Genomic DNA, 72089 nt, shown 5'->3' with positions numbered 1-72089 from the left:
CCCAGCTCTGATTCCCCGCCTCTGATTCCCGGCGTCTGATTCCCTGCCTCTGATTCCCCGCCCCTGATTCCCCATCTCTGATTCCCCGCCTCTGATTCCCCGTGTCTGATTCCCTGCCTCTGATTCCCCGCCTCTGATTCCCCGCCTCTGATTCCCTGCCACTGATTCCCTGCCCCTGATTCCCCACCTCTGATTCCCCATATCTGATTCCCCGCCTCTGTTTCCCCGCCTCTGATTCCCCGCCTCTGATTCCCTATATCTGATTCCCTGCCTCTGATTCCGCAACTCTGATTCCCCGCCTCTGATTCCCCAGCTCTGAATCCCCGTCTCTGATTCCCCGCGTCTGATTCCCTGCCTCTGATTCCCCGCCTTGATTCCCCATCTCTGATTCACAACCTCTGATTCCCCACCTCTGATTCCCCATATCTGATTCCCCGCCTCTGTTTCCCCGCCTCTGATTCCCCGCCTCTGATTCCCCATATCTGATTCCCCGTCTCTGATTGCCCACCTCTGATTCCCCGCCTCTGATTCGCCAGCTCTGATTCCCCGTCTCTGAATCCCCGCATCTGATTCCCTGCCTCTGATTCCCCGCCTCTGATTCCACATCTCTGATTCACCGCCTTTGATTCGCCACCTCTGATTCCCCATATCTGATTCCCCACCTCTGTTTCCCCGCCTCTGATTCCCCGCCTCTGATTCTCCATATCTCATTCCCCGCCTCTGAATCCCCATCTCTGATTCCCGGACTCTGATTCCCCACCTCTGATTCCCGGCATCTTATTCCAAGCATCTGATTCCCGGCCTCTGATTCCCGGCCTCTGATTCCCCGCTTCTGATTCTGATTCCCTGCCTCTGATTCCCCGCCCCTGATTCCCCATATCTGTTTCCCCGCCTCTATTTCCCCATATCTGCTTCGCCGCCTCTGATTCCCCAACTCTGATTCCCCGCCTCTGATTCCCCAGCTCTGATTTCCCGCCTCTGATTTCCGGCATCCGATTCCCTGCCTCTGATTCCCCGCCTCTGATTCCCCATCTCTGATTCCCCGCCTCTGATTCCCCGTGTCTGATTCCCTGCCTCTGATTCCCCGCCTCTGATTCCCCGCGTCTGATTCCCTGCCACTGATTCCCTGCCCCTGATTCCCCACCTCTGATTCCCCATATCTGATTCCCCGCCTCTGTTTCCCCAACTCTGATTCCCCTCCTCTAATTCGCCAGCTATGATTCCCCGCCTCTGATTCCCTGCCACTGATTCCCTGCCCCTGATTCCCCACCTCTGATTCCCCATTTTTGATTCCCCGCCTCTGATTCCCCAACTCTGATTCCCCTCCTCTAATTCGCCAGCTATGATTCCCCGCCTCTGATTCCCTGCGTCTGATTCCCTGCCTCTGATTCCCAGCCTCTGATTCCCCTTCTCAGATTCACCACCTCTGAATACCCACCTCTGATTCCCCATCTCTGATTCCGCACATCCGATTCCCTGCCTCTGATTCCCCGCCTCTGATTCCCCACCTCTGATTCCCCGCCTCTGATTCCCCGCGTCTGATTCCCTGCCACTGATTCCCTGCCCCTGATTCCCCACCTCTGATTCCCCATATCTGATTCCCCGCCTCTGTTTCCCCACCTCTGATTCCCCGCCTCTGTTTCCCCATATCTGATTCCCCGCCTCTGATTCCCCAACTCTGATTCCCCTCCTCTAATTCGCCAGCTATGATTCCCCGCCTCTGATTCCCTGCATCTGATTCCCTGCCTCTGATTCCCAGCCTCTGATTCCCCTTCTCTGATTCACCACCTCTGAATCCCCACCTCTGATTCCCCATCTCTGATTCCGCACATCCGATTCCCTGCCTCTGATTCCCCGCCTCTGATTCCCCGCCTCTGATTCGCAACCTCTAATTCCCCACCTCTGATTCCCCATATCTGATTCCCCGCCTCTGTTTCCCTGCCTCTGATTCCCGGTCTCTGTTTCCCCATATCTGATTCCCCTCCTCTGATTCCCCAACTCTGATTCCCCGCCTCTGATTCCCCAGCTCTGATTCCCCGCCTTTTATTTCCGGCCTCTGATTCCCTGCCACTGATTCCCCGCCCCTGATTCCCCACCTCTGATTCCCCATATCTGATTCCCCGCCTCTGTTTCCCCAGCTCTGATTCCCCACCTCTGATTCCCCAGCTCTGATTCCCTGCCACTGATTCCCCGCCCCTGATTCCCCACCTCTGATTCCCCATATCTGATTACCCGCCTCTGTTCCCCAGCTGTGATTCCCTGCTTCTGATTCCCTGCCCTGATTCCCCATCTCTGTTTCACCGCCTTTGATTCGCCACATCTGATTCCCCATATCTGATTCCCCGCCTCTGTTTCCCCGCCTCTGATTCCCTGCCTCTGATTCCCAACCTCTGATTCCACACCTCTGTTACCCCATATCTGATTCCCCGCCTCTATTACCCCATATCTGATTCCCCGCCTCTGATTCCCCAACTCTGATTCCCCGCCTCTGATTCCCCAGCTCTGATTCCCCGCCTCTGATTCCCGGCGTCTGATTCCCTGCCTCTGATTCCCCACCCCTGATTCCCCATCTCTGATTCCCCGCCTCTGATTCCCCGTGTCTGATTCCCTGCCTCTGATTCCCCGCCTCTGATTCCCCGCCTCTGATTCCCTGCCACTGATTCCCTGCCCCTGATTCCCCACCTCTGATTCCCCATATCTGATTCCCCGCCTCTGTTTCCCCGCCTCTGATTCCCCGCCTCTGATTCCCCATATCTGATTCCCTGCCTCTGATTCCGCAACTCTGATTCCCCGCCTCTGATTCCCCAGCTCTGAATCCCCGTCTCTGATTCCCCGCGTCTGATTCCCTGCCTCTGATTCCCCGCCTTGTTTCCCCATCTCTGATTCACAACCTCTGATTCCCCACCTCTGATTCCCCATATCTGATTCCCCGCCTCTGTTTCCCCGCCTCTGATTCCCCGCCTCTGATTCCCCATATCTGATTCCCCGTCTCTGATTGCCCACCTCTGATTCGCCGCCTCTGATTCGCCAGCTTTGATTCCCCGTCTCTGAATCCCCGCATCTGATACCCTGCCTCTGATTCCCCGCCTCTGATTCCACATCTCTGATTCACCGCCTTTGATTCGCCACCTCTGATTCCCCATATCTGATTCCCCACCTCTGTTTCCCCGCCTCTGATTCCCCGCCTCTGATTCTCCATATCTCATTCCCCGCCTCTGAATCCCCATCTCTGATTCCCGGACTCTGATTCCCCACCTCTGATTTCCGGCCTCTTATTCCAAGCATCTGATTCCCGGCCTCTGATTCCCGGCCTCTGATTCCCCGCTTCTGATTCTGATTCCCTGCCTCTGATTCCCCATCTCTGATTCCCCATATCTGATTCCCCGCCTCTGTTTCCCCATATCTAATTCCCCACCTCTGATGCCCCAACTCTGATTCCCCGCCTCTGATTCCCCATGTCTGATTACCCGCCTCTGTTTCACCGCCTCTGATTCCCCGCCTCTGTTTCCCCATATCTTATTCCCCGCCTCTGATTCCCCAGCTCTGATTCCCTGCCTCTGATTCCCCGCGTTCTATTCCCTGCCTCTGATTCCCCGCCAGTGATTCCCCATCTCTGATTCACCACCTCTGATTCCCCACCTCTGATTCCCCATATCTAATTCCCCGCCTCTGTTTGCCCGCCTCTGATTCCCCGCCTCTGTTTCCCCACCTCTGATTCCCCAGCTCTGATACCCCGCCTCTGATTCCTCGCGTCTGATTCCCTGCCTGTGATTCCCCGCCTCTGATTCCCCATCTCTGGTTCCCTACCTCTGATTCCCCGTGTCTAATTCCCTGCCTCTGATTCCCCGCATCTGATTCCCCGCCTCTGATTCCCCGCATCCGATTCACAATGTCTGATTACCCGCCTCTGTTTCACCGCCTCTGATTCCCCGCCTCTGATTCCCCAGCTCTGATTCCCTGCCTCTGATTCCCCGCGTTCTATTCCCTGCCTCTGATTCCCCGCCAGTGATTCCCCATCTCTGATTCACCACCTCTGATTCCCCACCTCTGATTCCCCATATCTAATTCCCCACCTCTGTTTGCCCGCCTCTGATTCCCCGCCTCTGTTTCCCCACCTCTGATTCCCCAGCTCTGATACCCCGCCTCTGATTCCTCGCGTCTGATTCCCTGCCTGTGATTCCCCGCCTCTGATTCCCCATCTCTGATTCCCTACCTCTGATTCCCCGTGTCTAATTCCCTGCCTCTGATTCCCCGCATCTGATTCCCCGCCTCTGATTCCCCGCCTCTGTTTCCCCATATCTAATTCCCCACCTCTGATGCCCCAACACTTATTCCCCGACTCTGATTCCCCACCTCTGATTCCCCGCCTCTGATTCCCCGCATCCGATTCCCCATGTCTGATTACCCGCCTCTGTTTCCCCGCCTCTGATTCCCCGCCTCTGTTTCCCCATATCTGATTCCCCGCCTCTGATTCCCCAGCTCTGATTCCCTGCCTCTGATTCCCCGCGTTCTATTCCCTGCCTCTGATTCCCCGCCTCTGATTCCCCATCTCTGATTCACTGCCTCTGATTCCCCACCTCTGATTCCCATCTCTGATTCCGCACATCCGATTCCCTGCCTCTGATTCCCCGACTCTGATTCCCCACCTCTGATTCCCCAGCTCTGATACCCCGCCTCTGATTCCCCGCGTCTGATTCCCTGCCTGTGATTCCCCGCCTCTGATTCACCATCTCTGATTCCCCACCTCTGATTCCCCGTGTCTAATTCCCTGCCTCTGAATCCCCGCATCTGATTCCCCGCCTCTGATTCCCTGCCACTGATTCCCCGCCCCTGATTCCCCACCTCTGATTCCCCATATCTTATTCCGCACATCCGATTCCCTGCCTCTGATTCCCCGTATCTGTTTCCCCCCCTCTGATTCCCAGCCTCTGATTCCCCATATCTGATTCCACGCCTCTGATTCCCCATATCTGATTACCCGCCTCTATTTCCCCATATCTGCTTCGCCGCCTCTGATTCCCCAACTCTGATTCCCCGCCTCTGATTCCCCAGCTCTGATTTCCCGCCTCTGATTCCCGGCATCCGATTCCCTGCCTCTGATTCCCCGCCTCTGATTCCCCATCTCTGATTCCCCGCCTCTGATTCCCCGTGTCTGATTCCCTGCCTCTGATTCCCCGCCTCTGATTCCCCATATCTGATTCCCCGCCTCTGTTTTCCCGCCTCTGATTCCCTGCCTCTGATTCCCCATATCTGATTCCCCGCCTCCGATTCCCCAACTCTGATTCCCCACCTCTGATTCCCCAGCTCTGAATCCCCGCCTCTGATTCCCCGCGTCTGATTCCCTGCCTCTCATTCCCCGCCTCTGATTCCCCATCTGTGATTCACAACCTCTGATGCCCCACCTCTGATTCCCCATATCTGATTCCCGGCCTCTGTTTCCCCGCCTCTGATTCCCCGCCTCTGATTCCCCATGTCTGATTCCCCGCCTCTGATTGCCCACCTCTGATTCCCCACGTCTGATTCCCTGCCTCTGATTCCCCGCCTCTGATTCCCCATCTCTGATTCACCACCTCTGATTCCCGGCCTCTGATTCCCCATCTCTGATTCCGCACATCCGATTCCCTGCCTATGATTCCCCACCTCTGATTCCCCACCTCTGTTTCCCCATATCTGATTCCCCGCCTCTGATTCCCCAACTCTAATACCCCGCCTCTGATTCCCCAGCTCTGATTCCCCGCCTCTGATTCCCCGCATCTGATTCCCTGCCTCTGATTCCCCGCCTCTGATTCCAGGCCTCTGATTCCCAGCATCTGATTCCGGCCTCTGATTCCCGGCCTATGATTCCCTGCTTCTGATTCTGATTCCCTGCCTCTGATTCCCCATCTCTGATTCCGCACATCTGATTCCCTGCCTCTGATTCCCCACCTCTGATTCCCCATATCTGATTCCCCGCCTCTGTTTCCCCGCCTCTGATTCCCCGCCTCTGTTTCCCAATATCTAAGTCCCCGCCTCTGATTCCCCAAATCTGATTCCCCACCTCTGATTCCCCAGCTCTGATTCCCCGCCTCTGATTCCCCGCATCTGATTCCCTGCATCTGATTCCAAGCCTCTGATTCCCTGCCTCTGATTCCCAACCTCTGAATCCCCACCTCTGATTCCCCATATCTGATTCCCCGCCTCTGTTTCCCCGCCTCGGATTCCCCGCCTCTGTTTCCCCATATCTGATTCCCGGCCTCTGATTCCCCGCCTCTGATTCCCCGCCTCTGATTCCCTGCCTCTGATTCCCCATCTCCGATTCAGCAATCTGATTCCCTTCCTCTGATTCTCCGCCTCTGATTCCCCGCCTCTGATTCCCTGCCTCTGATTCCCAACCTCTGATTCCACACCTCTGTTTCCCCGCCTCTGATTCCCCGCCTCTGATTCCCCATATCTGATTCCCTGCCTCTGATTCCGCAACTCTGATTCCCCGCCTCTGATTCCCCAGCTCTGAATCCCCGTCTCTGATTCCCCGCGTCTGATTCCCTGCCTCTGATTCCCCGCCTTGATTCCCCATCTCTGATTCACAACCTCTGATTCCCCACCTCTGATTCCCCATATCTGATTCCCCGCCTCTGTTTCCCCGCCTCTGATTCCCCGCCTCTGATTCCCCATATCTGATTCCCCGTCTCTGATTGCCCACCTCTGATTCCCCGCCTCTGATTCGCCAGCTCTGATTCCCCGTCTCTGAATCCCCGCATCTGATACCCTGCCTCTGATTCCCCGCCTCTGATTCCACATCTCTGATTCACCGCCTTTGATTCGCCACCTCTGATTCCCCATATCTGATTCCCCACCTCTGTTTCCCCGCCTCTGATTCCCCGCCTCTGATTCTCCATATCTCATTCCCCGCCTCTGAATCCCCATCTCTGATTCCCGGACTCTGATTCCCCACCTCTGATTTCCGGCCTCTTATTCCAAGCATCTGATTCCCGGCCTCTGATTCCCGGCCTCTGATTCCCCGCTTCTGATTCTGATTCCCTGCCTCTGATGCCCCATCTCTGATTCCCCATATCTGATTCCCCGCCTCTGTTTCCCCATATCTAATTCCCCACCTCTGATGCCCCAACTCTGATTCCCCGCCTCTGATTCCCCATGTCTGATTACCCGCCTCTGTTTCACCGCCTCTGATTCCCCGCCTCTGTTTCCCCATATCTTATTCCCCGCCTCTGATTCCCCAGCTCTGATTCCCTGCCTCTGATTCCCCGCGTTCTATTCCCTGCCTCTGATTCCCCGCCAGTGATTCCCCATCTCTGATTCACCACCTCTGATTCCCCACCACTGATTCCCCATATCTAATTCCCCGCCTCTGTTTGCCCGCCTCTGATTCCCCGCCTCTGTTTCCCCACCTCTGATTCCCCAGCTCTGATACCCCGCCTCTGATTCCTCGCGTCTGATTCCCTGCCTGTGATTCCCCGCCTCTGATTCCCCATCTCTGGTTCCCTACCTCTGATTCCCCGTGTCTAATTCCCTGCCTCTGATTCCCCGCATCTGATTCCCCGCCTCTGATTCCCCGCATCCGATTCACAATGTCTGATTACCCGCCTCTGTTTCACCGCCTCTGATTCCCCGCCTCTGTTTCCCCATATCTTATTCCCCGCCTCTGATTCCCCAGCTCTGATTCCCTGCCTCTGATTCCCCGCGTTCTATTCCCTGCCTCTGATTCCCCGCCAGTGATTCCCCATCTCTGATTCACCACCTCTGATTCCCCACCTCTGATTCCCCATATCTAATTCCCCGCCTCTGTTTGCCCGCCTCTGATTCCCCGCCTCTGTTTCCCCACCTCTGATTCCCCAGCTCTGATACCCCGCCTCTGATTCCTCGCGTCTGATTCCCTGCCTGTGATTCCCCGCCTCTGATTCCCAATCTCTGATTCCCTACCTCTGATTCCCCGTGTCTAATTCCCTGCCTCTGATTCCCCGCATCTGATTCCCCGCCTCTGATTCCCCGCCTCTGTTTCCCCATATCTAATTCCCCACCTCTGATGCCCCAACTCTTATTCCCCGACTCTGATTCCCCACCTCTGATTCCCCGCCTCTGATTCCCCGCATCCGATTCCCCATGTCTGATTACCCGCCTCTGTTTCCCCGCCTCTGATTCCCCGCCTCTGTTTCCCCATATCTGATTCCCCGCCTCTGATTCCCCAGCTCTGATTCCCTGCCTCTGATTCCCCGCGTTCTATTCCCTGCCTCTGATTCCCCGCCTCTGATTCCCCATCTCTGATTCACTGCCTCTGATTCCCCACCTCTGATTCCCATCTCTGATTCCGCACATCCGATTCCCTGCCTCTGATTCCCCGACTCTGATTCCCCACCTCTGATTCCCCAGCTCTGATACCCCGCCTCTGATTCCCCGCGTCTGATTCCCTGCCTGTGATTCCCCGCCTCTGATTCACCATCTCTGATTCCCCACCTCTGATTCCCCGTGTCTAATTCCCTGCCTCTGAATCCCCGCATCTGATTCCCCGCCTCTGATTCCCTGCCACTGATTCCCCGCCCCTGATTCCCCACCTCTGATTCCCCATATCTTATTCCGCACATCCGATTCCCTGCCTCTGATTCCCCGCATCTGTTTCCCCCCCTCTGATTCCCAGCCTCTGATTCCCCATATCTGATTCCACGCCTCTGATTCCCCATATCTGATTACCCGCCTCTATTTCCCCATATCTGCTTCGCCGCCTCTGATTCCCCAACTCTGATTCCCCGCCTCTGATTCCCCAGCTCTGATTTCCCGCCTCTGATTCCCGGCATCCGATTCCCTGCCTCTGATTCCCCGCGTCTGATTCCCCATCTCTGATTCCCCGCCTCTGATTCCCCGTGTCTGATTCCCTGCCTCTGATTCCCCGCCTCTGATTCCCCATATCTGATTCCCCGCCTCTGTTTTCCCGCCTCTGATTCCCTGCCTCTGATTCCCCATATCTGATTCCCCGCCTCCGATTCCCCAACTCTGATTCCCCACCTCTGATTCCCCAGCTCTGAATCCCCGCCTCTGATTCCCCGCGTCTGATTCCCTGCCTCTCATTCCCCGCCTCTGATTCCCCATCTGTGATTCACAACCTCTGATGCCCCACCTCTGATTCCCCATATCTGATTCCCGGCCTCTGTTTCCCCGCCTCTGATTCCCCGCCTCTGATTCCCCATGTCTGATTCCCCGCCTCTGATTGCCCACCTCTGATTCCCCACGTCTGATTCCCTGCCTCTGATTCCCCGCCTCTGATTCCCCATCTCTGATTCACCACCTCTGATTCCCAGCCTCTGATTCCCCATCTCTGATTCCGCACATCCGATTCCCTGCCTATGATTCCCCACCTCTGATTCCCCACCTCTGTTTCCCCATATCTGATTCCCCGCCTCTGATTCCCCAACTCTAATACCCCGCCTCTGATTCCCCAGCTCTGATTCCCCGCCTCTGATTCCCCGCATCTGATTCCCTGCCTCTGATTCCCCGCCTCTGATTCCAGGCCTCTGATTCCCAGCATCTGATTCCGGCCTCTGATTCCCGGCCTATGATTCCCTGCTTCTGATTCTGATTCCCTACCTCTGATTCCCCATCTCTGATTCCGCACATCTGATTCCCTGCCTCTGATTCCCCACCTCTGATTCCCCATATCTGATTCCCCGCCTCTGTTTCCCCGCCTCTGATTCCCCGCCTCTGTTTCCCAATATCTAAGTCCCCGCCTCTGATTCCCCAAATCTGATTCCCCACCTATGATTCCCCAGCTCTGATTCCCCGCCTCTGATTCCCCGCATCTGATTCCCTGCATCTGATTCCAAGCCTCTGATTCCCTGCCTCTGATTCCCAACCTCTGAATCCCCACCTCTGATTCCCCATATCTGATTCCCCGCCTCTGTTTCCCCGCCTCGGATTCCCCGCCTCTGTTTCCCCATATCTGATTCCCGGCCTCTGATTCCCCGCCTCTGATTCCCCGCCTCTGATTCCCTGCCTCTGATTCCCCATCTCCGATTCAGCAATCTGATTCCCTTCCTCTGATTCTCCGCCTCTGATTCCCCGCCTCTGATTCCCTGCCTCTGATTCCCAACCTCTGATTCCACACCTCTGATTCCCCATATCCGATTCCCCGCCTCTATTTCCCCATATCTGATTCCCCGCCTCTGATTCCCCAACTCTGATTCCCCGCCTCTGATTCCCCAGCTCTGATTCCCCGACTCTGATTCCCGGCATCCGATTCCCTGCCTCTGATTCCCCGCCTCTGATTCCCCATCTCTGATTCCCCGCCTCTGATTCCCCGTGTCTGATTCCCTGCTTCTGATTCCCCGCCTCTGATTCCCCGCCTCTGATTCCCTGCCACTGATTCCCTGCCCCTGATTCCCCACCTCTGATTCCCCATATCTGATTCCCTGCCTCTGATTCCCCAACTCTGATTCCCCGCCTCTGATTCCCCAGCTCTGAATCCCCGCCTCTGATTCCCCGCGTCTGATTCCCTGCCTCTGATTCCCCACCTTGATTCCCCATCTCTGATTCACAACCTCTGATTCCCCACCTCTGATTCCCTATATTTGATTCCCCGCCTCTCTTTCCCCGCCTCTGATCCCCCGCCTCTGATTCCCCATATCTGATTCCCCGCCTCTGATTGCCCACCTCTGATTCCCCGCCTCTGATTCGCCAGCTCCGATTCCCCGCCTCTGATTCCCCGCATCTGATTCCCTGCCTCTGATTCCCCGCCTCTGATTCCCCATCTCTGATTCACCGCCTTTGATTCGCCACCTCTGATTCCCCATATCTGATTCCCCACCTCTGTTTCCCCGCCTCTGATTCCCCACCTCTGATTCTCCATATCTCATTCCCCGCCTCTGAATCCCCATCTCTGATTCCCGGACTCTGATTCCCCACCTCTGATTCCCGGCCTCTTATTCCCAGCATTTGATTCCCGGCCTCTGATTCCCGGCCTCTGATTCCCCGCTTCTGATTCTGATTCCCTGCCTCTGATTCCCCATCTCTGATTCCGCACATCAGAATCCCTGCCTCTGATTCCCCACCTCTGATTCCCCATATCTGATTCCCCGCCTCTGTTTCCCCGCCTCTGATTCCCCGCCTCTGTTTCCCTATATCTAATTCCCCACCTCTGATGCCCCAACTCTGATTCCCCGCCTCTGATCCCCAGCTCTGATTCCCCGCCTCTGATTCCCTGCATCCGATTCCCCATATCTGATTCCCCGCCTCTGTTTCCCCGCCTCTGATTCCCCGCCTCTGTTTCCCCATATCTGATTCCCCGCCTCTGATTCCCAACTATGATTCCCCGCCTCTGATTCCCCAGCTCTGATTCCCTGCCTCTGATTCCCCGCGTTCTATTCCCTGCCTCTGATTCCCCTCCTGTGATTCCCCATCACTGATTCACCACCTCTGATTCCCCACCTCTGATTCCCCATATCTAATTCCCCGCCTCTGTTTTCCCGCCTCTGATTCCCCGCCTCCTTTTCCCCATATCTGATTCCCCGCCTCTGAATCCCCAACTCTGATTCCCTGCCTCAGATTCCCCAGCTCTGATTCCCCGCCTTTGATTCCCACCGTCTGATTCCCAGCCTCTGAATCCCCGTGTCTGATTTCCTGCCTCTGATTCCCCGCCTCTGATTCCCCATTTCTGATTCACCGCCTCTGATTCCCCACCTCTGATTCCCCATCTCTGATTCCGCACATCCAATTCCCTGCCTCTGATTCCCCAACTCTGATTCCCCACCTCTGATTCCCCAGCTCTGATTCCCCGCCTCAGATACCCCGCGTCTGATTCCCTGCCTCTGATTCCCCGCCTCTGATTCCCTGCCTCTGATTCCCCATATCTGATTCCCCGCCTCTGATTCCCCAACTCTGATTCCCCGCTTCTGATTCCCCAGCTCAGAATCCCCATATCTTATTCCCCGCCTCTGTTTCCCCCCCTCTGATTCCCAGCCTCTGATTCCCCATATCTGATTCCACGCCTCTGATTCCCCATATCTGATTCCCCGCCTCTATTTCCCCATATCTGCTTCGCCGCCTCTGATTCCCCAATGCTGATTCCCCGCCTCTGATTACCCAGCTCTGATTTCCCGCCTCTGATTCCCGGCATCCGATTCCCTGCCTCTGATTCCCCGCCTCTGATTCCCCATCTCTGATTTCCTGCCTCTGATTCCCCGTGTCTGATTCCCTGCCTCTGATTCCCCGCCTCTGATTCCCCATATCTGATTCCCCGCCTCTGTTTTCCCGCCTCTGATTCCCTGCCTCTGATTCCCCATATCTGATTCCCCGCCTCTGATTCCCCAACTCTGATTCCCCACCTCTGATTCCCCAGCTCTGAATCCCCGCCTCTGATTCCCCGTGTCTGATTCCCTGCCTCTCATTCCCCGCCTCAGATTCCCCATCTGTGATTCACAACCTCTGATGCCCCACCTCTGATTCCCCATATCTGATTCCCGGCCTCTGTTTCCCCGCCTCTGATTCCCCGCCTCTGATTCCCCATATCTGATTACCCGCCTCTGATTGCCCACCTCTGATTCCCCACGTCTGATTCCCTGCCTCTGATTCCCCGCCTCTGATTCCCCATCTCTGATTCCCTGCCTCTGATTCCCCGCGTTCTATTCCCTGCCTCTGATTCCCCTCCTGTGATTCCCCATCACTGATTCACCACCTCTGATTCCCCACCTCTGATTCCCCATATCTAATTCCCCGCCTCTGTTTTCCCGCCTCTGATTCCCCGCCTCCTTTTCCCCATATCTGATTCCCCGCCTCTGAATCCCCAACTCTGATTCCCTGCCTCAGATTCCCCAGCTCTGATTCCCCGCCTTTGATTCCCACCGTCTGATTCCCAGCCTCTGAATCCCCGTGTCTGATTTCCTGCCTCTGATTCCCCGCCTCTGATTCCCCATTTCTGATTCACCGCCTCTAATTCCCCACCTCTGATTCCCCATCTCTGATTCCGCACATCCAATTCCCTGCCTCTGATTCCCCAACTCTGATTCCCCACCTCTGATTCCCCAGCTCTGATTCCCCGCCTCAGATACCCCGCGTCTGATTCCCTGCCTCTGATTCCCCGCCTCTGATTCCCTGCCTCTGATTCCCCAGCTCAGAATCCCCATATCTTATTCCCCGCCTCTGTTTCCCCCCCTCTGATTCCCAGCCTCTGATTCCCCAACTCTGATTCCCCGCTTCTGATTCCCCAGCTCAGAATCCCCATATCTTATTCCCCGCCTCTGTTTCCCCCCCTCTGATTCCCAGCCTCTGATTCCCCATATCTGATTCCACGCCTCTGATTCCCCATATCTGATTCCCCGCCTCTATTTCCCCATATCTGCTTCGCCGCCTCTGATTCCCCAATGCTGATTCCCCGCCTCTGATTACCCAGCTCTGATTTCCCGCCTCTGATTCCCGGCATCCGATTCCCTGCCTCTGATTCCCCGCCTCTGATTCCCCATCTCTGATTTCCTGCCTCTGATTCCCCGTGTCTGATTCCCTGCCTCTGATTCCCCGCCTCTGATTCCCCATATCTGATTCCCCGCCTCTGTTTTCCCGCCTCTGATTCCCTGCCTCTGATTCCCCATATCTGATTCCCCGCCTCTGATTCCCCAACTCTGATTCCCCACCTCTGATTCCCCAGCTCTGAATCCCCGCCTCTGATTCCCCGTGTCTGATTCCCTGCCTCTCATTCCCCGCCTCAGATTCCCCATCTGTGATTCACAACCTCTGATGCCCCACCTCTGATTCCCCATATCTGATTCCCGGCCTCTGTTTCCCCGCCTCTGATTCCCCGCCTCTGATTCCCCATATCTGATTCCCCGCCTCTGATTGCCCACCTCTGATTCCCCACGTCTGATTCCCTGCCTCTGATTCCCCGCCTCTGATTCCCCATCTCTGATTCACCACCTCTGATTCCCGGCCTCTGATTCCCCATCTCTGATTCCGCACATCCGATTCCCTGCCTATGATTCCCCACCTCTGAATCCCCGCCTCTGATTCCCCATATCTGATTCCCTGCCTCTGTTTCCCCGCCTCTGATTCCCCACCTCTGTTTCCCCATATCTGATTCCCCGCCTCTAATTCCCCAACTCTAATACCCCGCCTCTGATTCCCCAGCTCTGATTCCCCGCCTCTGATTCCCCGCATCTGATTCCCTGCCTCTGATTCCCCGCCTCTGATTCCAGGCCTCTGATTCCCAGCATCTGATTCCGGCCTCTGATTCCCGGCCTCTGATTCCCTGCTTCTGATTCTGATTTCCTGCCTCTGATTCCCCATCTCTGATTCCGCACATCTTATTCCCTGCCTCTGATTCCCCACCTCTGATTCCCCATATCTGATTCCCCGCCTCTGTTTCCCCGCCTCTGATTCCCCGCCTCTCTTTCCCAATATCTAAGTCCCCGCCTCTGATTCCCCAAATCTGATTCCCCACCTCTGATTCCCCAGCTCTGATTCCCCGCCTCTGATTCCCCGCATCTGATTCCCTGCATCTGATTCCAAGCCTCTGATTCCCTGCCTCTGATTCCCAACCTCTGATTCCCCACCTCTGATTCCCCATATCTGATTCCCCGCCTCTGTTTCCCCGCCTCTGATTCCCCGCCTCTGTTTCCCCATATCTGATTCCCGGCCTCTGATTCCCCGCCTCTGATTCCCCGCCTCTGATTCCCTGCCTCTGATTCCCCGCCTCTGATTCCCCGCCTCTGATTCCCTGCCTCCGATTCCCCATCTCCGATTCAGCAATCTGATTCCCTTCCTCTGATTCTCCGCCTCTGATTCCCCGCCTCTGATTCCCTGCCTCTGATTCCCAACCTCTGATTCCACACCTCTGATTCCCGATATCCGATTCCCCGCCTCTATTTCCCCATATCTGATTCCCCGCCTCTGATTCCCCAACTCTGATTCCCCGCCTCTGATTCCCCAGCTCTGATTCCCCGACTCTGATTCCCGGCATCCGATTCCCTGCCTCTGATTCCCCGCCTCTGATTCCCCATCTCTGATTCCCCGCCTCTGATTCCCCGTGTCTGATTCCCTGCCTCTGATTCCCCGACTCTGATTCCCCGCCTCTGATTCCCTGCCACTGATTCCCTGCCCCTGCTTCCCCACCTCTGATTCCCCATATCTGATTCCCCGCCTCTGTTTCCCCGCCTCTGATTCCCCGCCTCTGATTCCCCATATCTGATTCCCTGCCTCTGATTCCCCAACTCTGATTCCCCGCCTCTGATTCCCCAGCTCTGAATCCCCGCCTCTGATTCCCCGCGTCTGATTCCCTGCCTCTGATTCCCCGCCTTGATTCCCCATCTCTGATTCACAACCTCTGATTCCCCACCTCCGATTCCCTATATTTGATTCCCCGCCTCTGTTTCCCCGCCTCTGATTCCCCGCCTCTGATTCCCCATATCTGATTCCCCGCCTCTGATTGCCCACCTCTGATTCCCCGCCTCTGATTCGCCAGCTCCGATTCCCCGCCTCTGATTCCCCGCATCTGATTCCCTGCCTCTGATTCCCCGCCTCTGATTCCCCATCTCTGATTCACCGCCTTTGATTCGCCACCTCTGATTCCCCATATCTGATTCCCCACCTCTGTTTCCCCGCCTCTGATTCCCCGCCTCTGATTCTCCATATCTCATTCCCCGCCTCTGAATCCCCATCTCTGATTCCCGGACTCTGATTCCCCACCTCTGATTCCCGGCCTCTTATTCACAGCATCTGATTCCCGGCCTCTGATTCCCGGCCTCTGATTCCCCGCTTCTGATTCTGATGCCCTGCCTCTGATTCCCCATCTCTGATTCCGCACATCTGATTCCCTGCCTCTGATTCCCCACCTCTGATTCCCCATATCTGATTCCCCGCCTCTGTTTCCCCGCCTCTGATTCTCCGCCTCTGTTTCCCTATATCTAATTCCCCACCTCTGATGCCCCAACTCTGATTCCCCGCATCTGATTCCCCAGCTCTGATTCCCCGCCTCTGATTCCCTGCATCCGATTCCCCATATCTGATTCCCCGCCTCTGTTTCCCCGCCTCTGATTCCGCGCCTCTGTTTCCCCATATCTGATTCCCCGCCTCTGATTCCCAACTATGATTCCCCGCCTCTGATTCCCCAGCTCTGATTCCCTGCCTCTGATTCCCCGCGTTCTATTCCCTGCCTCTGATTCCCCGCCTGTGATTCCCCATCACTGATTCACCACCTCTGATTCCCCACCTCTGATTCCCCATATCTAATTCCCCGCCTCTGTTTTCCCGCCTCTGATTCCCCGCCTCTGTTTCCCCATATCTGATTCCCCGCCTCTGAATCCCCAACTCTGATTCCCTGCCTCAGATTCCCCAGCTCTGATTCCCCGCCTTTGATTCCCACCGTCTGATTCCCAGCCTCTGAATCCCCGTGTCTGATTTCCTGCCTCTGATTCCCCGCCTCTGATTCCCCATTTCTGATTCACCGCCTCTGATTCCCCACCTCTGATTCCCCATCTCTGATTCCGCACATCCAATTCCCCGCCTCTGATTCCCCGCCTCTGTTTCCCCATATCTGATTCCCGGCCTCTGATTCCCCGCCTCTGATTCCCCGCCTCTGATTCCCTGCCTCTGATTCCCCGCCTCTGATTCCCCGCCTCTGATTCCCTGCCTCTGATTCCCCATCTCCGATTCAGCAATCTGATTCCCTTCCTCTGATTCCCCGCGTCTGATTCCCTGCCTGTGATTCCCCGCCTCTGATTCACCATCTCTGATTCCCCACCTCTGATTCCCCGTGTCTAATTCCCTGCCTCTGATTCCCCGCATCCTATTCCCCGCCTCTGATTCCCTGCCACTGATTCCCCGCCCCTGATTCCCCACCTCTGATTCCCCATATCTTATTCCGCACATCCGATTCCCTGCCTCTGATTCCCCGCATCTGTTTCCCCCCCTCTGATTCCCAGCCTCTGATTCCCCATATCTGATTCCACGCCTCTGATTCCCCATATCTGATTACCCGCCTCTATTTCCCCATATCTGCTTCGCCGCCTCTGATTCCCCAACTCTGATTCCCCGCCTCTGATTCCCCAGCTCTGATTTCCCGCCTCTGATTCCCGGCATCCGATTCCCTGCCTCTGATTCCCCGCCTCTGATTCCCCATCTCTGATTCCCCGCCTCTGATTCCCCGTGTCTGATTCCCTGCCTCTGATTCCCCGCCTCTGATTCCCCATATCTGATTCCCCGCCTCTGTTTTCCCGCCTCTGATTCCCTGCCTCTGATTCCCCATATCTGATTCCCCGCCTCTGATTCCCCAACTCTGATTCCCCACCTCTGATTCCCCAGCTCTGAATCCCCGCCTCTGATTCCCCGCGTCTGATTCCCTGCCTCTCATTCCCCGCCTCTGATTCCCCATCTGTGATTCACAACCTCTGATGCCCCACCTCTGATTCCCCATATCTGATTCCCGGCCTCTGTTTCCCCGCCTCTGATTCCCCGCCTCTGATTCCCCATGTCTGATTCCTCGCCTCTGATTGCCCACCTCTGATTCCCCACGTCTGATTCCCTGCCTCTGATTCCCCGCCTCTGATTCCCCATCTCTGATTCACCACCTCTGATTCCCGGCCTCTGATTCCCCATCTCTGATTCCGCACATCCGATTCCCTGCCTATGATTCCCCACCTCTGAATCCCCGCCTCTGATTCCCAATATCTGATTCCCTGCCTCTGTTTCCCCGCCTCTGATTCCCCACCTCTGTTTCCCCATATCTGATTCCCCGCCTCTGATTCCCCAACTCTAATACCCCGCCTCTGATTCCCCAGCTCTGATTCCCCGCCTCTGATTCCCCGCATCTGATTCCCTGCCTCTGATTCCCCGCCTCTGATTCCAGGCCTCTGATTCCCAGCATCTGATTCCGGCCTCTGATTCCCGGCCTCTGATTCCCTGCTTCTGATTCTGATTCCCTGCCTCTGATTCCCCATCTCTGATTCCGCACATCTGATTCCCTGCCTCTGATTCCCCACCTCTGATTCCCCATATCTGATTCCCCGCCTCTGTTTCCCCGCCTCTGATTCCCCGCCTCTGTTTCCCAATATCTAAGTCCCCGCCTCTGATTCCCCAAATCTGATTCCCCACCTCTGATTCCCCAGCTCTGATTCCCCGCCTCTGATTCCCCGCATCTGATTCCCTGCATCTGATTCCAAGCCTCTGATTCCCTGCCTCTGATTCCCAACCTCTGAATCCCCACCTCTGATTCCCCATATCTGATTCCCCGCCTCTGTTTCCCCGCCTCGGATTCCCCGCCTCTGTTTCCCCATATCTGATTCCCGGCCTCTGATTCCCCGCCTCTGATTCCCCGCCTCTGATTCCCTGCCTCTGATTCCCCATCTCCGATTCAGCAATCTGATTCCCTTCCTCTGATTCTCCGCCTCTGATTCCCCGCCTCTGATTCCCTGCCTCTGATTCCCAACCTCTGATTCCACACCTCTGATTCCCCATATCCGATTCCCCGCATCTATTTCCCCATATCTGATTCCCCGCCTCTGATTCCCCAACTCTGATTCCCCGCCTCTGATTCCCCAGCTCTGATTCCCCGACTCTGATTCCCGGCATCCGATTCCCTGCCTCTGATTCCCCGCCTCTGATTCCCCATCTCTGATTCCCCGCCTCTGATTCCCCGTGTCTGATTCCCTGCTTCTGATTCCCCGCCTCTGATTCCCCGCCTCTGATTCCCTGCCACTGATTCCCTGCCCCTGATTCCCCACCTCTGATTCCCCATATCTGATTCCCTGCCTCTGATTCCCCAACTCTGATTCCCCGCCTCTGATTCCCCAGCTCTGAATCCCCGCCTCTGATTCCCCGCGTCTGATTCCCTGCCTCTGATTCCCCACCTTGATTCCCCATCTCTGATTCACAACCTCTGATTCCCCACCTCTGATTCCCTATATTTGATTCCCCGCCTCTCTTTCCCCGCCTCTGATCCCCCGCCTCTGATTCCCCATATCTGATTCCCCGCCTCTGATTGCCCACCTCTGATTCCCCGCCTCTGATTCGCCAGCTCCGATTCCCCGCCTCTGATTCCCCGCATCTGATTCCCTGCCTCTGATTCCCCGCCTCTGATTCCCCATCTCTGATTCACCGCCTTTGATTCGCCACCTCTGATTCCCCATATCTGATTCCCCACCTCTGTTTCCCCGCCTCTGATTCCCCACCTCTGATTCTCCATATCTCATTCCCCGCCTCTGAATCCCCATCTCTGATTCCCGGACTCTGATTCCCCACCTCTGATTCCCGGCCTCTTATTCCCAGCATTTGATTCCCGGCCTCTGATTCCCGGCCTCTGATTCCCCGCTTCTGATTCTGATTCCCTGCCTCTGATTCCCCATCTCTGATTCCGCACATCTGAATCCCTGCCTCTGATTCCCCACCTCTGATTCCCAATATCTGATTCCCCGCCTCTGTTTCCCCGCCTCTGATTCCCCGCCTCTGTTTCCCTATATCTAATTCCCCACCTCTGATGCCCCAACTCTGATTCCCCGCCTCTGATCCCCAGCTCTGATTCCCCGCCTCTGATTCCCTGCATCCGATTCCCCATATCTGATTCCCCGCCTCTGTTTCCCCGCCTCTGATTCCCCGCCTCTGTTTCCCCATATCTGATTCCCCGCCTCTGATTCCCAACTATGATTCCCCGCCTCTGATTCCCCAGCTCTGATTCCCTGCCTCTGATTCCCCGCGTTCTATTCCCTGCCTCTGATTCCCCTCCTGTGATTCCCCATCACTGATTCACCACCTCTGATTCCCCACCTCTGATTCCCCATATCTAATTCCCCGCCTCTGTTTTCCCGCCTCTGATTCCCCGCCTCCTTTTCCCCATATCTGATTCCCCGCCTCTGAATCCCCAACTCTGATTCCCTGCCTCAGATTCCCCAGCTCTGATTCCCCGCCTTTGATTCCCACCGTCTGATTCCCAGCCTCTGAATCCCCGTGTCTGATTTCCTGCCTCTGATTCCCCGCCTCTGATTCCCCATTTCTGATTCACCGCCTCTGATTCCCCACCTCTGATTCCCCATCTCTGATTCCGCACATCCAATTCCCTGCCTCTGATTCCCCAACTCTGATTCCCCACCTCTGATTCCCCAGCTCTGATTCCCCGCCTCAGATTCCCCGCGTCTGATTCCCTGCCTCTGATTCCCCGCCTCTGATTCCCTGCCTCTGATTCCCCATATCTGATTCCCCGCCTCTGATTCCCCAACTCTGATTCCCCGCTTCTGATTCCCCAGCTCAGAATCCACATATCTTATTCCCCGCCTCTGTTTCCCCCCCTCTGATTCCCAGCCTCTGATTCCCCATATCTGATTCCACGCCTCTGATTCCCCATATCTGATTCCCCACCTCTATTTCCCCATATCTGCTTCGCCGCCTCTGATTCCCCAATGCTGATTCCCCGCCTCTGATTCCCCAGCTCTGATTTCCCGCCTCTGATTCCCGGCATCCGATTCCCTGCCTCTGATTCCCCGCCTCTGATTCCCCATCTCTGATTCCCTGCCTCTGATTCCCCGTGTCTGATTCCCTGCCTCTGATTCCCCGCCTCTGATTCCCCATATCTGATTCCCCGCCTCTGTTTTCCCGCCTCTGATTCCCTGCCTCTGATTCCCCATATCTGATTCCCCGCCTCTGATTCCCCAACTCTGATTCCCCACCTCTGATTCCCCAGCTCTGAATCCCCGCCTCTGATTCCCCGTGTCTGATTCCCTGCCTCTCATTCCCCGCCTCAGATTCCCCATCTGTGATTCACAACCTCTGATGCCCCACCTCTGATTCCCCATATCTGATTCCCGGCCTCTGTTTCCCCGCCTCTGATTCCCCGCCTCTGATTCCCCATATCTGATTCCCCGCCTCTGATTGCCCACCTCTGATTCCCCACGTCTGATTCCCTGCCTCTGATTCCCCGCCTCTGATTCCCCATCTCTGATTCACCACCTCTGATTCCCGGCCTCTGATTCCCCATCTCTGATTCCGCACATCCGATTCCCTGCCTATGATTCCCCACCTCTGAATCCCCGCCTCTGATTCCCCATATCTGATTCCCTGCCTCTGTTTCCCCGCCTCTGATTCCCCACCTCTGTTTCCCCATATCTGATTCCCCGCCTCTAATTCCCCAACTCTAATACCCCGCCTCTGATTCCCCAGCTCTGATTCCCCGCCTCTGATACCCCGCATCTGATTCCCTGCCTCTGATTCCCCGCCTCTGATTCCAGGCCTCTGATTCCCAGCATCTGATTCCGGCCTCTGATTCCCGGCCTCTGATTCCCTGCTTCTGATTCTGATTTCCTGCCTCTGATTCCCCATCTCTGATTCCGCACATCTTATTCCCTGCCTCTGATTCCCCGCCTCTGATTCCCCAGCTCTGAATCCCCGCCTCTGTTTCCCCGCCTCTGATTCCCCGCCTCTCTTTCCCAATATCTAAGTCCCCGCCTCTGATTCCCCAAATCTGATTCCCCACCTCTGATTCCCCAGCTCTGATTCCCCGCCTCTGATTCCCCGCATCTGATTCCCTGCATCTTATTCCAAGCCTCTGATTCCCTGCCTCTGATTCCCAACCTCTGATTCCCCACCTCTGATTCCCCATATCTGATTCCCTGCCTCTGTTTCCCCGCCTCTGATTCCCCGCCTCTGTTTCCCCATATCTGATTCCCGGCCTCTGATTCCCCGCCTCTGATTCCCCGCCTCTGATTCCCTGCCTCTGATTCCCCGCCTCTGATTCCCCGCCTCTGATTCCCTGCCTCTGATTCCCCATCTCCGATTCAGCAATCTGATTCCCTTCCTCTGATTCTCCGCCTCTGATTCCCCGCCTCTGATTCCCTGCCTCTGATTCCCAACCTCTGATTCCACACCTCTGATTCCCGATATCCGATTCCCCGCCTCTATTTCCCCATATCTGATTCCCCGCCTCTGATTCCCCAACTCTGATTCCCCGCCTCTGATTCCCCAGCTCTGATTCCCCGCCTCTGATACCCCGCATCTGATTCCCTGCCTCTGATTCCCCGCCTCTGATTCCAGGCCTCTGATTCCCAGCATCTGATTCCGGCCTCTGATTCCCGGCCTCTGATTCCCTGCTTCTGATTCTGATTTCCTGCCTCTGATTCCCCATCTCTGATTCCGCACATCTTATTCCCTGCCTCTGATTCCCCGCCTCTGATTCCCCAGCTCTGAATCCCCGCCTCTGTTTCCCGCCTCTGATTCCCCGCCTCTCTTTCCCAATATCTAAGTCCCCGCCTCTGATTCCCCAAATCTGATTCCCCACCTCTGATTCCCCAGCTCTGATTCCCCGCCTCTGATTCCCCGCATCTGATTCCCTGCATCTTATTCCAAGCCTCTGATTCCCTGCCTCTGATTCCCAACCTCTGATTCCCCACCTCTGATTCCCCATATCTGATTCCCTGCCTCTGTTTCCCCGCCTCTGATTCCCCGCCTCTGTTTCCCCATATCTGATTCCCGGCCTCTGATTCCCCGCCTCTGATTCCCCGCCTCTGATTCCCTGCCTCTGATTCCCCGCCTCTGATTCCCCGCCTCTGATTCCCTGCCTCTGATTCCCCATCTCCGATTCAGCAATCTGATTCCCTTCCTCTGATTCTCCGCCTCTGATTCCCCGCCTCTGATTCCCTGCCTCTGATTCCCAACCTCTGATTCCACACCTCTGATTCCCGATATCCGATTCCCCGCCTCTATTTCCCCATATCTGATTCCCCGCCTCTGATTCCCCAACTCTGATTCCCCGCCTCTGATTCCCCAGCTCTGATTCCCCGACTCTGATTCCCGGCATCCGATTCCCTGCCTCTGATTCCCCGCCTCTGATTCCCCATCTCTGATTCCCCGCCTCTGATTCCCCGTGTCTGATTCCCTGCCTCTGATTCCCCGCCTCTGATTCCCCGCCTCTGATTCCCTGCCACTGATTCCCTGCCCCTGCTTCCCCACCTCTGATTCCCCATATCTGATTCCCCGCCTCTGTTTCCCCGCCTCTGATTCCCCGCCTCTGATTCCCCATATCTGATTCCCTGCCTCTGATTCCCCAACTCTGATTCCCCGCCTCTGATTCCCCAGCTCTGAATCCCCGCCTCTGATTCCCCGCGTCTGATTCCCTGCCTCTGATTCCCCGCCTTGATTCCCCATCTCTGATTCACAACCTCTGATTCCCCACCTCTGATTCCCTATATTTGATTCCCCGCCTCTGTTTCCCCGCCTCTGATTCCCCGCCTCTGATTCCCCATATCTGATTCCCCGCCTCTGATTGCCCACCTCTGATTCCCCGCCTCTGATTCGCCAGCTCCGATTCCCCGCCTCTGATTCCCCGCATCTGATTCCCTGCCTCTGATTCCCCGCCTCTGATTCCCCATCTCTGATTCACCGCCTTTGATTCGCCACCTCTGATTCCCCATATCTGATTCCCCACCTCTGTTTCCCCGCCTCTGATTCCCCGCCTCTGATTCTCCATATCTCATTCCCCGCCTCTGAATCCCCATCTCTGATTCCCGGACTCTGATTCCCCACCTCTGATTCCCGGCCTCTTATTCACAGCATCTGATTCCCGGCCTCTGATTCCCGGCCTCTGATTCCCCGCTTCTGATTCTGATTCCCTGCCTCTGATTCCCCATCTCTGATTCCGCACATCTGATTCCCTGCCTCTGATTCCCCACCTCTGATTCCCCATATCTGATTCCCCGCCTCTGTTTCCCCGCCTCTGATTCTCCGCCTCTGTTTCCCTATATCTAATTCCCCACCTCTGATGCCCCAACTCTGATTCCCCGCATCTGATTCCCCAGCTCTGATTCCCCGCCTCTGATTCCCTGCATCCGATTCCCCATATCTGATTCCCCGCCTCTGTTTCCCCACCTCTGATTCCGCGCCTCTGTTTCCCCATATCTGATTCCCCGCCTCTGATTCCCAACTATGATTCCCCGCCTCTGATTCCCCAGCTCTGATTCCCTGCCTCTGATTCCCCGCGTTCTATTCACTGCCTCTGATTCCCCGCCTGTGATTCCCCATCACTGATTCACCACCTCTGATTCCCCACCTCTGATTCCCCATATCTAATTCCCCGCCTCTGTTTTCCCGCCTCTGATTCCCCGCCTCTGTTTCCCCATATCTGATTCCCCGCCTCTGAATCCCCAACTCTGATTCCCTGCCTCAGATTCCCCAGCTCTGATTCCCTGCCTTTGATTCCCACCGTCTGATTCCCAGCCTCTGAATCCCCGTGTCTGATTTCCTGCCTCTGATTCCCCGCCTCTGATTCCCCATTTCTGATTCACCGCCTCTGATTCCCCACCTCTGATTCCCCATCTCTGATTCCGCACATCCAATTCCCCGCCTCTGATTCCCCGCCTCTGTTTCCCCATATCTGATTCCCGGCCTCTGATTCCCCGCCTCTGATTCCCCGCCTCTGATTCACCACCTCTGAATCCCCACCTCTGATTCCCCATCTCTGATTCCGCACATCCGATTCCCTGCCTCTGATTCCCCGCCTCTGATTCCCCGCCTCTGATTCGCAACCTCTAATTCCCCACCTCTGATTCCCCATATCTGATTCCCCGCCTCTGTTTCCCTGCCTCTGATTCCCGGCCTCTGTTTCCCCATATCTGATTCCCCTCCTCTGATTCCCCAACTCTGATTCCCCGCCTCTGATTCCCAATCTCTGATTCTCCGCCTTTTATTCCCGGCCTCTGATTCCCTGCCACTGATTCCCCGCCCCTGATTCCCCACCTCTGATTCCCCATATCTGATTCCCCGCCTCTGTTTCCCCACCTCTGATTCCCGGCCTCTTATTCCCAGCATCTGATTCCCGGCCTCTGATTCCCTGCCTCTGATTCCCCGACTCTGATTCCCCGCCTCTGACGCCCCAGCACTGAATCCCCGACTCTGATTCCCGGCATCCGATTCCCTGCCTCTGATTCCCCGCCTCTGATTCCCCATATCTGATTCCCCGCCTCTGTTTCCCCGCCTCTGATTCCTCGCCTCTGATTCCCCATATCTGATTCCCTGCCTCTGATTCCCCAACTCTGATTCCCCGCCTCTGATTCCCCAGCTCTGAATCCCCGCCTCTGATTCCCCGCGTCTGATTCCCTGCCTCTGATTCCCCGCCTTGATTCCCCATCTCTGATTCACAACCTCTGATTCCCCACCTCTGATTCCCTATATTTGATTCCCCGCCTCTGTTTCCCCACCTCTGATTCCCCGCCTCTGATTCCCCATATCTGATTCCCCGCCTCTGATTGCCCACCTCTGATTCCCCGCCTCTGATTCGCCAGCTCCGATTCCCCGCCTCTGATTCCCCGCATCTGATTCCCTGCCTCTGATTCCCCGCCTCTGATTCCCCATCTCTAATTCACCGCCTATGATTCGCCACCTCTGATTCCCCATATCTGATTCCCCACCTCTGTTACCCCGCCTCTGATTCCCCGCCTCTGATTCTCCATATCTCATTCCCCGCCTCTGAATCCCCATCTCTGATTCCCGGACTCTGATTCCCCACCTCTGATTCCCGGCCTCTTATTCCCAGCATCTGATTCCCGGCCTCTGATTCCCGGCCTCTGATTCCCCGCTTCTGATTCTGATTCCCTGCCTCTGATTCCCCATCTCTGATTCCGCACATCTGAATCCCTGCCTCTGATTCCCCACCTCTGATTCCCCATATCTGATTCCCCGCCTCTGTTTCCCCGCCTCTGATTCCCCGCCTCTGTTTCCCTATATCTAATTCCCCACCTCTGATGCCCCAACTCTGATTCCCCGCCTCTGATCCCCAGCTCTGATTCCCCGCCTCTGATTCCCTGCATCCGATTCCCCATATCTGATTCCCTGCCTCTGTTTCCCCAACTCTGATTCCCCGCTTCTGATTCCCCAGCTCAGAATCCCCATATCTTATTCCCCGCCTCTGTTTCCCCCCCTCTGATTCCCAGCCTCTGATTCCCCATATCTGATTCCACGCCTCTGATTCCCCATATCTGAATCCCCGCCTCTATTTCCCCATATCTGCTTCGCCGCCTCTGATTTCCCAACGCTGATTCCCTGCCTCTGATTCCCCAGCTCTGATTTCCCGCCTCTGATTCCCGGCATCCAATTCCCTGCCTCTGATTCCCCGCCTCTGATTCCCCATCTCTGATTCCCCGCCTCTGATTCCCCGTGTCTGATTCCCTGCCTCTGATTCCCCGCCTCTGATTCCCCATATCTGATTCCCCGCCTCTGTTTTCCCACCTCTGATTCCCTGCTTCTGATTCCCCATATCTGATTCCCCGCCTCTGATTCCCCAACTCTGATTCCCCACCTCTGATTCCCCAGCTCTGAATCCCCGCCTCTGATTCCCCGCGTCTGATTCCCTGCCTCTCATTCCCCGCCTCTGATTCCCCATCTGTGATTCACAACCTCTGATGCCCCACCTCTGAATCGCCATATCTGATTCCCGGCCTCTGTTTCCCCGCCTCTGATTCCCCGCCTCTGATTCCCCATATCTGATTCCCCGCCTCTGATTGCCCACCTCTGATTCCCTATATTTGATTCCCCGCCTCTGTTTCCCCGCCTCTGATTCCCCGCCTCTGATTCCCCATATCTGAATCCCCGCCTCTGATTGCCCACCTCTGATTCCCCGCCTCTGATTCGCCAGCTCCGATTCCCCGCCTCTGATTCCCCGCATCTGATTCCCTGCCTCTGATTCCCCGCCTCTGATTCCCCATCTCTGATTCACCGCCTTTGATTCGCCACCTCTGATTCCCCATATCTGATTCCCCACCTCTGTTTCCCCGCCTCTGATTCCCTGCCTCTGATTCCCCGCCTCTGATTCCCCAGCTCTGATTCCCTGCCTCTGATTCCCCGCGTTCTATTCCCTGCCTCTGATTCCCCGCCTGTGATTCCCCATCACTGATTCACCACCTCTGATTCCCCACCTCTGATTCCCCATATCTAATTCCCAGCCTCTGTTTTCCCGCCTCTGATTCCCCGCCTCTGTTTCCCCATATCTGATTCCCCGCCTCTGAATCCCCAACTCTGATTCCCTGCCTCAGATTCCCCAGCTCTGATTCCCCGCCTTTGATTCCCACCGTCTGATTCCCAGCCTCTGAATCCCCGTGTCTGATTTCCTGCCTCTGATTCCCCGCCTCTGATTCCCCATTTCTGATTCACCGCCTCTGATTCCCCACCTCTGATTCCCCATCTCTGATTCCGCACATCCAATTCCCCGCCTCTGATTCCCCGCCTCTGTTTCCCCATATCTGATTCCCGGCCTCTGATTCCCCGCCTCTGATTCCCCGCCTCTGATTCCCTGCCTCTGATTCCCCGCCTCTGATTCCCCGCCTCTGATTCCCTGCCTCTGATTCCCCATCTCCGATTCAGCAATCTGATTCCCTTCCTCTGATTCTCCGCCTCTGATTCCCCGCCTCTGATTCCCTGCCTCTGATTCCCAACCTCTGATTCCACACCTCTGATTCCCGATATCCGATTCCCTGCCTCTATTTCCCCATATCTGATTCCCCGCCTTTGATTCCCCAACTCTGATTCCCCGCCTCTGATTCCCCAGCTCTGATTCCCCGACTCTGATTCCCGGCATCCGATTCCCTGCCTCTGATTCCCCGCCTCTGATTCCCCATCTCTGATTCCCCGCCTCTGATTCCCCGTGTCTGATTCCCTGCCTCTGATTCCCCGCCTCTGATTCCCCACCTCTGATTCCCTGCCACTGATTCCCTGCCCCTGATTCCCCACCTCTGATTCCCCATATCTGATTCCCCGCCTCTGTTTCCCCGCCTCTGATTCCCCGCCTCTGATTCCCCATATCTGATTCCCTGCCTCTGATTCCCCAACTCTGATTCCCCGCCTCTGATTCCCCAGCTCTGAATCCCCGCCTCTGATTCCCCGCGTCTGATTCCCTGCCTCTGATTCCCCGCCTTGATTCCCCATCTCTGATTCACAACCTCTGATTCCCCACCTCTGATTCCCTATATTTGATTCCCCGCCTCTGTTTCCCCGCCTCTGATTCCCCGCCTCTGATTCCCCATATCTGATTCCCCGCCTCTGATTGCCCACCTCTGATTCCCCGCCTCTGATTCGCCAGCTCCGATTCCCCGCCTCTGATTCCCCGCATCTGATTCCCTGCCTCTGATTCCCCGCCTCTGATTCCCCATCTCTGATTCACCGCCTTTGATTCGCCACCTCTGATTCCCCATATCTGATTCCCCACCTCTGTTTCCCCGCCTCTGATTCCCCGCCTCTGATTCTCCATATCTCATTCCCCGCCTCTGAATCCCCATCTCTGATTCCCGGACTCTGATTCCCCACCTCTGATTCCCGGCCTCTTATTCACAGCATCTGATTCCCGGCCTCTGATTCCCGGCCTCTGATTCCCCGCTTCTGATTCTGATTCCCTGCCTCTGATTCCCCATCTCTGATTCCCCAGCTCTGATTCCCCGCCTCTGATTCCCTGCATCCGATTCCCCATATCTGATTCCCCGCCTCTGTTTCCCCGCCTCTGATTCCGCGCCTCTGTTTCCCCATATCTGATTCCCCGCCTCTGATTCCCAACTATGATTCCCCGCCTCTGATTCCCCAGCTCTGATTCCCTGCCTCTGATTCCCCGCGTTCTATTCCCTGCCTCTGATTCCCCGCCTGTGATTCCCCATCACTGATTCACCACCTCTGATTCCCCACCTCTGATTCCCCATATCTAATTCCCCGCCTCTGTTTTCCCGCCTCTGATTCCCCGCCTCTGTTTCCCCATATCTGATTCCCCGCCTCTGAATCCCCAACTCTGATTCCCTGCCTCAGATTCCCCAGCTCTGATTCCCCGCCTTTGATTCCCACCGTCTGATTCCCAGCCTCTGAATCCCCGTGTCTGATTTCCTGCCTCTGATTCCCCGCCTCTGATTCCCCATTTCTGATTCACCGCCTCTGATTCCCCACCTCTGATTCCCCATCTCTGATTCCGCACATCCAATTCCCTGCCTCTGATTCCCCAACTCTGATTCCCCACCTCTGTTTCCCCAGCTCTGATTCCCCGCCTCAGATTCCCCGCGTCTGATTCCCTGCATCTGATTCCCCGCCTCTGATTCCCTGCCTTTGATTCCCCATATCTGATTCCCCGCCTCTGATTCCCCAACTCTGATTCCCCGCTTCTGATTACCCAGCCCAGAATCCCCGCCTCTGATTCCCCGCGTCTGATTCCCTGCCTCTGATTCCCCGCCTCTAATTCCCCATCTGTGATTCACAACCTCTGATGCCCCACCTCTGATTCCCCATATCTGATTCCCCGCCTCTGTTTCCCCGCCTCTGATTCCCCGCCTCTGATTCCCCATATCTGATTCCCCGCCTCTGATTGCCCACCTCTGATTCCCCGCGTCTGATTCCCTGCCTCTGATTCCCCGCCTCTGATTCCCCATATCTGATTCACCACCTCTGATTCCCGGCCTCTGATTCCCCATCTCTGATTCCGCACATCCGATTCCCTGCCTATGATTCCCCACCTCTGATTCCCCGCCTCTGATTCCCCATATCTGATTCCCTGCCTCTGTTTCCCCGCCTCTGATTCCCCACCTCTGTTTCCCCATATCTGATTCCCCGCCTCTGATTCCCCAACTCTAATACCCTGCCTCTGATTCCCCAGCTCTGATTCCCCGCCTCTGATTCCCCGCATCTGATTCCCTGCCTCCGATTCCCCGCCTCTGATTCCAGGCCTCTGATTCCCAGCATCTGATTCCGGCCTCTGATTCCCGGCCTCTGATTCCCTGCTTCTGATTCTGATTCCCTGCCTCTGATTCCCCAACTCTGATTCCCCACCTCTGATTCCCCAGCTCTGATTCCCCGCGTCAGATTCCCCGCGTCTGATTCCCTGCATCTGATTCCACGCCTCTGATTCCCTGCCTTTGATTCCCCATATCTGATTCCCCGCCTCTGATTCCCCAACTCCGATTCCCCGCTTCTGATTCCCCAGCCCAGAATCCCCGCCTCTGATTCCCCGCATCTGATTCCCTGCCTCTGATTCCCCGCCTCTAATTCCCCATCTGTGATTCACAACCTCTGATGCCCCACCTCTGATTCCCCATATCTGATTCCCCGCCTCTGTTTCCCCGCCTCTGATTCCCCGCCTCTGATTCCCCATATCTGATTCCCCGCCTCTGATTGCCCACCTCTGATTCCCCGCGTCTGATTCCCTGCCTCTGATTCCCCGCCTCTGATTTCCCATATCTGATTCACCACCTCTGATTCCCGGCCTCTGATTCCCCATCTCTGATTCCGCACATCCGATTCCCTGCCTATGATTCCCCACCTCTGTTTCCCCGCCTCTGATTCCCCATATCTGATTCCCTGCCTCTGTTTCCCCGCCTCTGATTCCCCACCTCTGTTTCCCCATATCTGATTCCCCGCCTCTGATTCCCCAGCTCTAATACCCTGCCACTGATTCCCCAGCTCTGATTCCCCGCCTCTGATTCCCCGCATCTGTTTCCCTGCCTCTGATTCCCCGCCTCTGATTCCAGGCCTCTGATTCCCAGCATCTGATTCCGGCCTCTGATTCCCGGCCTCTGATTCCCTGCTTCTGATTCTGATTCCCTGCCTCTGATTCCCCATCTCTGATTCCGCACATCTGATTCCCTGCCTCTGATTCCCCACCTCTGATTCCCCATATCTGATTCCCCGCCTCTGTTTCCCCGCCTCTGATTCCCCGCCTCTGTTTCCCCATATCTGATTCCCCGCCTCTGATTCCCCAACTCTGATTCCCCTCCTCTAATTCGCCAGCTATGATTCCCCGCCTCTGATTCCCTGCCTCTGATTCCCAGCCTCTGATTCCCCTTCTCTGATTCACCACCTCTGAATCCCCACCTCTGATTCCCCATCTCTGATTCCGCACATCCGATTCCCTGCCTCTGATTCCCCGCCTCTGATTCCCCGCCTCTGATTCGAAACCTCTAATTCCCCACCTCTGATTCCCCATATCTGATTCCCCGCCTCTGTTTCCCTGCCTCTGATTCCCGGCCTCTGTTTCCCCATATCTGATTCCCCTCCTCTGATTCCCCAACTCTGATTCCCCGCCTCTGATTCCCAATCTCTGATTCTCCGCCTTTTATTCCCGGCCTCTGATTCCCTGCCACTGATTCCCCGCCCCTGATTCCCCACCTCTGATTCCCCATATCTGATTCCCCGCCTCTGTTTCCCCACCTCTGATTCCCGGCCTCTTATTCCCAGCATCTGATTCCCGGCCTCTGATTCCCTGCCTCTGATTCCCCGACTCTGATTCCCCGCCTCTGACTCCCCAGCACTGAATCCCCGACTCTGATTCCCGGCATCCGATTCCCTGCCTCTGATTCCCCGCCTCTGATTCCCCATATCTGATTCCCCGCCTCTGTTTCCCCGCCTCTGATTCCCCGCCTCTGATTCCCCATATCTGATTCCCTGCCTCTGATTCCCCAACTCTGATTCCCCGCCTCTGATTCCCCAGCTCTGAATCCCCGCCTCTGATTCCCCGCGTCTGATTCCCTGCCTCTGATTCCCCGCCTTGATTCCCCATCTCTGATTCACAACCTCTGATTCCCCACCTCTGATTCCCTATATTTGATTCCCCGCCTCTGTTTCCCCGCCTCTGATTCCCCGCCTCTGATTCCCCATATCTGATTCCCCGCCTCTGATTGCCCACCTCTGATTCCCCGCCTCTGATTCGCCAGCTCCGATTCCCCGCCTCTGATTCCCCGCATCTGATTCCCTGCCTCTGATTCCCCGCCTCTGATTCCCCATCTCTAATTCACCGCCTTTGATTCGCCACCTCTGATTCCCCATATCTGATTCCCCACCTCTGTTACCCCGCCTCTGATTCCCCGCCTCTGATTCTCCATATCTCATTCCCCGCCTCTGAATCCCCATCTCTGATTCCCGGACTCTGATTCCCCACCTCTGATTCCCGGCCTCTTATTCCCAGCATCTGATTCCCGGCCACTGATTCCCGGCCTCTGATTCCCCGCTTCTGATTCTGATTCCCTGCCTCTGATTCCCCATCTCTGATTCCGCACATCTGAATCCCTGCCTCTGATTCCCCACCTCTCATTCCCCATATCTGATTCCCCGCCTCTGTTTCCCCGCCTCTGATTCCCCGCCTCTGTTTCCCTATATCTAATTCCCCACCTCTGATGCCCCAACTCTGATTCCCCGCCTCTGATCCCCAGCTCTGATTCCCCGCCTCTGATTCCCTGCATCCGATTCCCCATATCTGATTCCCTGCCTCTGTTTCCCCGCCTCTGATTCCCCGCCTCTGTTTCCCCATATCTGATTCCCCGCCTCTGATTCCCAACTATGATTCCCCGCCTCTGATTCCCCAGCTCTGATTCCCTGCCTCTGATTCCCCGCATTCTATTCCCTGCCTCTGATTCCCCGCCTGTGATTCCCCATCACTGATTCACCACCTCTGATTCCCCACCTCTGATTCCCCATATCTAATTCCCCGCCTCTGTTTTCCCGCCTCTAATTCCCCGCCTCTGTTTCCCCATATCTGATTCCATGCCTCTGAATCCCCAACTCTGATTCCCTGCCTCAGATTCCCCAGCTCTGATTCCCCGCCTTTGATTCCCACCGTCTGATTCCCAGCCTCTGAATCCCCGTGTCTGATTTCCTGCCTCTGATTCCCCGCCTCTGATTCCCCATTTCTGATTCACCGCCTCTGATTCCCCACCTCTGATTCCCCATCTCTGATTCCGCACATCCAATTCCCTGCCTCTGATTCCCCAACTCTGATTCCCCACCTCTGATTCCCCAGCTCTGATTCCCCGCCTCAGATTCCCCGCGTCTGATTCCCTGCCTCTGATTCCCCGCCTCTGATTCCCTGCCTCTGATTCCCCATATCTGATTCCCCGCCTCTGATTCCCCAACTCTGATTCCCCGCTTCTGATTCCCCAGCTCAGAATCCCCATATCTTATTCCCCGCCTCTGTTTCCCCCCCTCTGATTCCCAGCCTCTGATTCCCCATATCTGATTCCACGCCTCTGATTCCCCATATCTGAATCCCCGCCTCTATTTCCCCATATCTGCTTCGCCGCCTCTGATTTCCCAACGCTGATTCCCTGCCTCTGATTCCCCAGCTCTGATTTCCCGCCTCTGATTCCCGGCATCCAATTCCCTGCCTCTGATTCCCCGCCTCTGATTCCCCATCTCTGATTCCCCGCCTCTGATTCCCCGTGTCTGATTCCCTGCCTCTGATTCCCCGCCTCTGATTCCCCATATCTGATTCCCCGCCTCTGTTTTCCCACCTCTGATTCCCTGCCTCTGATTCCCCATATCTGATTCCCCGCCTCTGATTCCCCAACTCTGATTCCCCACCTCTGATTCCCCAGCTCTGAATCCCCGCCTCTGATTCCCCGCGTCTGATTCCCTGCCTCTCATTCCCCGCCTCTGATTCCCCATCTGTGATTCACAACCTCTGATGCCCCACCTCTGAATCGCCATATCTGATTCCCGGCCTCTGTTTCCCCGCCTCTGATTCCCCGCCTCTGATTCCCCATATCTGATTCCCCGCCTCTGATTGCCCACCTCTGATTCCCTATATTTGATTCCCCGCCTCTGTTTCCCCGCCTCTGATTCCCCGCCTCTGATTCCCCATATCTGAATCCCCGCCTCTGATTGCACACCTCTGATTCCCCGCCTCTGATTCGCCAGCTCCGATTCCCCGCCTCTGATTCCCCGCATCTGATTCCCTGCCTCTGATTCCCCGCCTCTGATTCCCCATCTCTGATTCACCGCCTTTGATTCGCCACCTCTGATTCCCCATATCTGATTCCCCACCTCTGTTTCCCCGCCTCTGATTCCCCGCCTCTGATTCTCCATATCTCATTCCCCGCCTCTGAATCCCCATCTCTGATTCCCGGACTCTGATTCCCCACCTCTGATTCCCGGCCTCTTATTCCCAGCATCTGATTCCCGGCCTCTGATTCCCGGCCTCTGATTCCCCGCTTCTGATTCTGATTCCCTGCCTCTGATTCCCCATCTCTGATTCCGCACATCCGATTCCCTGCCTATGATTCCCCGCCTCTGATTCCCTGCCACTGATTCCCTGCCCCTGATACCCCACCTCTGATTCCCCATATATCATTCCCCGCCTCTGATTCCCCAACTCTGATTCCCCTCCTCTAATTCGCCAGCTATGATTCCCCGCCTCTAATTCCCTGCGTCTGATTCCCTGCCACTGATTCCCCGCCCCTGATTCCCCACTTCTGATTCCCCATATCTGATTCCCCGCCTCTGTTTCCCCAGCTCTGATTCCCCACCTCTGATTCCCCAGCTCTGATTCCCTGCCACTGATTCCCCGCCCCTGATTCCCCACCTCTGATTCCCCATATCTGATTACCCGCCTCTGTTTCCCCAGCTGTGATTCCCTGCCTCTGATTCCCTGCCCTGATTCCCCATCTCTGTTTCACCGCCTTTGATTCGCCACCTCTGATTCCCCATATCTGATTCCCCGCCTCTGTTTCCCCGCCTCTGATTCCCTGCCTCTGATTCCCAACCTCTGATTCCACACCTCTGATTCCCCATATCTGATTCCCCGCCTCTATTACCCCATATCTGATTCCCCGCCTCTGATTCCCCAACTCTGATTCCCCGCCTCTGATTCCCCAGCTCTGATTCCCCGCCTCTGATTCCCGGCGTCTGATTCCCTGCCTCTGATTCCCTGCCCCTGATTCCCCATCTCTGATTCCCCGCCTCTGATTCCCCGTGTCTGATTCCCTGCCTCTGATTCCCCGCCTCTGATTCCCCGCCTCTGATTCCCTGCCACTGATTCCCTGCCCCTGATTCCCCACCTCTGATTCCCCATATATGATTCCCCGCCTCTGTTTCGCCGCCTCTGATTCCCCGCCTCTGATTCCCCATATCTGATTCCCTGCCTCTGATTCCGCAACTCTGATTCCCCGCCTCTGATTCCCCAGCTCTGAATCCCCACCTCTGATTCCCCGTGTCTGATTCCCTGCCTCTGATTCCCCGCCTTGATTCCCCATCTCTGATTCACAACCTCTGATTCCCCACCTCTGATTCCCCATATCTGATTCCCCGCCTCTGTTTCCCCGCCTCTGATTCCCCGCCTCTGATTCCCCATATCTGATTCCCCGGCTCTGATTGCCCACCTCTGATTCCCCGCCTCTGATTCGCCAGCTCTGATTCCCCGTCTCTGAATCCCCGCATCTGATTCCCTGCCTCTGATTCCCCGCCTCTGATTCCACATCTCTGATTCACCGCCTTTGATTCGCCACCTCTGATTCCCCATATCTGATTCCCCACCTCTGTTTCCCCGCCTCTGATTCCCCACCTCTGATTCTCCATATCTCATTCCCCGCCTCTGAATCCCCATCTCTGATTCCCGGACTCTGATTCCCCACCTCTGATTCCCGGCCTCTTATTCCAAGCATCTGATTCCCGGCCTCTGATTCCCGGCCTCTGATTCCCCACTTCTGATTCTGATTCCCTGCCTCTGATTCCCCATCTCTGATTCCCCATATCTGATTCCCCGCCTCTGTTTCCCCACATCTAATTCCCCACCTCTGATGCCCCAACTCTGATTCCCCGCCTCTGATTCCCCAGCTCTGATTCCCCGCCTCTGATTCCCCATATCTGATTCCCCGCCTCTGTTTCCCCACCTCTGATTCCCCGCCTTTGTTTCCCCATATCTGATTCCCCGCCTCTGATTCCCCAACTCTGATTCCCCTCCTCTAATTCGCCAGCTATGATTCCCCGCCTCTGATTCCCTGCATCTGATTCCCTGCCTCTGATTCCGAGCCTCTGATTCCCCTTCTCTGATTCACCACCTCTGAATCCCCACCTCTGATTCCCCATCTCTGATTCCGCACATCCGATTCCCTGCCTCTGATTCCCCGCCTCTGATTCCCCGCCTCTGATTCGCAACCTCTAATTCCCCACCTCTGATTCCCCATATCTGATTCCCCGCCTCTGTTTCCCTGCCTCTGATTCCCGGTCTCTGTTTCCCCATATATGATTCCCCTCCTCTGATTCCCCAACTCTGATTCCCCGCCTCTGATTCCCCAGCTCTGATTCCCCGCCTTTTATTCCCGGCCTCTGATTCCCTGCCACTGATTCCCCGCCCCTGATTCCCCACTTCTGATTCCCCATATCTGATTCCCCGCCTCTGTTTCCCCAGCTCTGATTCCCCACCTCTGATTCCCCAGCTCTGATTCCCTGCCACTGATTCCCCGCCCCTGATTCCCCACCTCTGATTCCCCATATCTGATTACCCGCCTCTGTTTCCCCAGCTGTGATTCCCTGCCTCTGATTCCCTGCCCTGATTCCCCATCTCTGTTTCACCGCCTTTGATTCGCCACCTCTGATTCCCCATATCTGATTCCCCGCCTCTGTTTCCCCGCCTCTGATTCCCTGCCTCTGATTCCCAACCTCTGATTCCACACCTCTGATTCCCCATATCTGATTCCCCGCCTCTATTACCCCATATCTGATTCCCCGCCTCTGATTCCCCAACTCTGATTCCCCGCCTCTGATTCCCCAGCTCTGATTCCCCGCCTCTGATTCCCGGCGTCTGATTCCCTGCCTCTGATTCCCTGCCCCTGATTCCCCATCTCTGATTCCCCGCCTCTGATTCCCCGTGTCTGATTCCCTGCCTCTGATTCCCCGCCTCTGATTCCCCGCCTCTGATTCCCTGCCACTGATTCCCTGCCCCTGATTCCCCACCTCTGATTCCCCATATATGATTCCCCGCCTCTGTTTCGCCGCCTCTGATTCCCCGCCTCTGATTCCCCATATCTGATTCCCTGCCTCTGATTCCGCAACTCTGATTCCCCGCCTCTGATTCCCCAGCTCTGAATCCCCGCCTCTGATTCCCCGCGTCTGATTCCCTGCCTCTGATTCCCCGCCTTGATTCCCCATCTCTGATTCACAACCTCTGATTCCCCACCTCTGATTCCCCATATCTGATTCCCCGCCTCTGTTTCCCCGCCTCTGATTCCCCGCCTCTGATTCCCCATATCTGATTCCCCGGCTCTGATTGCCCACCTCTGATTCCCCGCCTCTGATTCGCCAGCTCTGATTCCCCGTCTCTGAATCCCCGCATCTGATTCCCTGCCTCTGATTCCCCGCCTCTGATTCCACATCTCTGATTCACCGCCTTTGATTCGCCACCTCTGATTCCCCATATCTGATTCCCCACCTCTGTTTCCCCGCCTCTGATTCCCCGCCTCTGATTCTCCATATCTCATTCCCCGCCTCTGAATCCCCATCTCTGATTACCGGACTCTGATTCCCCACCTCTGATTCCCGGCCTCTTATTCCAAGCATCTGATTCCCGGCCTCTGATTCCCGGCCTCTGATTCCCCACTTCTGATTCTGATTCCCTGCCTCTGATTCCCCATCTCTGATTCCCCATATCTGATTCCCCGCCTCTGTTTCCCCATATCTAATTCCCCACCTCTGATGCCCCAACTCTGATTCCCCGCCTCTGATTCCCCAGCTCTGATTCCCCGCCTCTGATTCCCCGCATCCGATTCCCCATGTCTGATTACCCGCCTCTGTTTCACCGCCTCTGATTCCCCGCCTCTGTTTCCCCATATCTTATTCCCCGCCTCTGATTCCCCAGCTCTGATTCCCTGCCTCTGATTCCCCGCGTTCTATTCCCTGCCTCTGATTCCCCGCCAGTGATTCCCCATCTCTGATTCACCACCTCTGATTCCCCACCTCTGATTCCCCATATCTAATTCCCCGCCTCTGTTTGCCCGCCTCTGATTCCCCGCCTCTGTTTTCCCACCTCTGATTCCCCAGCTCTGATACCCCGCCTCTGATTCCCCGCGTCTGATTCCCTGCCTGTGATTCCCCGCCTCTGATTCCCCATCTCTGATTCCCTACCTCTGATTCCCCGTGTCTAATTCCCTGCCTCTGATTCCCCGCATCTGATTCCTCGCCTCTGATTCCCCGCCTCTGTTTCCCCATATCTAATTCCCCACCTCTGATGCCCCAACTCTGATTCCCCGACTCTGATTCCCCAGCTCTGATTCCCCGCCTCTGATTCCCTGCATCCGATTCCCCATATCTGATTCCCCGCCTCTGTTTCCCCGCCTATGATTCCGCGCCTCTGTTTCCCCATATCTGATTCCCCGCCTCTGATTCCCAACTATGATTCCCCGCCTCTGATTCCCCAGCTCTGATTCCCTGCCTCTGATTCCCCGCGTTCTATTCCCTGCCTCTGATTCCCCGCCTGTGATTCCCCATCACTGATTCACCACCTCTGATTCCCCACCTCTGATTCCCCATATCTAATTCCCCGCCTCTGTTTTCCCGCCTCTGATTCCCCGCCTCTGTTTCCCCATATCTGATTCCCCGCCTCTGAATCCCCAACTCTGATTCCCTGCCTCAGATTCCCCAGCTCAGATTCCCCGCCTTTGATTCCCACCGTCTGATTCCCAGCCTCTGAATCCCCGTGTCTGATTTCCTGCCTCTGATTCCCCGCCTCTGATTCCCGATTTCTGATTCACCGCCTCTGATTCCCCACCTCTGATTCCCCATCTCTGATTCCGCACATCCAATTCCCTGCCTCTGATTCCCCAACTCTGATTCCCCACCTCTGATTCCCCAGCTCTGATTCCCCGCCTCAGATTCCCCGCGTCTGATTCCCTGCATCTGATTCCCCGCCTCTGATTCCCTGCCTTTGATTCCCCATATCTGATTCCCCGCCTCTGATTCCCCAACTCTGATTCCCCGCTTCTGATTACCCAGCCCAGAATCCCCGCCTCTGATTCCCCGCGTCTGATTCCCTGCCTCTGATTCCCCGTTTCTAATTCCCCATCTGTGATTCACAACCTCTGATGCCCCACCTCTGATTCCCCATATCTGATTCCCCGCCTCTGTTTCCCCGCCTCTGATTCCCCGCCTCTGATTCCCCATATCTGATTCCCCGCCTCTGATTGCCCACCTCTGATTCCCCGCGTCTGATTCCCTGCCTCTGATTCCCCGCCTCTGATTCCCCATATCTGATTCACCACCTCTGATTCCCGGCCTCTGATTCCCCATCTCTGATTCCGCACATCCGATTCCCTGCCTATGATTCCCCACCTCTGATTCCCCGCCTCTGATTCCCCATATCTGATTCCCTGCCTCTGTTTCCCCGCCTCTGATTCCCCACCTCTGTTTCCCCATATCTGATTCCCCGCCTCTGATTCCCCAACTCTAATACCCTGCCTCTGATTCCCCAGCTCTGATTCCCCGCCTCTGATTCCCCGCATCTGATTCCCTGCCTCCGATTCCCCGCCTCTGATTCCAGGCCTCTGATTCCCAGCATCTGATTCCGGCCTCTGATTCCCGGCCTCTGATTCCCTGCTTCTGATTCTGATTCCCTGCCTCTGATTCCCCAACTCTGATTCCCCACCTCTGATTCCCCAGCTCTGATTCCCCGCGTCAGATTCCCCGCGTCTGATTCCCTGCATCTGATTCCACGCCTCTGATTCCCTGCCTTTGATTCCCCATATCTGATTCCCCGCCTCTGATTCCCCAACTCCGATTCCCCGCTTCTGATTCCCCAGCCCAGAATCCCCGCCTCTGATTCCCCGCATCTGATTCCCTGCCTCTGATTCCCCGCCTCTAATTCCCCATCTGTGATTCACAACCTCTGATGCCCCACCTCTGATTCCCCATATCTGATTCCCCGCCTCTGTTTCCCCGCCTCTGATTCCCCGCCTCTGATTCCCCATATCTGATTCCCCGCCTCTGATTGCCCACCTCTGATTCCCCGCGTCTGATTCCCTGCCTCTGATTCCCCGCCTCTGATTTCCCATATCTGATTCACCACCTCTGATTCCCGGCCTCTGATTCCCCATCTCTGATTCCGCACATCCGATTCCCTGCCTATGATTCCCCACCTCTGATTCCCCGCCTCTGATTCCCCATATCTGATTCCCTGCCTCTGTTTCCCCGCCTCTGATTCCCCACCTCTGTTTCCCCATATCTGATTCCCCGCCTCTGATTCCCCAACTCTAATACCCTGCCACTGATTCCCCAGCTCTGATTCCCCGCCTCTGATTCCCCGCATCTGTTTCCCTGCCTCTGATTCCCCGCCTCTGATTCCAGGCCTCTGATTCCCAGCATCTGATTCCGGCCTCTGATTCCCGGCCTCTGATTCCCTGCTTCTGATTCTGATTCCCTGCCTCTGATTCCCCATCTCTGATTCCGCACATCTGATTCCCTGCCTCTGATTCCCCACCTCTGATTCCCCATATCTGATTCCCCGCCTCTGTTTCCCCGCCTCTGATTCCCCGCCTCTGTTTCCTCATATCTGATTCCCCGCCTCTGATTCCCCAACTCTGATTCCCCTCCTCTAATTCGCCAGCTATGATTCCCCGCCTCTGATTCCCTGCCTCTGATTCCCAGCCTCTGATTCCCCTTCTCTGATTCACCACCTCTGAATCCCCACCTCTGATTCCCCATCTCTGATTCCGCACATCCGATTCCCTGCCTCTGATTCCCCGCCTCTGATTCCGCGCCTCTGATTCGCAACCTCTAATTCCCCACCTCTGATTCCCCATATCTGATTCCCCGCCTCTGTTTCCCTGCCTCTGATTCCCGGCCTCTGTTTCCCCATATCTGATTCCCCTCCTCTGATTCCCCAACTCTGATTCCCCGCCTCTGATTCCCAATCTCTGATTCTCCGCCTTTTATTCCCGGCCTCTGATTCCCTGCCACTGATTCCCCGCCCCTGATTCCCCACCTCTGATTCCCCATATCTGATTCCCCGCCTCTGTTTCCCCACCTCTGATTCCCGGCCTCTTATTCCCAGCATCTGATTCCCGGCCTCTGATTCCCTGCCTCTGATTCCCCGACTCTGATTCCCCGCCTCTGACTCCCCAGCACTGAATCCCCGACTCTGATTCCCGGCATCCGATTCCCTGCCTCTGATTCCCCGCCTCTGATTCCCCATATCTGATTCCCCGCCTCTGTTTCCCCGCCTCTGATTCCCCGCCTCTGATTCCCCATATCTGATTCCCTGCCTCTGATTCCCCAACTCTGATTCCCCGCCTCTGATTCCCCAGCTCTGAATCCCCGCCTCTGATTCCCCGCGTCTGATTCCCTGCCTCTGATTCCCCGCCTTGATTCCCCATCTCTGATTCACAACCTCTGATTCCCCACCTCTGATTCCCTATATTTGATTCCCCGCCTCTGTTTCCCCGCCTCTGATTCCCCGCCTCTGATTCCCCATATCTGATTCCCCGCCTCTGATTGCCCACCTCTGATTCCCCGCCTCTGATTCGCCAGCTCCGATTCCCCGCCTCTGATTCCCCGCATCTGATTCCCTGCCTCTGATTCCCCGCCTCTGATTCCCCATCTCTAATTCACCGCCTTTGATTCGCCACCTCTGATTCCCCATATCTGATTCCCCACCTCTGTTACCCCGCCTCTGATTCCCCGCCTCTGATTCTCCATATCTCATTCCCCGCCTCTGAATCCCCATCTCTGATTCCCGGACTCTGATTCCCCACCTCTGATTCCCGGCCTCTTATTCCCAGCATCTGATTCCCGGCCTCTGATTCCCGGCCTCTGATTCCCCGCTTCTGATTCTGATTCCCTGCCTCTGATTCCCCATCTCTGATTCCGCACATCTGAATCCCTGCCTCTGATTCCCCACCTCTGATTCCCCATATCTGATTCCCCGCCTCTGTTTCCCCGCCTCTGATTCCCCGCCTCTGTTTCCCTATATCTAATTCCCCACCTCTGATGCCCCAACTCTGATTCCCCGCCTCTGATCCCCAGCTCTGATTCCCCGCCTCTGATTCCCTGCATCCGATTCCCCATATCTGATTCCCTGCCTCTGTTTCCCCGCCTCTGATTCCCCGCCTCTGTTTCCCCATATCTGATTCCCCGCCTCTGATTCCCAACTATGATTCCCCGCCTCTGATTCCCCAGCTCTGATTCCCTGCCTCTGATTCCCCGCATTCTATTCCCTGCCTCTGATTCCCCGCCTGTGATTCCCCATCACTGATTCACCACCTCTGATTCCCCACCTCTGATTCCCCATATCTAATTCCCCGCCTCTGTTTTCCCGCCTCTAATTCCCCGCCTCTGTTTCCCCATATCTGATTCCATGCCTCTGAATCCCCAACTCTGATTCCCTGCCTCAGATTCCCCAGCTCTGATTCCCCGCCTTTGATTCCCACCGTCTGATTCCCAGCCTCTGAATCCCCGTGTCTGATTTCCTGCCTCTGATTCCCCGCCTCTGATTCCCCATTTCTGATTCACCGCCTCTGATTCCCCACCTCTGATTCCCCATCTCTGATTCCGCACATCCAATTCCCTGCCTCTGATTCCCCAACTCTGATTCCCCACCTCTGATTCCCCAGCTCTGATTCCCCGCCTCAGATTCCCCGCGTCTGATTCCCTGCCTCTGATTCCCCGCCTCTGATTCCCTGCCTCTGATTCCCCATATCTGATTCCCCGCCTCTGATTCCCCAACTCTGATTCCCCGCTTCTGATTCCCCAGCTCAGAATCCCCATATCTTATTCCCCGCCTCTGTTTCCCCCCCTCTGATTCCCAGCCTCTGATTCCCCATATCTGATTCCACGCCTCTGATTCCCCATATCTGAATCCCCGCCTCTATTTCCCCATATCTGCTTCGCCGCCTCTGATTTCCCAACGCTGATTCCCTGCCTCTGATTCCCCAGCTCTGATTTCCCGCCTCTGATTCCCGGCATCCAATTCCCTGCCTCTGATTCCCCGCCTCTGATTCCCTATCTCTGATTCCCCGCCTCTGATTCCCCGTGTCTGATTCCCTGCCTCTGATTCCCCGCCTCTGATTCCCCATATCTGATTCCCCGCCTCTGTTTTCCCACCTCTGATTCCCTGCCTCTGATTCCCCATATCTGATTCCCCGCCTCTGATTCCCCAACTCTGATTCCCCACCTCTGATTCCCCAGCTCTGAATCCCCGCCTCTGATTCCCCGCGTCTGATTCCCTGCCTCTCATTCCCCGCCTCTGATTCCCCATCTGTGATTCACAACCTCTGATGCCCCACCTCTGAATCGCCATATCTGATTCCCGGCCTCTGTTTCCCCGCCTCTGATTCCCCGCCTCTGATTCCCCATATCTGATTCCCCGCCTCTGATTGCCCACCTCTGATTCCCTATATTTGATTCCCCGCCTCTGTTTCCCCGCCTCTGATTCCCCGCCTCTGATTCCCCATATCTGAATCCCCGCCTCTGATTGCCCACCTCTGATTCCCCGCCTCTGATTCGCCAGCTCCGATTCCCCGCCTCTGATTCCCCGCATCTGATTCCCTGCCTCTGATTCCCCGCCTCTGATTCCCCATCTCTGATTCACCGCCTTTGATTCGCCACCTCTGATTCCCCATATCTGATTCCCCACCTCTGTTTCCCCGCCTCTGATTCCCCGCCTCTGATTCTCCATATCTCATTCCCCGCCTCTGAATCCCCATCTCTGATTCCCGGACTCTGATTCCCCACCTCTGATTCCCGGCCTCTTATTCCCAGCATCTGATTCCCGGCCTCTGATTCCCGGCCTCTCATTCCCCGCTTCTGATTCTGATTCCCTGCCTCTGATTCCCCATCTCTGATTCCGCACATCCGATTCCCTGCCTATGATTCCCCGCCTCTGATTCCCTGCCACTGATTCCCTGCCCCTGATACCCCACCTCTGATTCCCCATATATCATTCCCCGCCTCTGATTCCCCAACTCTGATTCCCCTCCTCTAATTCGCCAGCTATGATTCCCCGCCTCTGATTCCCCGCCTCTGATTCCCTGCCACTGATTCCCTGCCCCTGATACCCCACCTCTGATTCCTCATATATCATTCCCCGCCTCTGATTCCCCAACTCTGATTCCCCTCCTCTAATTCGCCAGCTATGATTCCCCGCCTCTGATTCCCTGCGTCTGATTCCCTGCCACTGATTCCCCGCCCCTGATTCCCCACTTCTGATTCCCCATATCTGATTCCCCGCCTCTGTTTCCCCAGCTCTGATTCCCCACCTCTGATTCCCCAGCTCTGATTCCCTGCCACTGATTCCCCGCCCCTGATTCCCCACCTCTGATTCCCCATATCTGATTACCCGCCTCTGTTTCCCCAGCTGTGATTCCCTGCCTCTGATTCCCTGCCCTGATTCCCCATCTCTGTTTCACCGCCTTTGATTCGCCACCTCTGATTCCCCATATCTGATTCCCCACCTCTGTTTCCCCGCCTCTGATTCCCTGCCTCTGATTCCCAACCTCTGATTCCACACCTCTGATTCCCCATATCTGATTCCCCGCCTCTATTACCCCATATCTGATTCCCCGCCTCTGATTCCCCAACTCTGATTCCCCGCCTCTGATTCCCCAGCTCTGATTCCCCGCCTCTGATTCCCGGCGTCTGATTCCCTGCCTCTGATTCCCTGCCCCTGATTCCCCATCTCTGATTCCCCGCCTCTGATTCCCCGTGTCTGATTCCCTGCCTCTGATTCCCCGCCTCTGATTCCCCGCCTCTGATTCCCTGCCACTGATTCCCTGCCCCTGATTCCCCACCTCTGATTCCCCATATATGATTCCCCGCCTCTGTTTCGCCGCCTCTGATTCCCCGCTTCTGATTCCCCATATCTGATTCCCTGCCTCTGATTCCGCAAATCTGATTCCCCGCCTCTGATTCCCCAGCTCTGAATCCCCACCTCTGATTCCCCGCGTCTGATTCCCTGCCTCTGATTCCCCGCCTTGATTCCCCATCTCTGATTCACAACCTCTGATTCCCCACCTCTGATTCCCCATATCTGATTCCCCGCCTCTGTTTCCCCGCCTCTGATTCCCCGCCTCTGATTCCCCATATCTGATTCCCCGGCTCTGATTGCCCACCTCTGATTCCCCGCCTCTGATTCGCCAGCTCTGATTCCCCGTCTCTGAATCCCCGCATCTGATTCCCTGCCTCTGATTCCCCGCCTCTGATTCCACATCTCTGATTCACCGCCTTTGATTCGCCACCTCTGATTCCCCATATCTGATTCCCCACCTCTGTTTCCCCGCCTCTGATTCCCCGCCTCTGATTCTCCATATCTCATTCCCCGCCTCTGAATCCCCATCTCTGATTCCCGGACTCTGATTCCCCACCTCTGATTCCCGGCCTCTTATTCCAAGCATCTGATTCCCGGCCTCTGATTCCCGGCCTCTGATTCCCCACTTCTGATTCTGATTCCCTGCCTCTGATTCCCCATCTCTGATTCCCCATATCTGATTCCCCGCCTCTGTTTCCCCATATCTAATTCCCCACCTCTGATGCCCCAACTCTGAATCCCCGCCTCTGATTCCCCAGCTCTGATTCCCCGCCTCTGATTCCCCATATCTGATTCCCCGCCTCTGTTTCCCCACCTCTGATTCCCCGCCTTTGTTTCCCCATATCTGATTCCCCGCCTCTGATTCCCCAACTCTGATTCCCCTCCTCTAATTCGCCAGCTATGATTCCCCGCCTCTGATTCCCTGCATCTGATTCCCTGCCTCTGATTCCGAGCCTCTGATTCCCCTTCTCTGATTCACCACCTCTGAATCCCCACCTCTGATTCCCCATCTCTGATTCCGCACATCCGATTCCCTGCCTCTGATTCCCCGCCTCTGATTCCCCGCCTCTGATTCGCAACCTCTAATTCCCCACCTCTGATTCCCCATATCTGATTCCCCGCCTCTGTTTCCCTGCCTCTGATTCCCGGTCTCTGTTTCCCCATATATGATTCCCCTCCTCTGATTCCCCAACTCTGATTCCCCGCCTCTGATTCCCCAGCTCTGATTCCCCGCCTTTTATTCCCGGCCTCTGATTCCCTGCCACTGATTCCCCGCCCCTGATTCCCCACTTCTGATTCCCCATATCTGATTCCCCGCCTCTGTTTCCCCAGCTCTGATTCCCCACCTCTGATTTCCCAGCTCTGATTCCCTGCCACTGATTCCCCGCCCCTGATTCCCCACCTCTGATTCCCCATATCTGATTACCCGCCTCTGTTTCCCCAGCTGTGATTCCCTGCCTCTGATTCCCTGCCCTGATTCCCCATCTCTGTTTCACCGCCTTTGATTCGCCACCTCTGATTCCCCATATCTGATTCTGCGCCTCTGTTTCCCCGCCTCTGATTCCCTGCCTCTGATTCCCAACCTCTGATTCCACACCTCTGATTCCCCATATCTGATTCCCCGCCTCTATTACCCCATATCTGATTCCCCGCCTCTGATTCCCCAACTCTGATTCCCCGCCTCTGATTCCCCAGCTCAGATTCCCCGCCTCTGATTCCCGGCGTCTGATTCCCTGCCTCTGATTCCCTGCCCCTGATTCCCCATCTCTGATTCCCCGCCTCTGATTCCCCGTGTCTGATTCCCTGCCTCTGATTCCCCGCCTCTGATTCCCCGCCTCTGATTCCCTGCCACTGATTCCCTGCCCCTGATTCCCCACCTCTGATTCCCCATATATGATTCCCCGCCTCTGTTTCGCCGCCTCTGATTCCCCGCCTCTGATTCCCCATATCTGATTCCCTGCCTCTGATTCCGCAACTCTGATTCCCCGCCTCTGATTCCCCAGCTCTGAATCCCCGCCTCTGATTCCCCGCGTCTGATTCCCTGCCTCTGATTCCCCGCCTTGATTCCCCATCTCTGATTCACAACCTCTGATTCCCCACCTCTGATTCCCCATATCTGATTCCCCGCCTCTGTTTCCCCGCCTCTGATTCCCCGCCTCTGATTCCCCATATCTGATTCCCCGGCTCTGATTGCCCACCTCTGATTCCCCGCCTCTGATTCGCCAGCTCTGATTCCCCGTCTCTGAATCCCCGCATCTGATTCCCTGCCTCTGATTCCCCGCCTCTGATTCCACATCTCTGATTCACCGCCTTTGATTCGCCACCTCTGATTCCCCATATCTGATTCCCCACCTCTGTTTCCCCGCCTCTGATTCCCCGCCTCTGATTCTCCATATCTCATTCCCCGCCTCTGAATCCCCATCTCTGATTACCGGACTCTGATTCCCCACCTCTGATTCCCGGCCTCTTATTCCAAGCATCTGATTCCCGGCCTCTGATTCCCGGCCTCTGATTCCCCACTTCTGATTCTGATTCCCTGCCTCTGATTCCCCATCTCTGATTCCCCAGCTCTGATTCCCCGCCTCTGATTCCCCGCATCCGATTCCCCATGTCTGATTACCCGCCTCTGATTCACCGCCTCTGATTCCCCGCCTCTGTTTCCCCATATCTTATTCCCCGCCTCTGATTCCCCAGCTCTGATTCCCTGCCTCTGATTCCCCGCGTTCTATTCCCTGCCTCTGATTCCCCGCCAGTGATTCCCCATCTCTGATTCACCACCTCTGATTCCCCACCTCTGATTCCCCATATCTAATTCCCCGCCTCTATTTGCCCGCCTCTGATTCCCCGCCTCTGTTTCCCCACCTCTGATTCCCCAGCTCTGATACCCCGCCTCTGATTCCCCGCGTCTGATTCCCTGCCTGTGATTCCCCGCCTCTGATTCCCCATCTCTGATTCCCTACCTCTGATTCCCCGTGTCTAATTCCCTGCCTCTGATTCCCCGCATCTGATTCCTCGCCTCTGATTCCCCGCCTCTGTTTCCCCATATCTAATTCCCCACCTCTGATGCCCCAACTCTGATTCCCCGACTCTGATTCCCCAGCTCTGATTCCCCGCCTCTGATTCCCCGCATCCGATTCCCCATGTCTGATTACCCGCCTCTGTTTCCCCGCCTCTGATTCCCCGCCTCTGTTTCCCCATATCTGATTCCCCGCCTCTGATTCCCCAGCTCTGATTCCCTGCCTCTGATTCCCCGCGTTCTATTCCCTGCCTCTGATTCCCCATCTCTGATTCACTGCCTCTAATTCCCCACCTCTGATTCCCCATCTCTGATTCCGCACATCCGATTCCCTGCCTCTGATTCCCCGACTCTGATTCCCCACCTCTGACTCCCCAGCTCTGATACCCCGCCTCTGATTCCCCGCGTCTGATTCCCTGCCTGTGATTCCCCGCCTCTGATTCACCATCTCTGATTCCCCACCTGTGATTCCCCGTGTCTAATTCCCTGCCTCTGATTCCCTGCATCTGATTCCCCGCCTCTGATTCCCTGCCACTGATTCCCCGCCCCTGATTCCCCACCTCTGATTCCCAATATCTTATTCCCCGCCTCTGTTTCCCCCCCACTGATTCCCAGCCTCTGATTCCCCATATCTGATTCCACGCCTCTGATTCCCCATATCTGATTCCCCGCCTCTATTTCCCCATATCTGCTTCGCCGCCTCTGATTCCCCAACTCTGATTCCCCTCCTCTAATTCGCCAGCTATGATTCCCCGCCTCTGATTCCCTGCATCTGATTCCCTGCCTCTGATTCCCAGCCTCTGATTCCCCTTCTCTGATTCACCACCTCTGTATCCCCACCTCTGATTCCCCATCTCTGATTCCGCACATCCGATTCCCTGCCTCTGATTCCCCGCCTCTGATTCCCCGCCTCTGATTCGCAACCTCTAATTCCCCACCTCTGATTCCCCATATCTGATTCACCGCCTCTGTTTCCCTGCCTCTGATTCCCGGTCTCTGTTTCCCCATATCTGATTCCCCTCCTCTGATTCCCCAACTCTGATTCCCCGCCTCTGATTCCCCAGCTCTGATTCCCCGCCTTTTATTCCCGGCCTCTGATTCCCTGCCACTGATTCCCCGCCCCTGATTCCCCACTTCTGATTCCCCATATCTGATTCCCCGCCTCTGTTTCCCCAGCTCTGATTCCCCACCTCTGATTCCCCAGCTCTGATTCCCTGCCACTGATTCCCCGCCCCTGATTCCCCACCTCTGATTCCCCATATCTGATTACCCGCCTCTGTTTCCCCAGCTGTGATTCCCTGCCTCTGATTCCCTGCCCTGATTCCCCATCTCTGTTTCACCGCCTTTGATTCGCCACCTCTGATTCCCCATATCTGATTCCCCGCCTCTGTTTCCCCGCCTCTGATACGCTGCCTCTGATTCCCAACCTCTGATTCCACACCTCTGATTCCCCATATCTGATTCCCCGCCTCTATTACCCCATATCTGATTCCCCGCCTCTGATTCCCCAACTCTGATTCCCCGCCTCTGATTCCCCAGCTCTGAAACCCCGCCTCTGATTTCCGGCGTCTGATTCCCTGCCTCTGATTCCCCACCCCTGATTCCCCATCTCTGATTCCCCGCCTCTGATTCCCCGTGTCTGATTCCCTGCCTCTGATTCCCCGCCTCTGATTCCCCGCCTCTGATTCCCTGCCACTGATTCCCTGCCCCTGATTCCCCACCTCTGATTCCCCATATCTGTTTCCCCGCCTCTGTTTCGCCGCCTCTGATTTCCCGCCTCTGATTCCCCATTTCTGATTCCCTGCCTCTGATTCCGCAACTCTGATTCCCCGCCTCTGATTCCCCAGCTCTGAATCCCCGCCTCTGATTCCCCGCGTCTGATTCCCTGCCTCTGATTCCCCGCCTTGATTCCCCACCTCTGATTCCCCATATCTGATTCCCCGCCTCTGTTTCCCCGCCTCTGATTCCCCGCCTCTGATTCCCCATATCTGATTCCCCGGCTCTGATTGCCCACCTCTGATTCCCCGCCTCTGATTCGCCAGCTCTGATTCCCCGTCTCTGAATCCCCGCATCTGATTCCCTGCCTCTGATTCCCCGCCTCTGATTCCACATCTCTGATTCACCGCCTTTGATTCGCCACCTCTGATTCCCCATATCTGATTCCCCACCTCTGTTTCCCCGCCTCTGATTCCCCGCCTCTGATTCTCCATATCTCATTCCCCGCCTCTGAATCCCCATCTCTGATTCCAGGACTCTGATTCCCCACCTCGGATTCCCGGCCTCTTATTCCAAGCATCTGATTCCCGGCCTCTGATTCCCGGCCTCTGATTCCCCACTTCTGATTCTGATTCCCTGCCTCTGATTCCCCATCTCTGATTCCCCATATCTGATTCCCCGCCTCTGTTTCCCCATATCTAATTCCCCACCTCTGATGCCCCAACTCTGATTCCCCGCCTCTGATTCCCCAGCTCTGATTCCCCGCCTCTGATTCCCCACATCCGATTCCCCATGTCTGATTACCCGCCTCTGTTTCACCGCCTCTGATTCCCCGCCTCTGTTTCCCCATATCTTATTCCCCGCCTCTGATTCCCCAGCTCTGATTCCCTGCCTCTGATTCCCCGCGTTCTATTCCCTGCCTCTGATTCCCCGCCAGTGATTCCCCATCTCTGATTCACCACCTCTGATTCCCCACCTCTGATTCCCCATATCTAATTCCCCGCCTCTGTTTGCCCGCCTCTGATTCCCCGCCTCTGTTTCCCCACCTCTGATTCCCCAGCTCTGATACCCCGCCTCTGATTCCCCGCGTCTGATTCCCTGCCTGTGATTCCCCGCCTCTGATTCCCCATCTCTGATTCCCTACCTCTGATTCCCCGTGTCTAATTCCCTGCCTCTGATTCCCCGCATCTGATTCCCCGCCTCTGATTCCCCGCCTCTGTTTCCCCATATCTAATTCCCCACCTCTGATGCCCTAACTCTGATTCCCCGACTCTGATTCCCCAGCTCTGATTCCCCGCCTCTGATTCCCCGCATCCGATTCCCCATGTCTGATTACCCGCCTCTGTTTCCCCGCCTCTGATTCCCCGCCTCTGTTTCCCCATATCTGATTCCCCGCCTCTGATTCCCCAGCTCTGATTCCCTGCCTCTGATTCCCCGCGTTCTATTCCCTGCCTCTGATTCCCCGCCTCTGATTCCCCATCTCTGATTCACTGCCTCTGATTCCCCACCTCTGATTCCCCATCTCTGATTCCGCACATCCGATTCCCTGCCTCTGATTCCCCGACTCTGATTCCCCACCTCTGATTCCCCAGCTCTGATACCCCGCCTCTGATTCCCCGCGTCTGATTCCCTGCCTGTGATTCCCCGCCTCTGATTCACCATCTCTGATTCCCCACCTGTGATTCCCAGTGTCTAATTCCCTGCCTCTGATTCCCCGCATCTGATTCCCCGCCTCTGATTCCCTGCCACTGATTCCCCGCCCCTGATTCCCCACCTCTGATTCCCCATATCTTATTCCCCGCCTCTGTTTCCCCCCCTCTGATTCCCAGCCTCTGATTCCCCATATCTGATTCCACGCCTCTGATTCCCCATATCTGATTCCCCGCCTCTATTTCCCCATATCTGCTTCGCCGCCTCTGATTCCCCAACTCTGATTCCCCGCCTCTGATTCCCCAGCTCTGATTTCCCGCCTCTGATTCCCGGCATCCGATTCCCTGCCTCTGATTCCCCGCCTCTGATTCCCCTTCTCTGATTCCCCGCCTCTGATTCCCCGTGTCTGATTCCCTGCCTCTGATTCCCCTCCTCTGATTCCCCATATCTGATTCCCCGCCTCTGTTTTCCCGCCTCTGATTCCCTGCCTCTGATTCCCCATATCTGATTCCCCGCCTCTGATTCCCCAACTCTGATTCCCCACCTCTGATTCCCCAGCTCTGAATCCCCACCTCTGATTCCCCGCGTCTGATTCCCTGCCTCTCATTCCCCGCCTCTGATTCCCAATCTGTGATTCACAACCTCTGATGCCCCACCTCTGATTCCCCATATCTGATTCCCGGCCTCTGTTTCCCCGCCTCTGATTCCCCGCCTCTGAATCCCCATGTCTGATTCCCCGCCTCTGATTGCCCACCTCTGATTCCCCACGTCTGATTCCCTGCCTCTGATTCCCCGCCTCTGATTCCCCACCTCTGATTCCCGGCCTCTGATTCCCCATCTCTGATTCCGCACATCCGATTCCCTGCCTATGATTCCCCACCTCTGAATCCCCGCCTCTGATTCCCAATATCTGATTCCCTGCCTCTGTTTCCCCGCCTCTGATTCCCCACCTCTGTTTCCCCATATCTGATTCCCCGCCTCTGATTCCCCAACTCTAATACCCCGCCTCTGATTCCCCAGCTCTGATTCCCCGCCTCTGATTCCCCGCGTCTGATTCCCTGCCTGTGATTCCCCGCCTCTGATTCACCATCTCTGATTCCCCACCTGTGATTCCCCGTGTCTAATTCCCTGCCTCTGATTCCCCGCATCTGATTCCCTGCCTCTGATTCCCGGTCTCTGTTTCCCCATATCTGATTCCCCTCCTCTGATTCCCCAACTCTGATTCCCCGCCTCTGATTCCCCAGCTCTGATTCCCCGCCTTTTATTCCCGGCCTCTGATTCCCTGCCACTGATTCCCCGCCCCTGATTCCCCACTTCTGATTCCCCATATCTGATTCCCCGCCTCTGTTTCCCCAGCTCTGATTCCCCACCTCTGATTCCCCAGCTCTGATTCCCTGCCACTGATTCCCCGCCCCTGATTCCCCACCTCTGATTCCCCATATCTGATTACCCGCCTCTGTTTCCCCAGCTGTGATTCCCTGCCTCTGATTCCCTGCCCTGATTCCCCATCTCTGTTTCACCGCCTTTGATTCGCCACCTCTGATTCCCCATATCTGATTCCCCGCCTCTGTTTCCCCGCCTCTGATACCCTGCCTCTGATTCCCAACCTCTGATTCCACACCTCTGATTCCCCATATCTGATTCCCCGCCTCTATTACCCCATATCTGATTCCCCGCCTCTGATTCCCCAACTCTGATTCCCCGCCTCTGATTCCCCAGCTCTGAAACCCCGCCTCTGATTTCCGGCGTCTGATTCCCTGCCTCTGATTCCCCACCCCTGATTCCCCATCTCTGATTCCCCGCCTCTGATTCCCCGTGTCTGATTCCCTGCCTCTGATTCCCCGCCTCTGATTCCCCGCCTCTGATTCCCTGCCACTGATTCCCTGCCCCTGATTCCCCACCTCTGATTCCCCATATCTGTTTCCCCGCCTCTGTTTCGCCGCCTCTGATTCCCCGCCTCTGATTCCCCATATCTGATTCCCTGCCTCTGATTCCGCAACTCTGATTCCCCGCCTCTGATTCCCCAGCTCTGAATCCCCGCCTCTGATTCCCCGCGTCTGATTCCCTGCCTCTGATTCCCCGCCTTGATTCCCCACCTCTGATTCCCCATATCTGATTCCCCGCCTCTGTTTCCCCGCCTCTGATTCCCCGCCTCTGATTCCCCATATCTGATTCCCCGGCTCTGATTGCCCACCTCTGATTCCCCGCCTCTGATTCGCCAGCTCTGATTCCCCGTCTCTGAATCCCCGCATCTGATTCCCTGCCTCTGATTCCCCGCCTCTGATTCCACATCTCTGATTCACCGCCTTTGATTCGCCACCTCTGATTCCCCATATCTGATTCCCCACCTCTGTTTCCCCGCCTCTGATTCCCCGCCTCTGATTCTCCATATCTCATTCCCCGCCTCTGAATCCCCATCTCTGATTCCAGGACTCTGATTCCCCACCTCGGATTCCCGGCCTCTTATTCCAAGCATCTGATTCCCGGCCTCTGATTCCCGGCCTCTGATTCCCCACTTCTGATTCTGATTCCCTGCCTCTGATTCCCCATCTCTGATTCCCCATATCTGATTCCCCGCCTCTGTTTCCCCATATCTAATTCCCCACCTCTGATGCCCCAACTCTGATTCCCCGCCTCTGATTCCCCAGCTCTGATTCCCCGCCTCTGATTCCCCACATCCGATTCCCCATGTCTGATTACCCGCCTCTGTTTCACCGCCTCTGATTCCCCGCCTCTGTTTCCCCATATCTTATTCCCCGCCTCTGATTCCCCAGCTCTGATTCCCTGCCTCTGATTCCCCGCGTTCTATTCCCTGCCTCTGATTCCCCGCCAGTGATTCCCCATCTCTGATTCACCACCTCTGATTCCCCACCTCTGATTCCCCATATCTAATTCCCCGCCTCTGTTTGCCCGCCTCTGATTCCCCGCCTCTGTTTCCCCACCTCTGATTCCCCAGCTCTGATACCCCGCCTCTGATTCCCCGCGTCTGATTCCCTGCCTGTGATTCCCCGCCTCTGATTCCCCATCTCTGATTCCCTACCTCTGATTCCCCGTGTCTAATTCCCTGCCTCTGATTCCCCGCATCTGATTCCCCCCCTCTGATTCCCCGCCTCTGTTTCCCCATATCTAATTCCCCACCTCTGATGCCCTAACTCTGATTCCCCGACTCTGATTCCCCAGCTCTGATTCCCCGCCTCTGATTCCCCGCATCCGATTCCCCATGTCTGATTACCCGCCTCTGTTTCCCCGCCTCTGATTCCCCGCCTCTGTTTCCCCATATCTGATTCCCCGCCTCTGATTCCCCAGCTCTGATTCCCTGCCTCTGATTCCCCGCGTTCTATTCCCTGCCTCTGATTCCCCGCCTCTGATTCCCCATCTCTGATTCACTGCCTCTGATTCCCCACCTCTGATTCCCCATCTCTGATTCCGCACATCCGATTCCCTGCCTCTGATTCCCCGACTCTGATTCCCCACCTCTGATTCCCCAGCTCTGATACCCCGCCTCTGATTCCCCGCGTCTGATTCCCTGCCTGTGATTCCCCGCCTCTGATTCACCATCTCTGATTCCCCACCTGTGATTCCCCGTGTCTAATTCCCTGCCTCTGATTCCCCGCATCTGATTCCCCGCCTCTGATTCCCTGCCACTGATTCCCCGCCCCTGATTCCCCACCTCTGATTCCCCATATCTTATTCCCCGCCTCTGTTTCCCCCCCTCTGATTCCCAGCCTCTGATTCCCCATATCTGATTCCACGCCTCTGATTCCCCATATCTGATTCCCCGCCTCTATTTCCCCATATCTGCTTCGCCGCCTCTGATTCCCCAACTCTGATTCCCCGCCTCTGATTCCCCAGCTCTGATTTCCCGCCTCTGATTCCCGGCATCCGATTCCCTGCCTCTGATTCCCCGCCTCTGATTCCCCTTCTCTGATTCCCCGCCTCTGATTCCCCGTGTCTGATTCCCTGCCTCTGATTCCCCTCCTCTGATTCCCCATATCTGATTCCCCGCCTATGTTTTCCCGCCTCTGATTCCCTGCCTCTGATTCCCCATATCTGATTCCCCGCCTCTGATTCCCCAACTCTGATTCCCCACCTCTGATTCCCCAGCTCTGAATCCCCACCTCTGATTCCCCGCGTATGATTCCCTGCCTCTCATTCCCCGCCTCTGATTCCCAATCTGTGATTCACAACCTCTGATGCCCCACCTCTGATTCCCCATATCTGATTCCCGGCCTCTGTTTCCCCGCCTCTGATTCCCCGCCTCTGATTCCCCATGTCTGATTCCCCGCCTCTCATTGCCCACCTCTGATTCCCCACGTCTGATTCCCTGCCTCTGATTCCCCGCCTCTGATTCCCCACCTCTGATTCCCGGCCTCTGATTCCCCATCTCTGATTCCGCACATCCCATTCCCTGCCTATGATTCCCCACCTCTGAATCCCCGCCTCTGATTCCCAATATCTGATTCCCTGCCTCTGTTTCCCCGCCTCTGATTCCCCACCTCTGTTTCCCCATATCTGATTCCCCGCCTCTGATTCCCCAACTCTAATACCCCGCCTCTGATTCCCCAGCTCTGATTCCCCGCCTCTGATTCCCCGCATCTGATTCCCTGCCTCTGATTCCCCGCCTCTGATTCCAGGCCTCTGATTCCCAGCATCTGATTCCGGCCTCTGATTCCCGGCCTCTGATTCCCTGCTTCTGATTCTGATTCCCTGCCTCTGATTCCCCATCTCTGATTCCGCACATCTGATTCCCTGCCTCTGATTCCCCACCTCTGATTCCCCATATCTGATTCCCCGCCTCTGTTTCCCCGCCTCTGATTCCCCGCCTCTGTTTCCCAATATCTAAGTCCCCGCCTCTGATTCCCCAAATCTGATTCCCCACCTCTGATTCCCCAGCTCTGATTCCCCGCCTCTGATTCCCCGCATCTGATTCCCTGCATCTGATTCCAAGCCTCTGATTCCCTGCCTCTGATTCCCAACCTCTGATTCCCCACCTCTGATTCCCCATATCTGATTCCTTGCCTCTGTTTCCCCGCCTCGGATTCCCCGCCTCTGTTTCCCCATATCTGATTCCCGGCCTCTGATTCCCCGCCTCTGATTCCCCGCCTCTGATTCCCTGCCTCTGATTCCCCATCTCCGATTCAGCAATCTGATTCCCTTCCTCTGATTCTCCGCCTCTGATTCCCCGCCTCTGATTCCCTGCCTCTGATTCCCAACCTCTGATTCCACACCTCTGATTCCCCATATCCGATTCCCCACCTCTATTTCCCCATATCTGATTCCCCGCCTCTGATTCCCCAACTCTGATTCCCCGCCTCTGATTCCCCAGCTCTGATTCCCCGACTCTGATTCCCGGCATCCGATTCCCTGCCTCTGATTCCCCGCCTCTGATTCCCCATCTCTGATTCCCCGCCTCTGATTCCCCGTGTCTGATTCCCTGCCTCTGATTCACCGCCTCTGATTCCCCGCCTCTGATTCCCTGCCACTGATTCCCTGCCCCTGATTCCCCACCTCTGATTCCCCATATCTGATTCCCCGCCTCTGTTTCCCCGCCTCTGATTCCCCGCCTCTGATTCCCCATATCTGATTCCCTGCCTCTGATTCCCCAACTCTGATTCCCCGCCTCTGATTCCCCAGCTCTGAATCCCCGCCTCTGATTCCCCGCATCTGATTCCCTGCCTCTGATTGCACGCCTTGATTCCCCATCTCTGATTCACAACCTCTGATTCCCCACCTCTGATTCCCTATATTTGATTCCACGCCTCTGTTTCCCCGCCTCTGATTCCCCGCCTCTGATTGCCCACCTCTGATTCCCCGCCTCTGATTAGCCAGCTCCGATTCCCCGCCTCTGATTCCCCGCATCTGATTCCCTGCCTCTGATTCCCCGCCTCTGATTCCCCATCTCTGATTCACCGCCTTTGATTCGCCACCTCTGATTCCCCATATCTGATTCCCAACCTCTGTTTCCCCGCCTCTGATTCCCCGCCTCTGATTCTCCATATCTCATTCCCCGCCTCTGAATCCCCATCTCTGATTCCCGGACTCTGATTCCCCTCCTCTGATTCCCGGCCTCTTATTCCCAGCATCTGATTCCCGGCCTCTGATTCCCGGCCTCTGATTCCCCGCTTCTGATTCTGATTCCCTGCCTCTGATTCCCCATCTCTGATTCTGCACATCTGAATCCCTGCCTCTGATTCCCCACCTCTGATTCCCCATATCTGATTCCCCGCCTCTGTTTCCCCGCCTCTGATTCCCCGCCTCTGTTTCCCTATATCTAATTCCCCACCTCTGATGCCCCAACTCTGATTCCCCGCCTCTGATCCACAGCTCTGATTCCCCGCCTCTGATTCCCTGCATCCGATTCCCCATATCTGATTCCCGGCCTCTGTTTCCCCGCCTCTGATTCCCCGCCTCTGTTTCCCCATATCTGATTCCCCGCCTCTGATTCCCAACTATGATTCCCCGCCTCTGATTCCCCGCCTCTGATTCCCCAGCTCTGATTCCCTGCCTCTGATTCCCCGCGTTCTATTCCCTGCCTCTGATTCCCCGCCTCTGTTTCCCCATATCTGATTCCCCGCCTTTGATTCCCACCGTCTGATTCCCAGCCTCTGAATCCCCGTGTCTGATTTCCTGCCTCTGATTCCCCGCCTCTGATTCCCCATTTCTGATTCACCGCCTCTGATTCCCCACCTCTGATTCCCCATCTCTGATTCCGCACATCCAATTCCCTGCCTCTGATTCCCCAACTCTGATTCCCCACCTCTGATTCCCCAGCTCTGATTCCCCGCCTCAGATTCCCCACGTCTGATTCCCTGCCTCTGATTCCCCGCCTCTGATTCCCTGCCTCTGATTCCCCATATCTGATTCCCCGCCTCTGATTCCCCAACTCTGATTCCACGCTTCTGATTCCCCAGCTCAGAATCCCCATATCTTATTCCCCGCCTCTGTTTCCCCCCCTCTGATTCCCAGCCTCTGATTCCCCATATCTGATTCCACGCCTCTGATTCCCCATATCTGATTCCCCGCCTCTATTTCCCCATATCTGCTTCGCCGCCTCTGATTCCCCAATGCTGATTCCCCGCCTCTGATTCCCCAGCTCTGATTTCCCGCCTCTGATTCCCGGCATCCGATTCCCTGCCTCTGATTCCCCGCCTCTGATTCCCCATCTCTGATTCCCCGCCTCTGATTCCCCGTGTCTGATTCCCTGCCTCTGATTCCCCGCCTCTGATTCCCCATATCAGATTCCCCGCCTCTGTTTTCCCGCCTCTGATTCCCTGCCTCTGATTCCCCATATCTGATTGCCCGCCTCTGATTCCCCAACTCTGATTCCCCACCTCTGATTCCCCAGCTCTGAATCCCCGCCTCTGATTCCCCGTGTCTGATTCCCTGCCTCTCATTCCCCGCCTCTGATTCCCCATCTGTGATTCACAACCTCTGATGCCCCACCTCTGATTCCCCATATCTGATTCCCGGCCTCTGTTTCCCCGCCTCTGATTCCCCGCCTCTGATTCCCCATATCTGATTCCCCGCCTCTGATTGCCCACCTCTGATTCCCCACGTCTGATTCCCTGTCTCTGATTCCCCGCCTCTGATTCCCCATCTCTGATTCACCACCTCTGATTCCCGGCCTCTGATTCCCCATCTCTGATTCCGCACATCCGATTCCCTGCCTATGATTCCCCACCTCTGAATCCCCGCCTCTGATTCCCCATATCTGATTCCCTGCCTCTGTTTCCCCGCCTCTGATTCCCCACCTCTGTTTCCCCATATCTGATTCCCCGCCTCTAATTCCCCAACTCTAATACCCCGCCTCTGATTCCCTAGCTCTGATTCCCCGCCTCTGATTCCCCGCATCTGATTCCCTGCCTCTGATTCCCCGCCTCTGATTCCAGACCTCTGATTCCCAGCATCTGATTCCGGTCTCTGATTCCCGGCCTCTGATTCCTTGCTTCTGATTCTGATTTCCTGCCTCTGATTCCCCATCTCTGATTCCGCACATCTGATTCCCTGCCTCTGATTCCCCACCTCTGATTCCCCATATCTGATTCCCCGCCTCTGTTTCCCCGACTATGATTCCCCTTCTCTGTTTCCCAATATCTAAGTCCCCGCCTCTGATTCCCCAAATCTGATTCCCCAGCTCTGATTCCCCAGCTCTGATTCCCCGCCTCTGATTCCCCGCATCTGATTCCCTGCATCTGATTCCAAGCCTCTGATTCCCTGCCTCTGATTCCCAACCTTTGATTCCCCACCTCTGATTCCCCATATCTGATTCCCCGCCTCTGTTTCCCCGCCTCGGATTCCCCACCTCTGTTTCCCCATATCTGATTCCCAGCCTCTGATTCCCCGCCTCTGATTCCCCGCCTCTGATTCCCTGCCTCTGATTACCCGCCTCTGATTCCCCGCCTCTGATTCCCTGCCTCTGATTCCCCATTTCCGATTCAGCAATCTGATTCCCTTCCTCTGATTTTCCGCCTCTGATTCCCCGCCTCTGATTCCCTGCCTCTGATTCCCAACCTCTGATTCCACACCTCTGATTCCCCATATCCGATTCCCCGCCTCTATTTCCCCATATCTGATTCCCCGCCTCTGATTCCCCAACTCTGATTCCCCGCCTCTGATTCCCCAGCTCTGATTCCCCGACTCTGATTCCCGGCATCCGATTCCCTGCCTCTGATTCCCCGCCTCTGATTCCCCATCTCTGATTCCCCGCCTCTGATTCCCCGTGTCTGATTCCCTGCCTCTGATTCCCCGCCTCTGATTCCCCGCCTCTGATTCCCTGCCACTGATTCCCTGCCCCTGATTCCCCAACTCTGATTCCCCATATCTGATTCCCCGCCTCTGTTTCCCCGCCTCTGATTCCCCGCCTCTGATTCCCCATATCTGATTCCCTGCCTCTGATTCCCCAGCTCTGAATCCCCGCCTCTGATTCCCCGCGTCTGATTCCCTGCTTCTGATTCCCCCCCTTGATTCCCCATCTCTGATTCACAACCTCTGATTCCCCACCTCTGATTCCCTATATTTGATTCCCCGCCTCTGTTTCCCCGCCTCTGATTCCCCGCCTCTGATTCCCCATATCTGATTCCCGGCCTCTGTTTCCCCGCCTCTGATTCCCCGCCTCTGATTCCCCATGTCTGATTCCCCGCCTCTGATTGCCCACCTCTGATTCCCCACGTCTGATTCCCTGCCTCTGATTCCCCGCCTCTGATTCCCCATCTCTGATTCACCACCTCTGATTCCCGGCCTCTGATTCCCCATCTCTGATTCCGCACATCCGATTCCCTGCCTATGATTCCCCACCTCTGAATCCCCGCCTCTGATTCCCAATATCTGATTCCCTGCCTCTGTTTCCCCGCCTCTGATTCCCCACCTCTGTTTCCCCATATCTGATTCCCCGCCTCTGATTCCCCAACTCTAATACCCCGCCTCTGATTCCCCAGCTCTGATTACCCGCCTCTGATTCCCCGCATCTGATTCCCTGCCTCTGATTCCCCGCCTCTGATTCCAGGCCTCTGATTCCCAGCATCTGATTCCGGCCTCTGATTCCCGGCCTCTGATTCCCTGCTTCAGATTCTGATTCCCTGCCTCTGATTCCCCATCTCTGATTCCGCACATCTGATTCCCTGCCTCTGATTCCCCACCTCTGATTCCCCATATCTGATTCCCCGCCTCTGTTTCCCCGCCTCTGATTCCCCGCCTCTGTTTCCCAATATCTAAGTCCCCGCCTCTGATTCCCCAAATCTGATTCCCCACCTCTGATTTCCCAGCTCTGATTCCCCGCCTCTGATTCCCCGCATCTGATTTCCTGCATCTGATTCCAAGCCTCTGATTCCCTGCCTCTGATTCCCAACCTCTGATTCCCCACCTCTTATTCCCCATATCTGATTCCCCGCCTCTGTTTCCCCACCTCGGATTCCCCGCCTCTGTTTCCCCATATCTGATTCCCGGCCTTGATTCCCCGCCTCTGATTCCCCGCCTCTGATTCCCTGCCTCTGATTCCCCATCTCCGATTCAGCAATCTGATTCCCTTCCTCTGATTCTCCGCCTCTGATTCCCCGCCTCTGATTCCCTGCCTCTGATTCCCAACCTCTGATTCCACACCTCTGATTCCCCATATCCGATTCCCCGCATCTATTTCCCCATATCTGATTCCCCGCCTCTGATTCCCCAACTCTGATACCCCGCCTCTGATTCCCCAGCTCTGATTCCCCGACTCTGATTCCCGGCATCCGATTCCCTGCCTCTGATTCCCCGCCTCTGATTCCCCATCTCTGATTCCCCGCCTCTGATTCCCCGTGTCTGATTCCCTGCCTCTGATTCCCCGCCTCTGATTCCCCACCTCTGATTCCCTGCCACTGATTCCCTGCCCCTGATTCCCCACCTCTTTTTCCCAATATCTAAGTCCCCGCCTCTGATTCCCCAAATCTGATTCCCCATCTCTGATTCCGCACATCTGAATCCCTGCATCTGATTCCCCACCTCTGATTCCCCATATCTGATTCCCCGCCTCTGTTTCCCCGCCTCTGATTCCCCGCCTCTGTTTCCCTATATCTAATTCCCCACCTCTGATGCCCCAACTCTGATTCCCCGCCTCTGATCCCCAGCTCTGATTCCCCGCCTCTGATTCCCTGCATCCGATTCCCCATATCTGATTCCCCGCCTCTGTTTCCCCGCCTCTGATTCCCCGCCTCTGTTTCCCCATATCTGATTCCCCGCCTCTGATTCCCAACTATGATTCCCCGCCTCTGATTCCCCAGCTCTGATTCCCTGCCTCTGATTCCCCGCGTTCTATTCCCTGCCTCTCATTCCCCGCCTGTGATTCCCCATCACTGATTCACCACCTCTGATTCCCCACCTCTGATTCCCCATATCTAATTCCCCGCCTCTGTTTTCCCGACTCTGATTCCCCGCCTCCTTTTCCCCATATCTGATTCCCCGCCTCTGAATCCCCAACTCTGATTCCCTGCCTCAGTTTCCCCAGCTCTGATTCCCCGCCTTTGATTCCCACCGTCTGATTCCCAGCCTCTGAATCCCCGTGTCTGATTTCCTGCCTCTGATTCCCCGCCTCTGATTCCCCATTTCTGATTCACCGCCTCTGATTCCCCACCTCTGATTCCCCATCTCTGATTCCGCACATACAATTCCCTGCCTCTGATTCCCCAACTCTGATTCCCCACCTCTGATTCCCCAGCTCTGATTCCCCGCCTCAGATTCCCCGCGTCTGATTCCCTGCCTCTGATTCCCCGCCTCTGATTCCCTGCCTCTGATTCCCCATATCTGATTCCCCGCCTCTGATTCCCCAACTCTGATTCCCCGCTTCTGATTCCCCAGCTCAGAATCCCCATATCTTATTCCCCGCCTCTGTTTCCCCCCCTCTAATTCCCAGCCTCTGATTCCCCATATCTGATTCCACGCCTCTGATTCCCCATATCTGATTCCCCGCCTCTATTTCCCCATATCTGCTTCGCCGCCTCTGATTCCCCAATGCTGATTCCCCGCCTCTGATTCCCCAGCTCTGATTTCCCGCCTCTGATTCCCGGCATCCGATTCCCTGCCTATGATTCCCCGCCTCTGATTCCCCATCTCTGATTCCCCGCCTCTGATTCCCAGTGTCTGATTCCCTGCCTCTGATTCCCCGCCTCTGATTCCCCATATCTGATTCCCCGCCTCTGTTTTCCCGCCTCTGATTCCCTGCCTCTGATTCCCCAACTCTGATTCCCCACCTCTGATTCCCCAGCTCTGAATCCCCGCCTCTGATTCCCCGCGTCTGATTCCCTGCCTCTCATTCCCCGCCTCTGATTCCCCATCTGTGATTCACAACCTCTGATGCCCCACCTCTGATTCCCCATATCTGATTCCCGGCCTCTGTTTCCCCGCCTCTGATTCCCCGCCTCTGATTCCCCATATCTGATTCCCCGCCTCTGATTGCCCACCTCTGATTCCCCACGTCTGATTCCCTGCCTCTGATTCCCCGCCTCTGATTCCCCATCTCTGATTCACCACCTCTGATTCCCGGCCTCTGATTCCCCATCTCTGATTCCGCACATCCGATTCCCTGCCTATGATTCCCCACCTCTGAATCCCCGCCTCTGATTCCCCATATCTGATTCCCTGCCTCTGTTTCCCCGCATCTGATTCCCCACCTCTGTTTCCCCATATCTGATTCCCCGCCTCTAATTCCCCAACTCTAATACCCCGCCTCTGATTCCCCAGCTCTGATTCCCCGCCTCTGATTCCCCGCATCTGATTCCCTGCCTCTGATTCCCCACCTCTGATTCCCGGCCTCTTATTCCCAGCATCTGATTCCCGGCCTCTGATTCCCGGCCTCTGATTCCCCGCTTCTGATTCTGATTCCCTGCCTCTGATTCCCCATCTCTGATTCCGCACATCTGAATCCCTGCATCTGATTCCCCACCTCTGATTCCCCATATCTGATTCCCCGCCTCTGTTTCCCCGCCTCTGATTCCCCGCCTCTGTTTCCCTATATCTAATTCCCCACCTCTGATGCCCCAACTCTGATTCCCCGCCTCTGATCCCCAGCTCTGATTCCCCGCCTCTGATTCCCTGCATCCGATTCCCCATATCTGATTCCCCGCCTCTGTTTCCCCGCCTCTGATTCCCCGCCTCTGTTTCCCCATATCTGATTCCCCGCCTCTGGTTCCCAACTATGATTCCCCGCCTCTGATTCCCCAGCTCTGATTCCCTGCCACTGATTCCCCGCGTTCTATTCCCTGCCTCTGATTCCCCGCCTGTGATTCCCCATCACTGATTGACCACCTCTGATTCCCCACCTCTGATTCCCCATATCTAATTCCCCGCCTCTGTTTTCCCGCCTCTGATTCCCCGCCTCCTTTTCCCCATATCTGATTCCCCGCCTCTGAATCCCCAACTCTGATTCCCTGCCTCAGTTTCCCCAGCTCTGATTCCCCGCCTTTGATTCCCACCGTCTGATTCCCAGCCTCTGAATCCCCGTGTCTGATTTCCTGCCTCTGATTCCCCGCCTCTGATTCCCCATTTCTGATTCACCGCCTCTGATTCCCCACCTCTGATTCCCCATCTCTGATTCCGCACATCCAATTCCCTGCCTCTGATTCCCCAACTCTGATTCCCCACCTCTGATTCCCCAGCTCTGATTCCCCGCCTCAGATTCCCCGCGTCTGATTCCCTGCCTCTGATTCCCCGCCTCTGATTCCCTGCCTCTGATTCCCCATATCTGATTCCCCGCCTCTGATTCCCCAACTCTGATTCCCCGCTTCTGATTCCCCAGCTCAGAATCCCCATATCTTATTCCCCGCCTCTGTTTCCCCCCCTCTGATTCCCAGCCTCTGATTCCCCATATCTGATTCCACGCCTCTGATTCCCCATATCTGATTCCCCGCCTCTGATTCCCCGCCTCTGTTTCCACATATCTGATTCCCCGCCTCTGATTCCCAACTATGATTCCCCGCCTCTGATTCCCCAGCTCTGATTCCCTGCCTCTGATTCCCCGCGTTCTATTCCCTGCCTCTGATTCCCCGCTTGTGATTCCCCATCACTGATTCACCACCTCTGATTCCCCACCTCTGATTCCCCATATCTAATTCCCCGCCTCTGTTTTCCCGCCTCTGATTCCCCGCCTCCTTTTTCCCATATCTGATTCCCCGCCTCTGAATCCCCAACTCTGATTCCCTGCCTCAGTTTCCCCAGCTCTGATTCCCCGCCTTTGATTCCCACCGTCTGATTCCCAGCCTCTGAATCCCCGTGTCTGATTTCCTGCCTCTGATTCCCCGCCTCTGATTCCCCATTTCTGATTCACCGCCTCTGATTCCCCACCTCTGATTCCCCATCTCTGATTCCGCACATCCAATTCCCTGCCTCTGATTCCCCAACTCTGATTCCCCACCTCTGATTCCCCAGCTCTGATTCCCCGCCTCAGATTGCCCGCGTCTGATTCCCTGCCTCTGATTCCCCGCCTCTGATTCCCTGCCTCTGATTCCCCATATCTGATTCCCCGCCTCTGATTCCCCAACTCTGATTCCCCGCTTCTGATTCCCCAGCTCAGAATCCCCATATCTTATTCCCCGCCTCTGTTTCCCCCCCTCTGATTCCCAGCCTCTGATTCCCCATATCTGATTCCACGCCTCTGATTCCCCATATCTGATTCCCCGCCTCTATTTCCCCATATCTGCTTCGCCGCCTCTGATTCCCCAATGCTGATTCCCCGCCTCTGATTCCCCAGCTCTGATTTCCCGCTTCTGATTCCCGGCATCCGATTCCCTGCCTCTGATTCCCCGCCTCTGATTCCCCATCTCTGATTCCCCGCCTCTGATTCCCCGTGTCTGATTCCCTGCCTCTGATTCCCCGCCTCTGATTCCCCATATCTGATTCCCCGCCTCTGTTTTCCCGCCTCTGATTCCCTGCCTCTGATTCCCCAACTCTGATTCCCCACCTCTGATTCCCCAGCTCTGAATCCCCGCCTCTGATTCCCCGCATCTGATTCCCTGCCTCTCATTCCCCGCCTCTGATTCCCCATCTGTGATTCACAACCTCTGATGCCCCACCTCTGATTCCCCATATCTGATTCCCGGCCTCTGTTTCCCCGCCTCTGATTCCCCGCCTCTGATTCCCCATATCTGATTCCCCGCCTCTGATTGCCCACCTCTGATTCCCCACGTCTGATTCCCTGCCTCTGATTCCCCGCCTCTGATTCCCCATCTCTGATTCACCACCTCTGATTCCCGGCCTCTGATTCCCCATCTCTGATTCCGCACATCCGATTCCCTGCCTATGATTCCCCACCTCTGAATCCCCGCCTCTGATTCCCCATATCTGATTCCCTGCCTCTGTTTCCCCGCCTCTGATTCCCCACCTCTGTTTCCCCATATCTGATTCCCCGCCTCTAATTCCCCAACTCTAATACCCCGCCTCTGATTCCCCAGCTCTGATTCCCCGCCTCTGATTCCCCGCATCTGATTCCCTGCCTCTGATTCCCCGCCTCTGATTCCAGGCCTCTGATTCCCAGCATCTGATTCCGGCCTCTGATTCCCGGCCTCTGATTCCCTGCTTCTGATTCTGATTTCCTGCCTCTGATTCCCCATCTCTGATTCCGCACATCTGATTCCCTGCCTCTGATTCCCCACCTCTGATTCCCCATATCTGATTCCCCGCCTCTGTTTCCCCGCCTCTGATTCCCCGCCTCTGTTTCCCAATATCTAAGTCCCTGCCTCTGATTCCCCAAATCTGATTCCCCACCTCTGATTCCCCAGCTCTGATTCCCGGCCTCTGATTCCCCGCATCTGATTCCCTGCATCTGATTCCAAGCCTCTGATTCCCTGCCTCTGATTCCCAACCTCTGATTCCCCACCTCTGATTCCCCATATCTGATTCCCCGCCTCTGTTTCCCCGCCTCGGATTCCCCGCCTCTGTTTCCCCATATCTGATTCCCGGCCTCTGATTCCCCGCCTCTGATTCCCCGCCTCTGATTCCCTGCCTCTGATTCCCCATCTCCGATTCAGCAATCTGATTCCCTTCCTCTGATTCTCCGCCTCTGATTCCCCGCCTCTGATTCCCTGCCTCTGATTCCCAACCTCTGATTCCACACCTCTGATTCCCCATATCCGATTCCCCGCCTCTATTTCCCCATATCTGATTCCCCGCCTCTGATTCCCCAACTCTGATTCCCCGCCTCTGATTCCCCAGCTCTGATTCCCCGACTCTGATTCCCGGCATCCGATTCCCTGCCTCTGATTCCCCGCCTCTGTTTCCCCATCTCTGATTCCCCTCCTCTGATTCCCCGTGTCTGATTCCCTGCCTCTGACTCCCCGCCTCTGATTCCCCGCCTCTGATTCCCTGCCACTGATTCCCTGCCCCTGATTCCCCACCTCTGATTCCCCATATCTGATTCCCCGCCTCTGTTTCCCCGCCTCTGATTCCCCGCCTCTGATTCCCCATATCTGATTCCCTGCCTCTGATTCCCCAACTCTGATTCCCCGCCTCTGATTACCCAGCTCTGAATCCCCGCCTCTGATTCCCCGCGACTGATTCCCTGCCTCTGATTCCCCGCCTTGATTCCCCATCTCTGATTCACAACCTCTGATTCCCCACCTCTGATTCCCTATATTTGATTCCCCGCCTCTGTTTCCCCGCCTCTGATTCCCCGCCTCTGATTCCCCATATCTGATTCCCCGCCTCTGATTGCCCACCTCTGATTCCCCGCCTCTGATTCGCCAGCTCCGATTCCCCGCCTCTGATTCCCCACATCTGATTCCCTGCCTCTGATTCCCCGCCTCTGATTCCCCATCTCTGATTCACCGCCTTTGATTCGCCACCTCTGATTCCCCATATCTGATTCCCCACCTCTGTTTCCACGCCTCTGATTCCCCGCCTCTGATTCTCCATATCTCATTCCCCGCCTCTGAATCCCCATCTCTGATTCCCGGACTCTGATTCCCCACCTCTGATTCCCGGCCTCTTATTCCCAGCATCTGATTCCCGGCCTCTGTTTCCCCATATCTGATTCCCCGCCTCTGAATCCCCAACTCTGATTCCCTGCCTCTGATTCACCAGCTCTGATTCCCCGCCTTTGATTCCCCCCGTCTGATTCCCAGCCTCTGATACCCCGACTCTGATTCCCCACCTCTGATTCCCCAGCTCTGATTCACCAGCTCTGTTTCCCCACCTCTGATTCCCCATCTCTGATTCCGCACATCCGATTCCCTGCCTCTGATTCCCCGACTCTGATTCCCCACCTCTGATTCCCCAGCTCTGATTCCCCGCCTCTGATTCCCCGCGTCTGATTCCCTGCCTCTGATTTCCCGCCTCTGATTCCCCACCTCTGATTCCCCACCTCTGATTCCCCGTGTCTGATTCCCTGCCTCTGTTTCCCCCCCTCTGATTCCCAGCCTCTGATTCCCCATATCTGATTCCCCGCCCCTGATTCCCCATATCTGTTTCCCCGCCTCTATTTCCCCATATCTGCTTCGCCGCCTCTGATTCCCCAACTCTCATTCCCCGCCTCTGATTCCCCAGCTCTGATTTCCCGCCTCTGATTTCCGGCATCCGATTCCCTGCCTCTGATTCCCCGCCTCTGATTCCCCATCTCTGATTCCCCGCCTCTGATTCCCCGTGTCTGATTCCTTGCCTCTGATTCCCCGCCTCTGATTCCCCGCGTCTAATTCCCTGCCACTGATTCCCTGCCCCTGATTCCCCACCTCTGATTCCCCATATCTGATTCCCCGCCTCTGTTTCCCCAACTCTGATTCCCCTCCTCTAATTCGCCAGCTATGATTCCCCGCCTCTGATTCCCTGCCACTGATTCCCTGCCTCTGATTCCCCGCCTTGATTCCCCATCTCTGATTCACAACCTCTGATTCCCCACCTCTGATTCCCTATATTTGATTCCCCGCCTCTGTTTCCCCGCCTCTGATTCCCCGCCTCTGATTCCCCATATCTGATTCCCCGCCTCTGATTGCCCACCTCTGATTCCCCGCCTCTGATTCGCCAGCTCCGATTCCCCGCCTCTGATTCCCCACATCTGATTCCCTGCCTCTGATTCCCCGCCTCTGATTCCCCATCTCTGATTCACCGCCATTGATTCGCCACCTCTGATTCCCCATATCTGATTCCCCACCTCTGTTTCCCCGCCTCTGATTCCCCACCTCTGATTCTCCATATCTCATTCCCCGCCTCTGAATCCCCATCTCTGATTCCCGGACTCTGATTCCCCACCTCTGATTCCCGGCCTCTTATTCCCAGCATCTGATTCCCGGCCTCTGATTCCCGGCCTCTGATTCCCCGCTTCTGATTCTGATTCCCTGCCTCTGATTCCCCATCTCTGATTCCGCACATCCGATTCCCTGCCTATGATTCCCCACCTCTGATTCCCCGCCTCTGATTCCCCATATCTGATTCCCTGCCTCTGTTTCCCCGCCTCTGATTCCCCGCCTCTGTTTCCCCATCTCTGATTCACCGCCTTTGATTCACCACCTCTGATTCCCCATATCTGATTCCCCACCTCTGTTTCCCCGCCTCTGATTCCCCGCATCTGATTCTCCATATCTCATTCCCCGCCTCTGAATCCCCATCTCTGATTCCCGGACTCTGATTCCCCACCTCTGATTCCCGGCCTCTTATTCCCAGCATCTGATTCCCGGCCTCTGATTCCCGGCCTCTAATTCCCCGCTTCTGATTCTGATTCCCTGCCTCTGATTCCCCATCTATGATTCCGCACATCTGATTCCCTACCTCTGATTCCCCACCTATGATTCCCCATATCTGATTCCCCACCTCTGTTTCCCCGCCTCTGATTCCCCGCCTCTGTTTCCCCATATCTAATTCCCCACCTCTGATGCCCCAACTCTGATTCCCCGCCTCTGATTCCCCAGCTCTGATTCCCCACCTCTGATTCCCCGCATCCGATTCCCCATGTCTGATTCCCCGCCTCTGTTTCCCCGCCTCTGATTCCCCGCCTCTGTTTCCCCATATCTGATTCCCCGCCTCTGATTCCCCAGCTCTGATTCACTGCCTCTGATTCCCCGCGTTCTATTCCCTGCCTCTGATTCCCCGCCTGTGATTCCCCATCTCTGATTCACCACCTCTGATTCCCCACCTCTGATTCCCCATATCTAATTCCCCGCCTCTGTTTGCCCGCCTCTGATTCCCCGCCTCTGTTTCCCCATATCTGATTCCCCGCCTCTGAATCCCCAACTCTGATTCCCTGCCTCTGATTCACCAGCTCTGATTCCCCGCCTTTGATTCCCCCCGTCTCATTCCCAGCCTCTGAATCCCCGTGTCTGATTTCCTGCCTCTGATTCCCCGCCTCTGATTCCCCATCTCTGATTCACCGCCTCTGTTTCCCCCCCTCTGATTCCCAGCCTCTGATTCCCCATATCTGATTCCCCGCCCCTGATTCCCCATATCTGTTTCCCCGCCTCTATTTCCCCATATCTGCTTCGCCGCCTCTGATTCCCCAACTCTGATTCCCCGCCTTTGATTCCCCAGCTCTGACTTCCCGCCTCTGATTTCCGGCATCCGATTCCCTGCCTCTGATTCCCCGCCTCTGATTCCCCATCTCTGATTCCCCGCCTCTGATTCCCCGTGTCTGATTCCCTGCCTCTGATTCCCCGCCTCTGATTCCCCGCGTCTGATTCCTTGCCACTGATTCCCTGCCCCTGATTCCCCACCTCTGATTCCCCATATCTGATTCCCCGCCTCTGTTTCCCCAACTCTGATTCCCCTCCTCTAATTCGCCAGCTATGATTCCCCGCCTCTGATTCCCTGCCACTGATTCCCTGCCCCTGATTCCCCACCTCTGATTCCCCATATATGATTCCCCGCCTCTGATTCCCCAACTCTGATTCCCCTCCTCTAATTCGCCAGCTATGATTCCCCGCCTCTGATTCCCTGCGTCTGATTCCCTGCCTCTGATTCCCAGCCTCTGATTCCCCTTCTCAGATTCACCACCTCTGAATCCCCACCTCTGATTCCCCATCTCTGATTCCGCACATCCGATTCCCTGCCTCTGATTCCCCGCCTCTGATTCCCCACCTCTGATTCCCCGCCTCTGATTCCCCGCGTCTGATTCCCTGCCACTGATTCCCTGCCCCTGATTCCCCACCTCTGATTCCCCATATCTGATTCCCCGCCTCTGTTTCCCCACCTCTGATTCCCCGCCTCTGTTTCCCCATATCTGATTCCCCGCCTCTGATTCCCCAACTCTGATTCCCCTCCTCTAATTCGCCAGCTATGATTCCCCGCCTCTGATTCCCTGCATCTGATTCCCTGCCTCTGATTCCCAGCCTCTGATTCCCCTTCTCTGATTCACCACCTCTGAATCCCCACCTCTGATTCCCCATCTCTGATTCCGCACATCCGATTCCCTGCCTCTGATTCCCCGCCTCTGATTCCCCGCCTCTGATTCGCAACCTCTAATTCCCCACCTCTGATTCCCCATATCTGATTCCCCGCCTCTGTTTCCCTGCCTCTGATTCCCGGTCTCTGTTTCCCCATATCTGATTCCCCTCCTCTGATTCCCCAACTCTGATTCCCCGCCTCTGATTCCCCAGCTCTGATTCCCCGCCTTTTATTCCCGGCCTCTGATTCCCTGCCACTGATTCCCCGCCCCTGATTCCCCACCTCTGTTTCCCCATATCTGATTCCCCGCCTCTGTTTCCCCAGCTCTGATTCCCCACCTCTGATTCCCCAGCTCTGATTCCCTGCCACTGATTCCCCGCCCCTGATTCCCCACCTCTGATTCCCCATATCTGATTACCCGCCTCTGTTTCCCCAGCTGTGATTCCCTGCCTCTGATTCCCTGCCCTGATTCCCCATCTCTGTTTCACCGCCTTTGATTCGCCACATCTGATTCCCCATATCTGATTCCCCGCCTCTGTTTCCCCGCCTCTGATTCCCTGCCTCTGATTCCCCGCCTCTGATTCCCCATATCTGATTCCCCGCCTCTGATTCCCCGCCTCTGATTCCCCATATCTGATTCCCCGCCTCTGATTGCCCACCTCTGATTCCCCGCCTCTGATTCGCCAGCTCCGATTCCCCGCCTCTGATTCCCCACATCTGATTCCCTGCCTCTGATTCCCCGCCTCTGATTCCCCATCTCTGATTCACCGCCATTGATTCGCCACCTCTGATTCCCCATATCTGATTCCCCACCTCTGTTTCCCCGCCTCTGATTCCCCACCTCTGATTCTCCATATCTCATTCCCCGCCTCTGAATCCCCATCTCTGATTCCCGGACTCTGATTCCCCACCTCTGATTCCCGGCCTCTTATTCCCAGCATCTGATTCCCGGCCTCTGATTCCCGGCCTCTGATTCCCCGCTTCTGATTCTGATTCCCTGCCTCTGATTCCCCATCTCTGATTCCGCACATCCGATTCCCTGCCTATGATTCCCCACCTCTGATTCCCCGCCTCTGATTCCCCATATCTGATTCCCTGCCTCTGTTTCCCCGCCTCTGATTCCCCGCCTCTGTTTCCCCATCTCTGATTCACCGCCTTTGATTCACCACCTCTGATTCCCCATATCTGATTCCCCACCTCTGTTTCCCCGCCTCTGATTCCCCGCCTCTGATTCTCCATATCTCATTCCCCGCCTCTGAATTTCCATCTCTGATTCCCGGACTCTGATTCCCCACCTCTGATTCCCGGCCTCTTATTCCCAGCATCTGATTCCCGGCCTCTGATTCCCGGCCTCTAATTCCCCGCTTCTGATTCTGATTCCCTGCCTCTGATTCCCCATCTATGATTCCGCACATCTGATTCCCT

This window comes from Narcine bancroftii, chromosome 8 (genome assembly GCF_036971445.1).
Source record: "Narcine bancroftii isolate sNarBan1 chromosome 8, sNarBan1.hap1, whole genome shotgun sequence".
NCBI classification, from domain to species: Eukaryota; Metazoa; Chordata; class Chondrichthyes; order Torpediniformes; family Narcinidae; genus Narcine; species Narcine bancroftii.
This window is presented reverse-complemented; position numbering follows the sequence as displayed.